Source organism: Eucalyptus grandis, chromosome 9 (assembly GCF_016545825.1).
Source record: "Eucalyptus grandis isolate ANBG69807.140 chromosome 9, ASM1654582v1, whole genome shotgun sequence".
Taxonomy (NCBI): domain Eukaryota; kingdom Viridiplantae; phylum Streptophyta; class Magnoliopsida; order Myrtales; family Myrtaceae; genus Eucalyptus; species Eucalyptus grandis.
In genome coordinates, this window is record NC_052620.1 from 16,224,848 (window position 1) to 16,296,936 (window position 72,089).

Genomic DNA, 72,089 nt, shown 5'->3' on the forward strand with positions numbered 1-72,089 from the left:
ATAGGTCTCAATCCAATGTATAGGGAGGCGATGCTGGCCCTTGTTGCCAAGAATATTTTTATATAAATTATAATATATATTTTTAAAAATTCAAAATTCAAAATTATCATGTTAATTATATTTATCTTTCATTTTGATTTATAGTATTTTTCTAATGTGCGCCAAAAAACGACAAAGTGCTTGTGTTGATTGAAAGCGATCTGTCACAACTTTAATGGCTACCTAGGACTAAAACAAAGCTATGTGACGTTTTCCATTCATGAAGAGCACTTAAGGACCTTATAGTAGCAAGTTTTAGGACTCTAATGTACAAAGTGATAGTTTTTAGGACTCAAGCGCACTGAAGCAACAAGTTTTAGGATTATACGTAATTATATAATATGTACTATTTGGTGATTATTTCCAGGATAAAATCCTTAACTGACTATCAGTTCTGTGGCTGGGCCGAATGTCTAGGGTTTCATCAAGTTTTAGGACTTACACTTGAGTAGCAACAAGCGCAATAATGGGTCATGTTTCTTGCTTTATACCTGCCCATGCTAAATGGCTCACAAGTCCAACTTTTTAAGGGATTTGCAATTCTAAAGTAGGCCTTTTGTGGTCAAGTGCCAAAATTTTCGTTTAGGGAAATATCTATCTATTCCATCCATCATATATGAATACCATGTGACAGGCCACGGGGCATAATTTTGCCACATAATTGATACTCAACTAATAAAATTTACCTTTTGCATTGGGATTATATTATATATTTAGTTCTGATGGCATTTGAATTTTTTGGTTCGACAGCGATCTTTCATATTTTAGAAAATTGGGGATTATATGATTTTCGTTTCACCCATAAGCAAAAAGAAAAACTTACACCGCATTTTCACGGATTATTATTTTTTGCTGCACTTTCTCAAATTCAACAATTAAAGACATTATAGATATAGGATCATTGACCCTACATGTAACACAATTGTTTGACGAAGAAGTTGGAGCTCCTCAATCCTTCAATTTATATTGAAATTGGACCTTTCTCACCTCAATCCTTTCCCGGGCCCTAATTAAGCTAACCAAAGCCTAGCTAAGACCCATTTTAGAGGCAAGTACAAATACTTCTAAATAATGTTATGAAGGCATTTAAGTTTGCTTTTCTTAAGCGAGTATATCTGATGCTAATCAGTCACAACCATTAGAGGCTAATACCTGTATCGCCTCAATTTCGTTTCTAAATACCTTTAGAAATGCCGCTATCCTAGGTAATAATTTTATGTTCCTTTTAAAATTTTAGGAGGAAAAAAACCTTAATTTACACTCCATTTATTTCTTGGAAAATGAATGATTTGGTAATTTAATAAAAATATTGCTTTGTATCTATTGAAATAATTGGTCAATAAATAATATTTTCATTATTAATAACAATTTATGTATAAACATTTTCTTGGATGATGAAAAATATCTTTCATTATTGACATTTTAAGCGATATTAGAGATTACTTTTAAGAATTTTTTTTTTTAAATCATTCATTTTTTACCCGAACACCAGAAAATAATTATATTTTCCTAACAAATGGCTTCCTAAAAATATTTTTCAGAAATGATACTGAAGGAAGCCTTAATGGCAAATATTCTTGACCATACAAGTCACTTTTGTTGTGGTGCAAGCTTTATATTGCTTAATATACTTTCTCATGAAAACAAAAAACCAAATGATCTCATGTAAGTTGCCTGCGGAAGGCTCTATCAATGATAACCTCCTCTCCGAACAATTCACCTTCGCAAGAACATTTGAGTGGCGCTGCATATCTGGTTGGCACTGCGTATTGTAACATCATGGCGACGGACTGACCCATCTCGAGAGGACATTTTCAGAGGTCAGTCCGCAGCTTTATTGCACAGTATTTCGGGAGGACGATGAAACGTCCGACTTGGCAGAAACGCAAGCAGAATATTCAATGGTAGGGTGTAGAGTGCATGCCATAACAACTAAAGTAGCCAGAAATCCTCATCTGCGAGTGACTTTGGAGAACCGAGGGCATAGCTGGTGGCAGGTGGAAATTAAATGAAGACAAGACGGTAGTATATCCCAGTTTCGCCGTACTGTCGGCCATCGATAACTTTGGGATTTCTGGAGAAATTGCTCTGGACTTTCCTGCAGCTCAAATCGCGCAAAAGAAAAAAAGAGAAGAAAAATAGAACGTGGCTTCTTGGACGGGCTTTTATTTTACATTAAATAACTCTCTAAATGAAAGGCCCTACGAGAGTAATTTTAGCTAATTTCGTTGAGTGGTCGCTCTTGTTCATCCTCCTACTGGATTCGCGAGAACAAAGCTCAGCTCCAACCCCAACGCCATTAATGAGAACGTTTTCATTTCTGTACCCACCGATAAACCATCGAAATCAATGTGTTCTGGATGTATCTGCCCCTAATGTCTTATCAGAACCACTCAAATTTCCTGAGCCTTTTGGATGTGACCTCGTGCCCGCCAATGGATCATGAGTGCACTGGACATTTTGGTTAGTTCATCACATCATTGTCCAAGCAGAAGATAACGATAGTGCCAACTCGTAATAAACTCAAGTCATTCGTCTACTGAGCATCCGCGAAAGTCTTGTGTCTTCTATCGAAAAGAAAACAAAGGCCCCAAAATATGAATGTACTGTAAAGGCGAAAGTCAGAAGCTTCTATCAGACTTATTCTAGGAGAAGAGTTACTGGAAGACCCTTTGTAGCACAGCATGAGCACGGTACATATTAGCAAGTTTCGGATAGTAAAAATTGTGTTGATGACTGTTGACATCCAAAATTACCCCGACATCAAGTGCTGGCCATGAATGTATAATAGGTGAAACACTCTATTTTGTTCATAAAGTTAAGGACAAACAACTTTCATGGAGGCTACTTAAGTTAAGTCTCGATGGAATTCTATAAGCAAATTCTGGAGTCGATGGTCAGGTAACTACCTGATTGCCACATGTTAGGCTATGGAGATAGTGCACCAGATTTGAAGATTAAGTGAAATTAGCATTAGAACTCAAACAAGATAACTGCAACAAGAAATACGCATAAAAATAGGAAGCAGTTATTTACTTCATCGGTACGTTATGCAAGCATGTCGTCAAGTCAAGAAGTAACTACATATGGTTAAAGGTGCTAAGAAGAAATGGAAAACGTGGAGAATGTTAAGAATAGCACCTAGGATAGGAAATCGACTGATGGTTTAGTTTGTTCAACAAAAGAGCCCTCGAATAACACAATAACTATTTTTACTTTATTTTTACTTTGTCACATTTTTACTAGTAGTTTTCAAGATTTCTATTGTTGATTAAATTCCGGCGTGTTTTTCTATTTGGTCTAGCATTGTCAATCAAATTTCGATGTTTTTCCACAAGCCTAGTGTCATTGATTAGATTCCAATGTTGCGTTTCCTATTCAGGGGTATTGCTATTAATTATATTCCAACTTTATGCCCAAAACAAACTGTGGAATAGATTAAATTCCGATATAGTTTGAGTCTGAAGCATAAACTGTCTAGCTACTAGTGTCGGATTACATCATTGATTAGATTCTAATGTAATTTATTAAGATTATATATACAAGTTGATAATAAAATTGATAATAAAATTTCCCCTTACATTTGACATTTTTTGTCCAGACTCAACATAGTGCTTGAGTCTTTTATAATAAAATCAAAACGCAGTGTTTAGTGAAAATTTTTCACGAAAATCAAAACCCGTGAAACAATGACATAACTTTCTCGACCTGTTTGAGAAAATTATTTTAAAAAGGGTAGTGTTCGGGACTCAGGTTGGATATAGAGAACCAAGAAATTGACTCTCTTACCCGTGTAATGAAAAACGACTTTTTTTAACCTCATTTGCACACCGACAAATGTTTAATTAAATTAAATTTAGTTTCACTTGTTTTTCCTTAGCAGCTATATGATGTGCCAATATTGATACTGATCAATATCATACTTTACTAAGGTATTGAAAATAAATAAATGGGAGTGAGTTCATATATTTCTTGATTTTTGTTTTTAAAATCATTTGATTTTCATGAATAATCCGATTAAGCACTCACAAATAAAGCTATTTAAAAGCTAAGTTTTGTCTCAAAAAAGCTATCTGGATGGTTTAGATCATGTTCAGGTTGGACCGATCCGACATGGTTACAATTATGTTCGGTGTAACCGACTTCTTTAGTGCATAATATTCTAGTTTATTTTCCAAAACATTTTAAATAATAGGTTGTGTTTTGGTTGACTGATTTGTAATATGACATACACTGAAAATGATACGGACACAATTACTAGACATGAATTCGTACACTTGAGTTACCAAAGATCCCCTTTCTGCAAAAAGTTTCAAAATGAAATGTTTTACTTTCATTTATGGACATATTTATAACAGGTTTGGGAACATTTTAACTATAACTTTTAAGAAAATAAGGACCCAACATATGGTTTTCTAAACCACATAAATTATTATATGATCTTATATGAGATATCAATAGCATGTGAAATATAAACATTCAATTTAGGTTATGCCCACAAATGCACGCAATGTCCAATCTTCATACAAATAGTAATGGCCACCCACGAAGTGGCGGCATACGTAACCCGGAACTTGAGGCCTGTCATATCCTTGAAGGGTAACATGGTGTTACGCTTATCATATAGATGGTAGCCTGATTTATAATATTAACTACACATGCAATTTCAGCTATACAAGTCAATGGAGGCTATACTATTAAAAAAATTAAAAGATGCTAAATTATTAAAATCATATCATTCAAGTCATTTTTAACAGATGTGTCAATATTGAGTCTTTTTAAAATTTTCGTTTTCCTTAATTTTCATTCATAGTAGTTCTTTCATTAATTTTCCATACTAAAGAAGTATTTTTTTTTAATCTTCTATTTATTATCTAATGGTGGCAATTTTTCCGTTCTGTACATTTTTTATGCACTTTCTTAATGTGCTTTACGTATTTCTTTAAAAGGGATAAGTCTATATTTGGTCCTCTAATTTGTACTACTCTTTCAATTGAGTCCTCACATTTTTAATTTGTTCAACCGAGTCATTTAACTTCGCTAATTTGTCTAATCAAGTCCTTACACCATTAACAAACTTAATTTTGTTGATATGGCTGCTGAGATGGCATTTTATTATCATTAAACGAAAGAGGCAAAAAATAATACTTTTCAACGAACAAAAATCCTTAACAAATTAATAACAGATTGAATTTGATAACAAGAATTATACAAATTAACTCAGTTAAAGGGACTCAACCCCAACAATCTGCGAACATATCTGACCACCGCGAGGCCGCGGTTGCGGTGGCCTACGGTAGTCAAGGAGGAGGCTTCAATTGCCGGTGCGAGTCCCTTCTCCTTCCATCCTCAGCGGAAGTCTGACTTTAATTCTAGCTTCAAAGCAAGAAAAGGGAGTAAATGGTCTTTTCTCTAATGGCAAAAAAATGTAGTCTCAGCAGCCACATTACACACAATTAAGTTAGTTAATGGTAAAAGTACTAGGTTGACAAATTAGTCTACTTAAAGATTCAATTCGACAAATCGAAAGTCCAAGAACTCAAAGGAAAAGAATGTAAAGCTTATGAAGAAAGTGTGGTTTTATGGGATAACATAGCTGTTAGAGAAAGAATATTGGATAGTCTTTTCATTTGGGACCATGGCCATCTGACCGTTAATCGCGTGCTTCTCATGTTGGTACCCACACAATCAGTGGGTAAAATGATCCTAAAATCACCCTACTTTATGTCGTTTTATAAAGCAAAACTAATACGTGATTCCGTTTTGCAATTTTAGAAAACTTGCAGAATATTTTAAATATTGGCGGAACCGCAAAAACCTCGCCTTTTGCATTTTACAAGTCGAAACAAACAGGCCTACTAGCCTATGAAATTGATAGTAAGTTTGCGGTGAATGGAAATGGGTAATTAAACAAGCGAGTCATATTCAACACCTGATAATTGTCTGTGACATTATTTAGTATACCCATTTATAAATCAACACCTGATAGTTGTCATCTCCCTTGAAAAAGATATCTCTACCACTTAAGTGGTCCTTAGAAGCCTAATTAGTTGTTAGTTAGTCAAGTCAAGCACCCTCAATTACCGGCAAGAGAACTTCCCCATCAAAAGTTGTCCGCACAGCCTCATTTTTTTTTTTTTTTAAATGTCTGAATATTATGAAGTGAGAAGCAGTAGGGCCTTGTCTTCTTCAATACTGAAACAGACATTTCTCTTCATCATCGGCGAGAAAAAGCGATGCGTACCAAGGACATGAATTCCCTACAATTGAAGAACGATAGCACAACAAACCTTTCAATGCCAACGCTCTCTTATCTTTTGGAGAGTTGCACGTCAACTCCTAAACCTCGAGTAGAATAATGCAATCGGATCATTTTAACTGGTTCAATCGAATTCTAAATTTTTTTATAGGTTCAATTAAATCCTAAATCATTACAGAAAAATGCTATTAAATGTTTTAATTTGTGTTGAGAAGTGAATTTAATTATGCCATTTAGGCAATATTTTAAATCACATGTTGGCAATTGCAGGTAATGTTCATCAAAAGGACTTAGTGTAATTTTCGGAAAAAAAAATCACTGAAATATATATCTCAGAGCCATCACTCTCCTTGGCTGCATTGGCATCTCTCACCACTTACTAATTGCCCATGTCGTTTTTCCATCATCTACTTACTTCTCTCTCTGTTTGCTTCCGGCGTCCTTGATGTTTTGTATTCTGGCCTCATATTAGAGGTCAAATAAGACCACGAATTTGAGGCCTTGCCCCTTTGAATTGAAGTTTATAGAGAGAGAGAGACCATGGCGATGGTAGTGGTAGAGGTTGACTGTTGGGGCCCAAAACTAGCTGGGTGGCTGGAGGAAGGTCGGTTGGCTGCGAAATTAGGTCACCGACGAAAAGCAAGAGTGGAGAAGAAAATAGAAAAATGACAAAATCAGAAAGGGGACCAAAAGACACTTTGGACGGACTTGGAAAAGACCATTTAGCGAGAGAGCTCGGCTCAACGTGGTCAAGACCGGGCCAAGCTCGATTCAACCTAAACATATTTTCAGCTATTCATTAGTGACGGACATAGGCAAAAATTTTAGGCTTGATCTTAAGGCTCTTTTTGAAACCCGTCCGATGATCACCTCTATTTAAAGCAGTGTTAATTTTATTTTAGTTACTATTATGAATTTATGATGGTTATATCACTTAGTCGAGAAGTAAATTTTCTAAGGATAGAGATATACCTTGAATACTCTCCTTAAATAGAGGACATACCAACATCCATGTAAACATTTTGGGATATTGGACTACCCAAACTTAGAGCTTGTATAACAAAATTGAAAAGTAAACGGTAAAAATTTAAGTGATGAATTGTAAGTGTTGATTGTCATCCGGTACTGAAAATAAAAATAAAAAATTGTTTGAGAAAAATTAGAAATTGGTAGCTAAATACTATTTATTGTTACCAAAAATAGTAATAATCATTATAGATAGTTTAGCAATAAATCTGGAAAGATTCTAGTTGCCATCAATAGAAAAAAAAAGATTCAGCTAAATGCATTAAATTAACCTTCACTCTCTTACTAAATTAAATGAATTTTAACTTAAATGAGTCTTTGAAGTTAATTCTAATTAAGAGTATCAAAGAAGTTTAATCGAAGTGCTGAACTTTCAATTTTCAAAACTTAATTGGGTCGTCAAGCAAGTCCTTATGGACCTTCGGTGACCAAATGAAATTTGTCCTATTCATTTAGAAATAACCGTGGAGGCAACTAAACGGGGTAGAGGATTCTTATCCCTCTTCCCTACCATGCCACACATGGTCAATCTGAACAACGAGAACTTCCTGTTTTTATCGAAGTAGCTAGCTGCAACTTCTCCTTAATCACCACCACTCTCCTTTGTCAGTCTTCTCCCTCTTCATGCTCCGGCGATTTTCTAGATGTGGAATTCATCGCCGTTGGGAGGAATGAATATGCAAGACTTTGTGAGAGAGAGAGAGAGAGAGAGAGAGAGCTGGCATTTTAATAATTGCTAGAATTTACGTGTGTCAAAAATCTAGTGAAGAGTCCAGAGAAACTTAGAGAGAGAAAGAGAGAGAGAGAGAGAGAGAGAGAGAGAGAGAGAGAGAGAGAGAGAGAGAGCTGGCTTTTTAATAATTGCTAGAATTTACGTGTGTCAAAAATCTAGTGAAGAGTCCATATAAACTTATGATCCAAATTCTCCATCTAATAATTAGGACGCGCATGACAACTATTTTGTTCCAAAAATAGTTTATCGAACATAAATATATTTTTTTATTTCTATTTCTAGAAGAGTTTCTAACAAAAATAACCATTTGATAACAACACAAAATTTCTACTCTAAAAATAGAAATTCATTTGATAACAATACAAAATTTCTTCCTTTCGGATGGCGGCGGATCGGCGAATAGCGGTGACAGATGGCGGCGGTTGCGGTAGGGGTGATGACTGACGGCCGACGGCGGCCAGCTACCAACGGTGGGGGCCGGCGGGCAGCTGGCGACCAATGGACGGTGGTTGGCGGCAACGAATGAAGGACCAATTCACAAACGATGAGAAAATTTTTTATTTCTCAATTCTGTTCCAGAAATAGAGAAGTAAAAAATTTCTATTTCTGATTTCTATTCCAAACCTATTTCTGGAATAGAAATCTATTCTAGAAATAGAAAAATGGAATAAGTTTATCAAACGGATTTCTATTTCAGAAATAGGTCTGAAATAGAAAAATTATTTCTGAAACAGCAATAGGTAGTTGTCATACACCCCCTTAGTAACTACTAGAATTTACGTTTGTCAGGAAGCTAGAGAAGAGTCCATGTAAAATTAGGTAGTCCAAATTTTCTGTCAAATAATTAAATGCTCATATTCAGTCAGACTACTAACATACCTTCATTTTTATCAAAATACCTTAATATTACAACACAAATCACATCCACGCATTAGCGAGAGAGAGACAGAGAGACAGAGAGACAGAGAGCTCACATTATAATAATTGTTAGAATATACGTTTGTAAAAAATCTAGTGAAGGGTCCATGTAAAATTAGGTGATCCAAATTCTGTCAAATAATTGAACACTCATATTCAATCACTACTGACATATCTTCATTTTGTCAAAATACCTTAATATGACAACATAAATCACATCCACGCGGTAGTCTTAAATCTCCTTCTCTTCCCTCCATATATCTACAGTGGAAAATCGGAGCTCACCGACCTCTGATAAGTCACCCATTTAAAGCGGATATATTGAAGATGTCTATTTATCCCTTGAATGGAGGGTAATCTCACTCATTAGACCTAGAGAAAAATAATAATTGGGTTCTATTCATAGGGTCTTTTGACACTGAAATCACAACTAATCATTCGATTTTTGCAATACTCAAAAGTTTGGAATCTTTGGATTTCGATTGCACATCCTAATATTAGGAATAACGAGCATCCCAAGGCAGCAAAACTCATGTTGAAAGGACGTCGGACGAGGGCCAAGAGCCCAGAAAAAGGTCCTTTCTAGAAAACTTCAATCAAATCTCCAGTCAAATTTTCCAATACCCGATAAAAAGGGTCCGAGAGCCTAAAATCATATTTAGAGGCGTTGGAATCAAAGAAAACTTTCCAGACCTTTCATTTATGTAGATAATGTTTATTTAAAAAATTAACTAACTATAAAACCACATTCAATTCATAGGCTCAAGCCTGAGGCCCCAACATGAGTAAATAATTTAGGTCCATGATTTCGCGATTCCACCTAGCAATATTGTCTAGCAATATTAGGCTCATTAGAAAACTTTTGACTCAAGTGCTCTGACGGGCAAAAATCACGCAAATTGGACATTGGACAGAGAAAATACAAACCTAGAAAGAGTAAGCCTTGAGATGAGGCATGCACGCCTTGAGATGAGGCGCGCCCACCTCACCTCGAGGCGGCCCATTTCACCTATAAAAGGAAGATTATTGGAAAACCTAGTCTTTGTAAAGCTCTGAAGAAATTCTTTTGATTTCGAGCTTGTTGTGCTTTTAGGGTAAGTTACGATACCTTTGATTTCAATTCCAAATCGAAACACTTGGACATTGTAATGTTCATTTAGAATCATACACCAAAACTGCATCCTTAGGTTCCATGTTATAAATTGCAAGTTCTTAGGTCGTCGTAATGCAAAAATGAAATCTCTTTTCTCAAAGTACACCATTATTCTATCAAAAGCTTTTATTTATGCATGTTTCTAGGCCGTTGTAATGACAGCTTCAAATTATAAATCATTATAAATTAAATATTTTTTTGGTAAAAGGTATAAATGACGTTTGGTCGTTCGGATTTATAATCGAAATAGGACTGAATAGGATATGATATGAAATCCTGTGATTTTTTTATATCTCATTCATTGTTTGGTGAATCGTAGTATTAAAGTCGGATATATTTACATCATATCATGTATATATATATATATATTTTATATATATGACTATATATATATATTTTAAATGGCATGGTAAAAGGTATAAATGAACCTAAATGTTCATAAACGGAGATGGTGAAAATCTCCTAAATAACATTATTCGTTAATTTATTTTTATTTTTATTTTACTCTTTTTATATTATTTTCATTATTATTTCTTTTTTCCCCTTTCATCATTCTTTAATAAAATTTTATCAAATAGTAAACTGTACTAACATACCTAAAATACAAAATACCTAAAATATATAATAAATATAAAAATTTAATTTATAGATTGAATTTTTATTATAAGATAGAATTAAAGTTGAATATATAAATTAAAATAAATTTTTATTTTTATTTTTTATTTCTTAAATTCGAATTCAAATATTATTTATTTTGAAATATAATTTCAATTTTGTTAATTTAATAAGTTTGTTATTCAAGAAAAATAACTTTTCTATTATGGACATTAGAAATCCTATCCACCTTTATCACACCTCCCTCATGGGATAATTTTATCATATCTATATCTCCCTTATATCTGACTTTATCCTATCATGAGCGAGCACCAAACATAAAACAGAATAAATCTTATCATATCCTGAATTTTATCCAAACTGCCAAATGCAGCCTTAAGGTGTCGGCTACCTAAAATTGCCTTAAACATGTGGAACACATATGGTCATATTTATTTTGCTTATTTTTAAGCTTGACAACTATAAGTACATTATTGGCTCATTTCATAACAATTTAAGTTTTTAGAAAAAATGATTTTTCTAACGTATCTCATCCCACTAATATTTCCAAGTCTATCTAATATATATATAATATATATATATATTAAAATCTACTTAGGCATGTAATGTGAAAAGAGAAGTAGATGAAAAGAGAGGTTTTAGGGAGAGATGATTTAGTTCTTGATTCCACTTTTATAGGAACCACCAATTCCCAGCTCCCATACAAACCAAACTAGAATCGGAAATCGGAATCGGACTAGGAACCTAAAGTAAAGTCCCTAACTTTTCTCCCAAGTAGGAACCTAAATTGATTTCTTTATAATTCTATATATTGTAATTTCTTTTATATATCTAATAAGTGAATGTTTTATTTAATCTTTTTTTTTTTTTTTTTTTTAGATATGGATTGTTTTAATAAGAAAATTATCATCGGTAAACAAAGTTTACTAGTTGAAGGGAAATAAATATATATAGTGAGGTTTTCTAATAATTATTTTAGTTTAGTTAACAATAATTAAAACTATTATTAAGTGATTAATTATAATTGTTGTTTCTTTTGACTTCAAGTGGTTAGAATTTATAACTATAATTTTTTAGGTGAATGAGGATTGAAATTCTATAATTTAGGTTTTATATTATGTGTTTCGAACATTTTATTATTATTTTATTTTACGCGTTCATCTTTTATGGATTATTGCCATGAACAAATTAGAAGCTTTAATTTCTATTGTTGTATTTACTTTTGTTTTGCTTAAGTAATAATGAAAAAAAAACATTTTGAATTTTGAAACCTGTGATAAAGTAAGTTTAAAGCTTTAAAAAATAATGAATTTATACTAATGAGTAAGTTTCAAGTTCCAGGTGGACAATGTAAAGAACATGGAATTGCTCACCTCATTCATAAACTTTGGTCTAATGTGCAAATAATCCTTAAATTTTTAATTTATTAAATGCGATACTTAAACTTTTAATTTATTCGGAAAGAACGGTATTTATACATCCGATTCATGTCCACGAACCAATCTGCAAATGTCAGACGATAGTATTGACATAGATTTTGTTGTTATGCTAACGCAAAGTCTTGTGATGTACAAATACATGAGCGTAAACTTAACAAACGATCAAAATTCATCTTTTATGATGGCTACATCCCAAACAAATGGTCTTTCCGGATTGCAGAAGTACCCCCACGGACTTGATCCACAAATGTTTTTGAGAACTCTTTCTCGATATCTCAAAATGGGTCCTATGATTATTGACTGTATAGTAGTTGTCACTTTCCTCTCCAGCCAACTGTTTTTCTCCACGTGGACTGAAATTAGGCTTGGTTCTGCTGTTAGGGTACGAAAAACCAATAGGAACGTGGGAAGTTTCCTGGCTGAACTCAGTAGCGCCACGTGGCTGACGACGGTTGGTTAATAGAAAGATTCTTCTTTCTCAATCATTGAACCCAAAAGTGATCTGTTTGTCCTTTTGCTTTCGGCTCGTATGACCAGATAGACGTTCGTTTCTTCGTCAATTGAGACCTCATCTTGTTGGTCCTACAATAAATATTCCCTTCGGAGGCATTTTGGCCAAAGTTAAGGTCAGGAAAGGAAGTCCGAGCCTAATTGGAAATCGATCTCTCCTATCGTCCACATAGAGAAGTTATTTCTTCAATTTATATCTATGCATCTTTTGTATAACGAAAGTGAAATTTTCACTGTTCTTGTACGATGTCACCCTTTTTTAGAAAGAATCGTGTCGATGCATAATTTTATTCTTTCAAAATAATGATGTTTGCATTTCCGCTGCTAAAGGAAGTAGGGAAGATTTCCTGAAGTTACTAATAAATGGCATTTACCATGGAATGTTTGTCGATTTACCTCTCTTTAGCATTGTTGCTAGCAAGAATAAATTATAATAGGCGACATGAAATCCACTTGACATCTATGTCCATCAGGACTTTTCAAATCCTCCTCTCACGCTCTCTCTACTTCATCTCACTTATGGGGTTATTGATGTGCAATGCTAACCCTTTCTCAAGGTCAGGAACGAGGGAGTGAACCTCCTCAACAAATTGCTTGAGGTATTATGTTGCTCATATTGTAACAAAATGTACTGAGAACATTTCCTTTGATCGTGTATATTTTCCTTAATGGATATCCTTGATTGATTGTGTTAGAAAAATATTCAGAGAAAACAAATTAAAATTGATACTACAAATCAGGATAGAAGAGTCTACGTATCTTGTTATCTTAGATAGTCGCCTTGTACTATCTGTAACGCATCTTGTACTATTCATTTTGGAATATACAAAACTACTCATGCACCCACTTTACAACTAAAAGGTTCAAGTCTTAGGATTCTCTCTCATGCTCATTGCTCTTCGTGGTTTACAATTTGCTCACATTAAATAGTAGCCGAGAGCCTATTTTACAAAAAAATTTAAAAAAATTTAAAAAAGAAATCATGCTTGTGTAAAGGACCGACTTATATTCGAGGGAGAGTGTTCATTACAACCCCACACCTACTTAGATATATAATTATAAAGCACTCCATGTACATGTGATTTCCCTCTATTGATTTAGGCTTTTGAGATGAACTTCAGATCAACTAGAATTCTGAATGGAATTTAAAAAACTCAAGCATTATCTCCTACAAACATGAGATAATCCTCAAAGTGACTTTCCCATTTTTACAATGTCTAAAGAAGACATTGAAGGCTACAGGTTCCATCAATGAGAAGCTGGCTTTACAAGACCACCCTTAATCACCAGTGACCGGATTATAAAATGGTCCCATGTTGGGAGTGTCAGCCAATTTCGCCCTCAATATCAATCAATTTCTCCTGGCTGTTCACAGATATAATTGAGCAGTGGGCACTCATAATTGAAGAGCCTTAACTCCAGGGTTAGCTGAGCAGCAAATAGAGAGAGAGAGAGAGAGAGAGAGAGAGAGTAGGATGTCCTACTGGGTGTGTGATAACCAAGGACAGGGTAGGCGCAAGGGAGATTCATGATATGACAATACGTAAAATATATTTCAAGATCTACAGTATTATCCTAAAAGTTTTGCATTACGCTGTCCCCCAAAATAGGAGACTGGATGATGATATATGTTCATGCTTGAAGTACTGGGCTGCTTTCGGATTCGAATATCATCTTCGTGATTAAACCCTTTTTCCCTCTTTGAAGTGATGGCAATTTTCCTATTATGGTTGACATTTTTGAGAATTGTCACTATCGATAACCCATTCGATTTGAAAATTGCGTGATAGAGTATTTTGGTTTTTTTCATCCAGTGGGAAATTACTAAACTTCATTAAATCCAACTAATCTCTTCAAAATTAGGGAACATAAAACAAAAGGATTAAAGGCAGGATACTTTATGAGCGAAAATCAATGAATTATAATCACGAACATCTCCTACATTTATATTTACTTAAATTTTGAGATGGCGGAGCTAAAAGGGGAAGTAGGGGCCACCGCCGCCGCCCTTATGTTCCGTGTAACGTTATAATAAGCCCGAAAGTTGAAATATTACTTGTTTAGGGCCTGGCAATACACTTTCCCTCTTAAAGTTCAAGGGGGTGGTTGAGTCTAACATTTAGAATTTTATGTTGAACTAGGTTTTTTCTTTTTTTTTTCTTTAATTCGTTTGTTACTAATTTTTCTTTACATTTTACCCGGCTATAAAAACAAATTCTCTTAACTACTTTATTGTATTGATTAGTAGATAGACAACATTTTTTTTTTGTTAATATGACCATTTATAATTTATACTAAGAAGAAGATGAACTTTCATAAACTAGATTCTTATTTTAAATGAAATAGTAGTATAATTATTAGCTTTGGCTTTCTTTGCTGAAACTTCATAAAGAAACTTAAAACATACAATTAACTAAAATTATATCAACAGTACTCTTCAAAATTTTTATCTCAGCTAAAAACAAAAACAACTCTCATTGTTTTACCTTTTATGTATACTGATTTATTGTACAGCATTCTTTTCCATATGTTATAATATTACATATTTAATTGGACCTTTTAAGTCACGTACATAAACATTTATTCCTCGAAAAATTATCACAAATTACATTTGTATCAATTTAGTCTTAAACCTTTCAATTGTATTAATTCATCCCTAAACATTTTAACAATTTACTAATATAGTCTTTTAGGCAAATTTTGATAGAAAAACCCTGACATGTCGGTCTAGTTAGCACTAATTGTTCTACTTGATGCAGGCTGTGTTGACAAGAATAATTTAAAAAAAAAAATTAGATTTTTTTTTTTAAACTTTTCGTAGATGGCTAAAGACCAACCATAGGTGATGGTAAAAATGGGCTGGGGAGGGCCATCCTCACCCAGATCTGACTAGGGTGTAGCCCTCACCGGCAAATGATGAAGACCTAAGCGAGGACCACGATCCTCGCTAGTGGGTGGCAAGGGCTTGCAAGCCCTCACCCAATGTTTGGCAAGCAACCCTAGCTAATCGCAATAAAGAAAATAAAGGAATAAAAAAGATAAAAAATTATTTTTAAAAATTACAAAAATTGTCTATATTAGGGTCGATGGTGTCACATAAGATGGTTGGCACTAATGTCAACGATTTCCTACTAAAATTAGTCAGATGGATTATATTAGCAAATTCTCAAAAATTTTAAAATTAATTTGGTTAACGTTAAACGATTTAGAATTAAATTGGTACAAATGTAATAAGTTTAAGATTTTTTTGATAATTTTCTCTTAGAAAATTGATACAAATGGTCCTTGAACTTTGGTCTAATGTGCAATTGATCCTTGAACTTTCAATATGTTTAATGTGATTCTTAAATTTTAGCTCAAAATTCGATGTGGTCTTTGAACTTTTAATTTATTAATGTAGTTACTAAACTTTTGGCACATGTTCAATTTAATCCTTGAACTATATGAAAAGTTGTCCATGATCTTGAATTAATGAAGGGATTACATTAAACATGTATCGAAAGTTTAAGGATTACATTGAACAAATTATAAATTCAGAGACCTTATTGAACATTAGACTAAAGTTCAAAGACCGCATTAAACAAATTAAAAAGTTCAATGAATACATTACATATTGAATTAAAATTTAAAAATTATTTATATCATTATCCCTTTTCTCTTTCGCCTCACTCAGTTAGAATTCTGGCTCCGGAGTCATAATGTTTGTTTTATGCAAAGGAAGGAAAAGAGCACTGAAAAGAACAAGCATTTTATTTTAATTCCCTCAAAATATCACTTAAAAATTTGGACCACGCAATTAAAGCTCATGATAATGTTGTAACATCCACCCGTAGGGCATCTGGTGATAGTCCTATGCCAACGCACACACGAGCGAACAACTAGTGCAGGGCACGTCATGCCATTTCATTAATTAAATGCAGGAGACCAAGGCAGTCGCGTAATCTCTCTCTCTCTCTCTCTCTCTCTCTCTCGAGTGAGAATTTGGAGGATGAGAAGCCTATGAAGCATGCAAGTCTATTGAGAATTTGTTGGCCTTCATAGGTTTCCAGATATCGAATCTGATTTTTTCAGGCCTGTACAAAGTTGAGACTTAGAAAAAATTTCACATGTCTGTCCCCCCTCTAGTAGTCACACGCCAGTCTTAATTATTCCTCGATTAGAGAGGCTTGCAGCTCCCTCTGTTCTAAAATGTTTGTCTCAGTTCGAATCAGCAAAAATATGATATTTAGGTTAACTTTCCCAAACTGAGTACGATTCCAACTTCGGAGATCCCTCGTTTCCTTCAGTTTCATTGCCTCCTTAAAAGCATGCAACCCTTAAAAAGATCTGGCCACGGCCACGAGCTTTGAGCTCGAGAGGCCAAGGGCTAGATCGGGCCATGGCCGCCCTTCCTCAAGTGGCCCATGAGATCGAGGTCAAAGCTCACTTTCATGGCCATCTTATCTGGAAGCTCCTGGCAACCATGGTCCCTTGAGCCCTGAGGAAGAAGAAGACGCCACATCAGCGCATCCCTGTTAAAAAAATTAATAAGCAATGTCACATCAAAATCACATGTCTTAACAAAGTAATAAAAAGATAAGTTGGCATTTTCAGTTAAATAAATTTCACGGAATTAGCAGAGGAACCTAATTACACCAATTTGATCAGATTTAAGACTTGATCACGTGTTTAGAACTCTCGGTGCACTTATCTATTTAAATAAAGTGAACTTTATAATTAAGGAGAACGGTTGGGACTCTAGTTGATTTATTTATATCTTCAAAAGTCAGGTCGAAGAAATTAAATTGGAATGCAATTTATGTGTGCACGTGCGAAAGGGAGAGATTGTGGGTCCAAATGACGGCTTGCCATTAGCTGGATCGAAAACAAAGGGTGGTAATGGCGTTTTCCATTTGAATGCCCTAATCAATCCCTTTCACTCCCCCACAGCTCTCTCCCTTCTCTTCCCCATTGCTAACGCTCTATATAAAAGGCAACCCATCTTCTCTCTTTTATGTCACACTCGATCAACTTGAGTTACTCCCTCTCCTGTCATTATCCTTCTCCCTGGCTTCAGTCATGTATCCTCAGCGACCTCTCGATCTCGTGATGCTAGCTGCCTTCTGCGTTCTGGCGTGCTCTCCTCTGGTTTTGGTCTTGGGTCGACCAGCGACTTTTCTCCAAGACTTCCGTGTTACTTGGGCGGATTCTCACATCAGGCAAATCAATGGAGGAGAGGCCATTCAACTCATTCTCGACCAAAATTCAGGTAGCATATCTATATATATACACGCTATGCTCGACTTGACCAAGTCCCGTGCATGAAAGTCTACTATTATCCTCGCTGCTTATTTGAAACGAGGAGAACAAGCGAAATCGTCGTCGTTTTCCTATCAAGTGGCCCGTCAAGCACATGTTTTCACCAATGAGTACGTTACCATACAAATAAAGCCAAGAATGGGCGAGGCATATTGATGGAACATTCATGGTTGTTACATTCCATTAATGTAGCGTGAAATTCAGTTGAAACAAAGATGTCGGTACATCAAGGGAATTTAATTTTCGTTATGCCAAATTACGTACGGGTTGTGTTCATTAATTAGAAATAATCAAAACGAATAGTTCGAATATTGTATGATACCATAGAAAAAGTACCGCCATATATATTTAAAGAAGCTTATGTGAGTTCAAAGAACGTGATCGAAACAGAGAGGAGCAAAAATGTTTTAATCATCTGCTTATCTTGGTTGACTGAAGGCACTGAACTTCAACAATACATGTTGCAGGATGTGGATTTGCTTCGAAACGCCAGTACTTGTTTGGACGTGTGAGCATGAAGATCAAGCTCGTCCCTGGAGACTCTGCCGGAACCGTCACGGCCTTTTACGTATGTGTTTTGCCTCTAGACATAAACCAAACTCTCTCTCTCTCTCTCTCTTAGCGTGTGAGCTGTGATTCCCAGACTGACTTGTTGTGTGAACGGGGTGTGTTTGGCTCTGCCGACAGATGAACTCGAACACGGACAACGTACGGGACGAGCTGGACTTCGAGTTCTTGGGGAATCGAACCGGCCAACCCTACACGGTCCAGACCAACGTGTACGCTCACGGGAAGGGCGACCGAGAGCAGAGGGTCAACCTCTGGTTCGACCCGGCCGCGGACTTCCACACCTATACCATCCTCTGGAACCACCACCATGTCGTGTAAGATGTCCAAATGCTTTCTGACAAGTTTTCAATGGAGTGACCTAAAGTCTACTGTGGAGTGTCAGTTGTGAGCCCTATCTAATAATATTCCGGAAATAACTGCATGCTCAGTAGTCAGTATGGACTTTCGTGGCTGCTTTTGTGGACTTGTTGAGGCTGTTTCTGGTCTTCATGTCCATTGCCGATTGAAAAAGGATCTATTGGAGTATGAAGGGTTAACTCTTTTTTGGGATTTTGTTGCAGATTCTATGTAGATGATGTGCCCATAAGAGTGTTCAAGAACAATGAGGCCAGGAGACTGCCATATCCAACATACCAGCCCATGGGAGTCTACTCCACTTTGTGGGAAGCAGATGACTGGGCCACAAGAGGAGGGCTTGAGAAGATCGACTGGTCCAAGGCCCCATTCTACGCGTACTACAAGGACTTCGACATCGAGGGCTGCACAGTCCCTGGGCCTGCGAGTTGCGCCTCGAACCCTAGGAACTGGTGGGAGGGCGCTTCGTACCAGCAGCTGAGCGCGATGGAGGCGAGGCGATACAGATGGGTCCGAATGAACCACATGATTTACGACTACTGCGCTGATCGATCGAGGTACCCGATGGTCCCGCCTGAGTGCGAGGCGGGAATATAAAGAGAAATCGTTGCTCCAGATAACGATAAAGAAAAAGAATATCCAAGCCAAATATACGAGAAAATTATGCGGTCAAGACATATGCTTGGTCCTACTCTTGACAAACTGGGAAAATCCAATACGATGCATGTATAAAGAGGGGTTGTGCTTTTATGTATTCGAGCCAGGAAAGCTGGCCAATGTCAATTTCCGTATCTTGTAATTTGTTGTGTATTTCGTGCAAGAAACTTCATAAATAAAATGTTAATATCGTACTTGTGGATAACATTTGTTTGCAATAAGTCCCTTAGCTAGTAGCTAGGGATCCCTTCACTATTAGGCGGACCGTTGATTTTCTTCCTTTGGAAATATGTACGAGTAGGGAATGCGGTGTTGTCAACTTGAGGTTATCTTAGTCTTATTCCATAAATTTAGGATGATAAGTCTTATCAATGCACTTGTCCTGTCCCAATTGGAAGATATTACGCCATAGGAGATACGTCACGATAAATCTGGTGGGCAAAACTAATTTCAGCATTAATGAAGATGGGTCCTTGGGATTTCATGGCCTGCTAGAGTAGGTCAAATTTAGAGACCTTAAAGAAAGCTGCTCGTTGAATAACATGAAGAGTGATGCTGCATGACACGTCTCGCAAGTGATGGGTGTTGGAATATACTTCAAAGAAAACACAAACTATTTGTTGTAATCAAAACATAAAATTGGAGGTGAGGTACGGATATCCGAATCTCCTTAAGGCAATTAGTTCATGTCAATAGTGCTCTGCAGATTCACGAACTATGCCTCTCAAGATACAACACATCGAACCTGTTTGGATTAGCACTATACAAACAGGACTTAGTCGAACCGTTCAATTAAACCAGCACACTCAGAAAAAATTAGAAGAGTAGAAAAGTGTATCAGAGTCTTTTTTGGAATCGAGTCGGAAAAACCAAAAAACCATTATGAAGCTCTATGCTCCTATCTATTTATAGAGATTTTTAGTTAATGTACAGAAGAGATACATGAATTAAATAGACGCATGTATCTACGAAATTCATGAATCAAGAGATACATGAATTTAAGAGATTCACGAATTCAGAGATATGTGAATTCAAGAGATACGTGGACGGAAAAGTTTAAGAAATTCATGAATCTAAAAGAGATACGTGAATAGAAAAGACATATCTTAATTTATTAGTATTCGTTGATCCATTAACCATAATTATAACCATAATTATAACAATGGGGAAATTAACCATTCAGTTCTTAATGTATTGTATAAATACCAATTTAACTTCTTCTTTTTTTAATTCTGTCAATTTAGTTCTAAATCTTTTTAAGAAATTCCATTATAGTCTTCTCAACTATTGATACCTAAATTTTGGTTAATCACTTAGGAATTCATTGCATAAAAAATTATGAATCAACCCTGCCTCCTAAACAAAAATGAATAAATAAAATTGCATTTGGAATTAGGAGAATCTTGCATCCAGGTTAGTTCATTAACAGCATTTTAATTAGACCAACGGTGAATGGTTCTGAACTTAACTAAGATATATGGATTAAGTCCCTAAAAATAACTAAATTCGACCGAGTCCATGATGGGAATAATGGTGGCCCAAATCCATAAGTGGATGCCCCGGGGAGCTTTTAGGAGGGGGCGGGGGGGGCGTTTATAGAGCTTTAATTAGTCAAATTTAGCCCATTAGAGTTTAGTAAGAGTTAGGTCTTAAGATATTTGAGCCTATTACTTTAATGAGGCATAAATTAAGCCCGTATAATCAAAATTAGACCTTGGTTAACACTATATAAATACATTGAGGTCTCATAATTCGAGGGAGGTAATTCATGGTTGAAAGAAAACACACACACACACACAGCGAAAAGGAAGAAGCCTCGGCTGAGCCCCTTTTTGGCCGAGTTCCTCCACAAATGGCTGCCCGCCTTGTTGACGCCGCAGCAGCCCCGACAAGCTTGACCCCCTGCTACCTGCAGCCGTGACAATGAGAAGCCTGCCCGCGGCGCCCTTGCTACTTTCCTGAGCCACCACGCCTCCATAGCTGTCGCTGCCCTTGCTCCGAGCTCTGTACAAAAAGGCCAGCCGCTGTCAGTGTTGCCTTGCTGATTTGCACTGATCCGAGCTCGCCCCTTGACCCGTGACGAAGCTGTGTAGTCGATCCATCAACGAGCTGAGGTGTTCTGCTTCTGTTTTGGAGGTTCGCATCAAGTGTTGGTCCCCGACCGGAAGCCCCCTCCACCGAGCAACTACCGCGGAAGACACGACCATGGCTACCCTTGCCGATCCAAGCTGCCTCCTCACCACCGCAACGTCACTGCTTTCTGACCTTCATTGAGAACCACCGTGAGATCTCCCTTGGCCGTGAGCCTTCCTGCGTTCCCTATCCATGAACCGACCGTAACCGAGACTCACTGCTGGACACCTTGGCCGTGAGCACCTTAGCCACAAACCACACCCCATTTTTGCGAGGCACACCGCCGGCTATCGTCCTCGTGGTCAATTGCCATCCATTGTTGATTCAAATTTGGAGATGAATATTAGAAATTAGGCAAGAATTTATCTGAATTTGAATCATAGATTTTATTTCTTAATTTGAATGAAGGTAGGATCACCCTATACACATGGCTGACAATCCGATGACTCTCGACCACACGAAATATCGGCTAATCCAATCCTCAATCCATTGGATATGATTGATCATCTTATTGGTCAAATTTAAGTCTACTTGAATAATCGATGCATATCTTTCCGATTCTATGTTTATCTTTTCGTAATAAATCTAATCTTCGTTTGATTTATTTTCTATTTTGAAAAAATACCAACAAAAAAAAAATGTTAGATTAGAATAGATATTAAATTAGATATGGGATAGGAATAGGAAGGATCCTAGATAAGGTTGGGGATAGGTTTTTGATTATTTTTCCTGATTGATTAGGATAGTTCCTAGATAATTTGCATTTTAGATTGATCCTAGAAAATTAGTATAAAATTCCAGCTTAAATTAGGATTTGATAGACTAATTCCTTCTAGGTAATTAATTTCCATTAATTTTTAATTACGAATGTTGATATAAAATATAAAAAAAAAAGGTCATGTACATATCATATAGAAATAGTTACATAAATTTCCATATCATCATTTAGTGATTGCATACTTGTATCATATATGCTTTGTCATTTAGTGATTGCATCCTTAGGATTAATTAATCTAGAATTGAATGCTGTGTTAGAATTACACTTGGAATTATAAGATAATTAGAAATCATATTTAGGTTCAACATGCATTTTTAATTAGCATAGTTGCGTGCATCTATTTGGAAATTGACTGATGGAAGTAGCCGAAAGGTCTTTTTTTCTCTCCCTCTCTCCTCTTCTTCTTCAATCTTTAGCCATGGGGATAGTCTCATCCTTCCCTCCATTTGTTGTTAATTTTATTTGAGATTTCTTGTTCTTTTCTTTTCTCCTAATCTAGGTTTGGGAGCTCTCTTTTCTCAATCTAGTTCTAGATGTAAGAGTTTGAACTCTCTTTATCTAGTTCTAGACATTGAAGTTTTTCTCTTCCGAATTAGATTTGGGAGTTTAATAATGTTTTCAGGGATTCGATACTCCAGTGCTTTGTCCAAGTCCTCTGCATCTAGTTTTAATGATGATCATGGGAGCTCTACCATCTCGCTGAATTTGGTCTTTTATTCAACCTATTTTGGCTATGTCCCATGTGTAAAGAAAGTCAAATCTAGGCGTGCATTGCCAACTAGCAATGCTATATATATTAAAGAAGGAATTTTTGGCGTAATGTCATTACTGACAATAATTCAAGATCCAATGATTAGCCGCCAATTATTTTGCTTGACAAATTCGATTTTGTGGTACGAGCATGTGCTTAACCCTGTTGGTACTTTGTTGATCTTCCTTATTTTCTAGATTTAGATTGACGTGTGCAGAGATAGCTATCCTGCACGTGCTACAATGGCTGGGACAAAGGGTCGCGATCTTGGCTTTATTTTGTAATATTTTAACCTTTGCTTTGCTTCGACTTACTTTGCCATGAAAGTTTATGTACTTCTCATGTATTATTTTGAGTAATGAATACAGTTATCTTTTGACCAAGAAAAAAATTAACATCAAGGTAAGTAGATTCCTTCCTTATTCTAACGATTTATTTATTTAGTGGTCTAGGTTAAAATTAATCCAAGTTGCTTGCAAAAAAATTTGATAATAAGGAAAAAAAATGTACTTAAAAGGTATTAGAGAAATATTGTAATTAAGTCCCCAATCTATGTAATCTCCGGTTTATAAGAGTAAAGTGTTTTCCTACACTTTACTAGAATCTCTAATTCACCCACCAAAATGTTGATTAGTGGCAACTTCAAAATAAAAATGATTTGCATGATAAATATTGAACCCTTGAAAGAGCCCGATCTAGATCTAGGTTTGAGGCTAGTAATCCATTAGTCAAACCTTTGAGTGGTTCATTGCTAAGGGAGGTCGCGACACTAGTTAATTTTTGCTAGAAATCGTTGACGTGGTAGAGTGCCATATGGAATAGCTAACAATGACTAGCCCACCAAGTCAACAATTTCTAGTGAAAATTGGTTGAAAGGATAACATTGAAATTCCACACGAATGTTTAACACTAAATTAGCAAAATTTAGAAAATTTAAAACTAAATTAACATTTGTACATTAAGTTTTGAACTCGTTTGGTAATTTTTTCATGCTTAGGGCTCCTGCAAGGGAAGGTCAACCATCAAAATAAATTAACAAAAATGATCTCCCCAAATGATAGTTCGTATTCTCATTCACAAAACAACATTCATGAGTCCTTACCCTCAGAACTTGGAAAGGGAGGAGAGCAAAAGCAAGTGGGTAATACCACTTCTATGCGATCAAGCTACGAAGAATCAATTATCATATGGATATGCGCACACATTGATCAAGCAACTCAACAATTGCATGCAATACCAATATGCACTTATTCAACATTATGTACTCATGTGAAGAACACGAGGATCACACTTCTTATGTGACAAGGCTCAAAAACCATATCGCCTACAATAATTGGCCAAAATCACTTCAAATGTGATTAATTTATAGACCATGTTATAAGATGCAAAAGCATAACCTAAGATCTCCATAACTAGAATCAAGAACACATATAAACAAGTAAAAGAGATGTACACACTAATTTGGACTATCTTTCATGATGCGGAATAGTGACGATCCAAACTCAAGAACTTCCTATTCTATTGCTCTCTATATCACTTGCTTAATGAGATTGCCCATCACCTTTAACGTTTTCGTGAACGCTCCTTATGTGAGGATAATCATGTATGTTAGGGTTAGAAGAGAGACTTGAGTACTATTTATAGAAGTTTCAACTAAACCCTCTCATTACGAGCCAGGCTTAACTCGGCCCACACTAGCTACCTCCATATTAAACTAATTAAAAAATCTTCTATCTCACCTTATCAAACAAATCTCGTAAAATGGTAAATTATAATATCAATTAATGTAGCCCATATTATAAAAACTCTTAGATTCTTCTACTTGGACTATATCAATTGAAATTGCATTGCACATGTGCACCTTCGTCTCATGAAAATTCTTAATAATCAATCATATCATATAAAGTCTTAAACAAGCAATAACTACATGTATACACACAGAGCCTCCCATGGTCACGAGTGTTTTTAACTTTATTGATATAGATTCAATATGGTAGTGTAGCAAATAAATAACACATCTCGTAGAAAGTAATATTTTATGTGTCATCTCATTTATTAGTTACCATTCTCTTATCTTAAGTGTCACAAAAACCTATATCACTAGAGAATGTCTTTATAGTTTGAATGAACCCACACATGTCTTGTCTTTATAATTAATATTTCTTTATGTGTAACAAATATATGCTCAAGGTAATAACCAGATGTCACTAGCCTTTACTTAAGATTTACACAATATCTTGAGATTTTTAGCAAATATATGCATTAAACTCAATAATAATGCATTTAGAATCACTTTATTGAATTCGTAAGAGTTAATATATATCATAATGTTGCTAAATGTACATAGATGTGAACTTTATTAAAGTAAAATCAAAATAGCTTCCACTAAACAACATCATCTAATGATGCTCCTTAACCCATGTAAATGACATGTTTTTCAAGAACACAAGGTTGAAGGCCTTTAGTTAGTAGATCTACAACCATATTATCTATGGAAATATGCTTTACTGTAACATCACTATTATGTATTTTTTTTTTATGGTAAAAAACTTGACCGCCATATGTTTAGACCCTTTGAGACCTCTATTGTATTAATAAATAAAACTGTAGAGTTATTGTCTCAATATGACCATGTGGGTCTATCTACAAAATTAAATTCAAGAGGTTTCACATCTAGATAACTTGAGTAACAGTTGAAAAGTATGGTATAAACTCCGGTTACATGATAGAGGATGACATAGATTTTTGTTTATTGCACCTCTTGCAAACAAAAATATGTATTCTATTATCGACTTTATGTCATCCTAACAGCCAACAAAGTTTGCATCCAAATATCTTACTAGTTGTAGGACTTGAAAATGTTCGTAAATCAGTATATGGTCTTTTGTCTTCTTTAATTATCTCAAAAATTTCTTGGCAGTAACTCAATAATTATGTCATGGATTTAACAAATATCTGTCTAGAAATCCTGTCGCAAAAGTAATGTCTGGTCTAGTGTAAATTTGAGCATACATGATATTTTCAAGTGCACTAACACATAATACTTACATTAGGTGGGAGTTCTTGAATTTGAAAGCAATTGGGATTTCTTGAATTTGAAAGCAACTGATAACTTTACAATCTCCTCTTCCACATTTGCTACTGATCAAATGATTGTAGATGCTGGATTTTTGGTATACACCGCTAGCAAACCACATTTAATGACAAGAGTATACAAGCTATCCAAGAAGTTCCCAAACATATCATTTTTACATAGATAAGATTAGTCTGTTCCACTTTATTGTACTTAAAAGAAAATTCATTCTCGAAATCTAACATAAATGACTCATTATAAAGTAAATTCATTCTCGATGCATGTGGTTCTACCATTGTAGGGAATTGCATGGTTTCTCAGCACTTGCTCTTTTCTTGTTACAAAGCTAGTGGTGATGTATGTCCGTAGTTAACTATTTTTATTCATACCTAAATTTTGGCAACCCAATTATCCATTTATTGCATGGAAAATTAGACCTTAATTTTTTTACCATTAAACAAAAATATCATATTTAAATTGCATAGCATATAATTTTATGAGCATTTATTAATTAGTTTATATATTTTTATTATTGTATTTGCATCGGACCAACGGATAGGCTTAAATTGATGGTTCTGAACTTTAATTTAATGAGTTGGACGAAACCCACGGTGAAAGAGAAGCCACTATTTCTTTGATGGTCAAAGTTATGTGCACAAAGATTTCTTGAAAATATTTTTTCGCATAGAATTTAAATGCCATGATATTTGAGGGAGGCCGCACCCTTTAGTTGTGGGAAAGAAACAAATGAGAAAAAAAGAAGAAGGAAAATTTGCACTTGTTTTTCTTCGTGTAAGGAAAATATATATAGAAAATTGGTCAACAAGGTTCATATATTTGCTCTTACTTGCCTCATTTGAGAGCATCAAAAAGAGCCATCTGGATACTTGCCTGGCAGCTATGTGGTAAGTAGACTGAATCGAGGATATCTATTCGTCCCTAGAACCACTAGATCAATGAAGCAAGCTTGTCGAGAGTATGGATAGTCCTCTTAGATTGCCCATTCGGTCACGGAGAAGATCATGACAAAGGAATGTTAAAAAAGTATAACAAAAAATCTCAAGTAATGTGGGATAATATTTAAAAATCCATGTTATTTGATGAAGGGGCGTGAGCGCACATACGTGAAGGGGACTAATAAATTTAAAATTTGCATTAATGTCGTTTTATTAAAAAAAAAAAAAAAGTACTAGTAATGGGTATTAAGTAATAGGGGTGAGCGGGTCCAGGGTGGGTAGGGTCAAGACACTGGACCCTGTTCCTACCCATTTTCATTGGACCCTGTTCCCAGCCCACCCCCGTTTTTCCGGTCCGGGACAAAATTGACCTGTTTATATTGGAACATATTTTGCATAAAAATTAACCTTAGAAAAGCAAGTCTAGATGAGTTATCTGCTGAAATAAAAAGACCGAACCAAGCACATCTTTCGACCAAACTCATTAGGAACATGTATAAAATTTGGACTCCCCTTGAAGAAAACAACCAATTATATAATTCGACCATCTCGCATCCCCATATCCCACAAGATACATTGAGTTTGCCTTATATTAAACAACAAAGATTCCCTCGCACTAAAGCAATATCTAGTCAATGAACCACTAAATCAGTGAGGTCGCCACAGTCACGTACAGCTAGGAACAAACAAGGTCAATTCAATACACTTTACAATCACTCCTTCACTCCCATCAAGTAGTTATAGCCTACCAAAGTATCTGCCTTCTAAGATCCATCACTGGAATACTGAATGAGTAACAAAGACATTCTGCCAATATCATAACTTGGCTTCAGGTACAAAAAAAGGAACAGAACATTAATGTAAGTACAGACAATATTAATGGCATTAAGGAACATAACATTAAGGAACAGAACATTAACTTGGCTTCGAAATCTTTGATCGAAGCGATGGAGTCAAGAAATAGAAACTCGAGCTGCGGCATTTTCACCAAACCAAAAAAAAAGAAAGAAAGAGAAAAGAAAGAAAGAAAGAAGCAGGGGTGGTCGGGGGAGCTCACCAGGATACGAGCGGCGAGGGAGTGAGAAGGGCCACGGGAGGAGAGGGAGTTGAGGGCAACCTCGGCGGCGGAGTGCTCGGCTTAGCGGAGCGGGAGTGCTCTGGTGGAGCAGCGAGGTAGCGGCAGCTTCGCGAAGGGGGGGCGGCGGTAGATCGGCAGTAGGGGAGCTTGGGAAACAACGCGCGGTGAGATCTACGGGTTAGAGGCGTCAGCGAGGCAATAGTAGCAGGTGGAAGGGCGAGATTGAACGGAGGCAGCGTCGGCGCTCGGGTGCGAGCTTGGCGGGGGTCAGCAGCTTCGCAATTTCGGGAAGCGAGGGCAGTCTGGCAGCTTCGCGAACGAGACCATCGACTCCTCGTCGGGCCGGAGGAGGTCCCGCCACACGGCAAAGGTGACGGAGAGCCCGAACGCGCCGGACGGCGTGAAGACGACATGCGGGACGCCGCGGCGCGGACGAAGCGGTGGGTCCACCCGAGAAAGAAGTCGGAGACGACCGCACAGGGCGGGGAGGGTGGGACTCGAACCACTGGGAGAGGAGCGGGAGGTGGAGGTCGCGGAGGGCGTGGACTTTGGTGACGAAGCGCACTCGCGGCGGGGGGCTCTGGGAAGGCAAGACAAGAGGTTGGAGCGAGGAGGAGGAGGCGAGGAAGGGGTAGAGCAGGTGGAGGTTGTCGGGGGGTGACGGCGGTGGCGGTGGCGGGGCGGGGGGGGCGGGGGGAGGAGGAGGAGCTTGGTGGCGGTGGTGCAAGCGCGAGGGAACCGAGAGAGGAGCTCGGGAAGTCTGGTTCTCTCGCGTCGCGCCTCTGCGGATAAAGATAGAAATAAAATTAGGGTTTTGCTGGGGTAAAAACCGGTTCCCAAACCGGTCCGGTCGAACCGGTTCCCGGGTGGGTAATCCCTCGGAACCGATTTAAACAGGGTCTGAGTTTTGGGAACCGGTTTCCGGCCCGGTTTTAACCGGAACCGGTTCCCAACCTTGTTTTCCGGGTGGGCCGGACCAAGAACCGGGTAAACCCGGTCCGGTTGCACACCCCTATTAAGTAAAACTAATAAAACTAGTATTAAGTAAAACTAATAAAACTAAGTCCTTAGACTCAAGAATCTTTGGTTTGTAAAGTAATGTGGACTCTTGCATCTTAATTGGCTTTTAATCAATCTGTTGGGAATAACGGATCCCCGAAAACCGGATTCGACACTAAATTGAACCCCTAAATCAATGCGGAAGACGAAGCCCGGGAAATAACACGTATCACCGATCGTAAAGCACACCACGGATTCGAGCGTACCTTGTTAGCCACAGATTAGACACTGACGCTGATAGAGGAAGAAAATCTGGCCCTGTTCGATCCGATGAAGCCTTGAAGGGAAGAAGAAAATGCCGTATGCTTTACTGTTTCTTCTTTTTCTTTTTTTCTTTTGGAGAGAGAGAGTGCGTGGGAGAGAAGAAGACGTACGTTTTTTCAAAACCTTGTCATCTCTCTCTCTCCTCCCTTTTATACCTTCCCCCATCCACGGGCCCTATTCCCGTGGGCCGGGCCTTTTGGGCCCAGCATGGGCGGACGGGCCTTAAGCCCATCACCAATTAAAACCATCATCTCCCACTCGCACATGGTGGGCTGAACAATATTCTCTTTACCTCTCTTCAACATTCATACCAGTGAATAATCCGTGCGACCAGCATACTTTGAGAGCTCGTTGTTATACATCTGTTAGGAATATATAGCAGCTCATAATGGGCGTCACACTTGAGTAGATTTAGTATGCAGTACCCTAGATCGATCGATCACATTTATATCTCTCTTGATCTCTTTTAAACAATAATATATATATTGTATTCACAATATGATCATCCCAAAGACAGTCATAATTGGTTAACCGGTGAATACAAAACTACAATGTGATTCTCCAAAATCGATCTTCCTCTTTTCTTCAAACTCTCAATTTCAGTTCAGCTTGCTTTTCTAGAAATGTCCCATTAGATCGAATCAAACTCATGACCATTGGCAACATCCTAAGATAGCAAACACTAAATAGAAATTTTGAGAATAAGTAAGAGTTATGAGGGGACTAAAAAATTGATGAACTCTTTTTCTCAAGAGTCTCACACGACATAAAAATTGAGATCAAACTTTTGCCACTCTTATTGGTCGTTTCATGCATACGTAGTATGAAATACGTATTACGGTAATAACTCATTTCCCATGGAGCGTATGTCTACACCTTCAATACCGTACAGATGATAGTTCAGACATACCCAATGTCTAACTTGAGTTCACGTATCTACTCATTTACAAAATTTATCAGAACTCACATCTGGCATCATAAACAGATAAAGTAAAATATGTAGGGTATTTTACTTTCGGACATAGTAAGTATTATGTCATCATCTTAACACCCAGTTAAGGCGACATACATATTTTAAGCTTGAGCTCTCAATTATCACCTAGATAATAAGCTTAAAAACAGTCTCATCTCTATTTATCACATAGTAAATAGAGGCGATTACTCGTGTGAGTGGGCTAATCTTATATCTGTCCGACATACTTCCTCAACTTAAAATAATGCACTGAGCACTAAGATGCATAAAGATCAAACAAAGATTCATAGGCATTAATGATGAAAAAACACAAATTCACCAAATGTGAACGCTTCAGGGAAATTACAATCCAAAGACATCGGACTCTACGCAATCCTAGAGATTTCATATGGCCACAAAACACATCTCTAGGTATTGGCTTTGTCATAGGATCTGCTACCATTCTATGCGTAGTATGTACTCTAAGTTCACATCTTTTCGTGCAATCATATTCTTGACAAAATTATACTTGGTATCTATATGTTTGGTCTTGCCATGATATTTTTGGATCTTTGGTGTACATTTTTGCTGCTTGGCTATCACAGTTAACCAACAATGAATCTGCAGCACTTCAAATAACACCTAAATGATCAAATAATCTCTTAAGCCAAACATCTTCTTATATTGCTGCTGATAATGCCACGAACTCAATTTCCATCATGGACAAGGCTATACACTTTTGTTTCTTACTGCTCCAACATATGGTGCCATTATTCGGTAAGAAAACAAACACAAAGGTAGATTTCCTTTCATCTAAATCTCCTCTCCAATCAGCATCAGGATAGCCTTTGAGTTGCAGATCCTTTCCATAATAACTCAACGTATAATCAGCAGTCCCCTTTAGATACCTTAGTATTCATTTAACGGCTTTCCAACGTGCTTGACCAAGTTGGATTGGTATCTACTCACCATTCCAACTGCATAACATATGTCAGGTCTTGTACACATCATAGCGTACATCAAGCTCCCAACAGCACTAGCATAAGGAACATATTTCGTTTGTTCCTTCTCTTGTGGAGTCCTTGGACACAGTCTATGGCTCAATCCTTCACCTTTTGCAATAGGAGTGTCTATGGGTTTAAAATCCCATATCATTCAATTCAAAATTTGGAAGACAACCAACTTTTGACAGTATTGACAAGCTCCATATTGCTTTCGGCAATTAGTATATCATCAACATATAATGATATGATCACAAATTGATCATTGGATCTTTTGATATATACATAATGATCCTCATCTATCATTGTAAAATCATATGCCATTGTGGCATTATGAAATCGTAAATACCATTGTCTTGACGACTGCTTAAGGCCATATATCAACCTCAAAAGTCGACATACCTTTTCTTCTTGGCCTTTCACTATGAAACCAGCAGGTTGTTCCATATATGTTCCTTCCTCTAATTCTCCATTGAGGAAAGCAGTCTTTACATCCATTTGATGTAACTCAAGATCCAGACTAGCCACTATTGCCAGAATAATGCGAATAGAGGTAAATCTCACTACAGGAGAAAACGTATCTTCATAATTAATTCCTTCCTGTTGATTATACCCATTCGCCACAAGGCGAGCTTTAAGCCTTTCTATCGAGCCATCAGCCTTTCGCTTTATTTTGAGAACCCACTTGTTCCCAATAGCTTTGTGTCATTTTGGAAGATCAACCAGTTCCCAGATTTGGTTTGATTTCATTGACTCCATTTCCTCTTCCATTGCATGAATCCATTTTTCCTTACTAGGGTAATTCAGAGCCTCATTAATATTTCTTGGCTCATCCTCATCTTGTGGAGCAACCATAAAAGTTTCCCCTTCAATGCCAAAACTTTGACGGGGAATACTTTGGCAACTTGTTCGCTATATGGGAGATTGTACACTTAGCACATCATTCCCAATTATGCTCCCACTCGGATTAGATAATGACGATATCATTTCATCATGTGGTTGTAATTGAGAATGAGTTGAATTCAATTCATCACTTCTCATATTACTCCCACTTGGACGAACTCCACTAATATCATTATCTTGATCCAAGGTTTCAAATAGGGGTAATATTCCCCTATTTTGCCCTTCTTAGGAAATTCATCCACTAATAATGTGACTTCCCGTGATTCAAATTCAGTTATACTCCCACTTTCCTGCTCACTTACGAACACATACCCTTTCGAGTGTTTGGAGTATCTCATTAAAATACTCTTCTTTCCTTTGAGACCCAATTTCCCAAACTTGTGAGAGAACTCATGAGTATAGGCAGCCCAACCCCATGGCTTAAGAAAACTTAAGTCCGATTTTCTACCTGTCCATAACTCATATGGAGTGGAAGTAACTGATTTGGAAGGCACTCGGTTAAGTGTATAGGCAGCAGTTAACAACGCATCATTCCAAAAAGTGATAAGTAAATTAGCATGCGTCATCATGGACCTAACCATTTTCATTAGGGTTCTGTTTCTTCTCTCTGCAACACCATTTTGTTGAGGAGTATATGGAATAGACAACTGTCTTTCTATTCCTTTTTATCACATTATTTTCTAAACTCATCAGATAAATATTTTCGACCTCGATCAGATCTCAATGCTTTTATTTTCTTGTTTAATTGATTTTCAACCAAGTCCATAAACCTTTTGAAATAACATAATGTTTCAGATTTATGAGAAATCAAATAGACATATCCGAATCGAGTATAATCATCTATAAAAGTGATGAAATAAACAGCCCCATGCCTTTTTCTCACATTTATTAAACCACATACATCATAATGGATTAACTGCAGAGGAAATTCAGCTCTTTATCTTTTCCAAATGGTTTCCTTGTCGTTTTCCCTACTAGGCAATGTTCACATCTGGGCAAATCGACTTTTTCAATGTTGCCCAACAAGCCATTTTTGGCTAGTCTATTCATACGTTGTTGGCCAATATGATCAAGTCTAGCATGCCACATAATCACATCATTATCATATGAATTAGGAGACGTGAAACAAGGGAATAACAAATATTGACATCACCACAGTCAACATATAGTACAATGAAACCATCCAGAAAGTGACCACAACCATAGTAGTTTGTATCTAAACACAAATCTACACTTTTATTATGGAAGTTCACACATAAACCAAGCTTAACCAACACCAAAAAACAGACACTTAAATTTCGACGAATCTCCGAAGCATATAGAACATCATGTAGGAACAAGGTGCGTCCATCACGCATGTTCAATTGGCATGTGCCAATCCCTTTAACTTCATCTCTGGAGTTATATTCCACATAGATCCACTTAGTTCCAGTTGGTACTCGTTGGAATTCCACGAAGGATCCTCTATCATTCGCTACATTGTGCATTTGCTCCGAATCTACAAATTCCACAAGGATTGGATTCAGTCTATAAAGTAGAACTTGACACAAAAACAAAATTCTCAAATGTACAAGAGGTGTATACCTTCTTTGGCTCACAACGATGCGAGCATAGTGACCCTTCTTGTCACAATTGTAACACCTCACCCTTGACATTTTCTTCACTTGAGGACGTTTTCCTCTCTTGTGTTGGTTAACTCTTGATCTCTTGCAATAAGGACTTGATCCTTTGCTTTCCCACATATTGAACGAATCAATACGTTTGCGCTTAGAGCTCAAAGCCCTTTCTGAGCTAGAACCAGCATTGCAAATATCTATTTTCAGCTCACATGCCGTTAAGCGGTCCTCTACCAGCTCAAGGTGGCGTACAGCATCCTCAAAATCTTCCATAACATGGTCAAGAGCTTCTAGTGCTTCTTGCTTTTCCAGCACATATTGAATCCTCATATTCAATATTTCACAATTGTTGCCGTTCATATCAGCAATTACGTTCTTAGTTCTTTGAAACCATCAATCGAACACATCGTGCATATATGCACGAATAATTAATGCCTATCATTTATGCATCCACTTTGCACAGACCCATCATATCAATGAATAATTTCAAGTAAGGTTTCGTAATCAAAAGGTTACTATGTTTCCAATCATCCTCCAAAAATCCTAACTTAAAACTATCATTAATATGATTGTCATATGCAAAATCAATTCTATGAAGCTACAAAACTTCTAAACTACCCACAAATTAATTACCCACAAAGAACCGGAATAATGTAAAAGCAAATGATAATTGATATCTAATAAAACAATAATGCTTTCAACATAATACAACAATCCATTACACTAAGTAATATACACGAAGAAAATATCAACATAGAAAAAGATATTCACACTCAATAACATCTCAAACTAATCTAAGAAATAATTAGGGAATGTCCATTCTAATCTATCAGTCAAAATATCTGAGAAAACCGAAGGCACATTTGCCAACCATGGAAAAACTTTTGGAGAGCTCTCATGTCGCCACCAAGGCGCATTCGCTCTGCGCCATGTGGCGCTTAATCTAAGGGTTGAAGTTTTGGCCAACTCAATCCTATAGTACTCTCTTACAAAAAGCTTCCACTAGCCTTCTATAATCCGGACCACGTTGACCTCCCATAGCCGATCTAACACTGCTTGCCATTCAGGTGGAAGAGTGTTCATCAAAGCCGGCACTTTCTCAAAATCCGGCATAAGATAACCATTCCATATGATTTCATGTATCATCTGATTAACCTTGACCATGTGTGATACTAAATCACCATCAAGCCACCGATAATCGCCTAACTCTTTCATCGGCCTTTTAGTCTAGCTCTTCCTTCGTCTGTTCTCGGGATTGCGGGTATCCGTGCATAACACATCATAGTTCTTGCAACAAATGCAGAATAAAAAAAAAATGGATTACCTCTAACCCACACAGACATAATTGAAAAAAAAGAAGCAAACTCTTTTTTTTTTTGGGTCAACGGTCAACATCTGGTCAACGGTCAACGGTCGTCAGTCAATGGTCACCGGTTGGTCAACGGTCAAGTCGTCGGACCGGTCGCATCGGACGGACCGGTCGGGCCGGTTTGCGCGAGCTGCCCGCACGTGCCGCGCGCGTGCACGGGCTGACGTCACACAGACGTCAGCCGGCACGTGCCGCGCGTCCGCGGTTCGGGTTGGCCGTCCCGGCCAGGAGTCGGATCGTTAGCCGTGACCGCTCGGCCAATCGGCGTCATTGCGACGTCATCGATGACGTCACCCGGCCGTTCGACCGTTGGGTGACGTCATGCGCTGACGCGCACGAGTCGATCCGCCGACCGGTGCGTGCGGATTCGCCGGCCGCCGGCGCCCACATGCCGGTTCGCCACCGGCGCGTGTGGCGCACGCGTTAGGCGAGCCAGCGGTGCGTGCGGCATCGCCCAGCGGCGCACGACATGTCGCCGGACTCGCCTCGACGACCTCTTTCACCCAAAGTGCCTTCAAAATTCGATTTTGACTTACGAAAACTCGAAAAATGGCCGAACAAATTGGGTGTCGGGAATTCTCGCCCGATCCGTACGGCCGAAAATTTTCACGAAAATCAATCAAAAAAGCATCAAACAGGTCGGGAAAACGTGAACTAGGGCTCGATACCAATGTTGGGAATAACGGATCCCCGAAACCGGATTTGACACTAAATCGAACCCCTAAATCAATGCGGAAGACAAAGCCCGGAAATAACACGTATCACCGATCGTAAAGCACACCACGGATTCGAGCGTACCTTGTTAGCCACGACAGACACCGACGCCGATAGAAAGAAAATCTAGCCCTGTTTGATCCGATGAAGCCTTGAAGGGAAGAAGAAAATGCCGTATGCCTTACTGTTTCTTCTTTTTCTTTTTCTTTTTTGGAGAGAGAGAGCGCGCAGGAGAGAAGAAGACGTACGTTTTTTCAAAACCCTGTCATCTCTCTCTCTCCTCCCTTTTATACCTTGCCCCATCCACGGGCCCTATTCCTGTGGGCCGGGCCTTTTGGGCCCAGCATGGGCGGACGGGCCTTAAGCCCATCACCAATTAAAACCATCACAATCTAAAATATGTTAGTGGTGACTCAATTAAAATCAAATGAATAATTAATAAGAAACCAAATTGTGGTCAGTATGACTTGGGGGAGTTTGTGTGAAGCATAAGCACCATCAAGCAAAACGATTATTTGCGCCTGCTTAGCTATCTGGTAAATTCTCTTGAGGTTTACTTCAGAAAGGTTGCGACAGAATTTATTGATTTGGATTATCTAGTGGAATATCTTAGTAATTTCCTCAGTCCAATATTTTTCATTTTAATTTTTTTTAATTTATATATAGTGCATCACTTTTCATGTGTAGACAACAAATCCTTTGAATTAATGAAATATCAAGAGATTCTCTATCGCATTTTGTGCGTATGCACTTTAGGCGTACGTTTGCGAGTTGCGATTCCTGTCTATCCGTTTCCACTGCATCAACTAATCCCAAGAGTGAGTTGGATTATAACAGTTTCGCTCACTAAATAACAATCGATTTTTGAGTGAAGCATATTATATATAAGGCCAATTTTCAATTTTTTGTGTCCACGTCCAGATTACTATTAGCTCTCACATCCAAAACTAATCAAATTAGCAAATAGTTGGGGTGTGATGGTGAATTTCTACATGTAACTTTTGGACATTGAAATTAAGGGAAAAAATAGAAATTTGAGGAAAATGATTTGCATTGAATATGTAAAAAGTGAGGATGCGTCTGTTGTCGAAACAAACAGTTTTAAAAAGGAGGAAGTACTTTAAAAAATCTCGCAATTACATAGCGCGCATGAAAACTAGTTTTACACAACCTAAAAGCCTACGAGAGTTTTAGGATATGACCTTTTAATAATTAAGTCTAAAACGGTTCAATCCCTATGTGTGCATTTCGCAGGGGAAACGATAATAAAGTGATCAATGGGTCTGGCCCACGAAAGATTGGGCTGAACCCATGACTCTGCTGGCAAACCAAACTTATAAGCCCAAATCATCAGATCTAGGTTTCTTTGGCCATGAACAAGTCTATCCGGTGGGCCAAATGAAACTCCAGATGGGATATCCTATTTGGCGTTTGGAGTGATGCAAAATCTGTAATTGTCCAAATATAACCTAAATATAATCCAGATAAATAAATCTTACCTAGGAGGTGAGATAGATCCGGATAGGATATGGATTAAAAGAAAAATAAATAGCCAAAGGTAGATCAATGGGCAGAAAACGAGGGCGGCAGCTCCACTGTCCTTCGCAATGTTTGCCCATTGGAACCCTCAGACCATTGCCTGCTTATCTGCAGCAGATCCTCCACTTGCCGTCAAGGATGTGCACCTAGATCTACCCGCCTAGAAAGAGAGAGTACCCTTGTTCGCAATGATCCAATTTAAACCTTCTTTGACCTTTTTTTGATAGGGCTTCAACGTAGCGATTGAGCAGTGTAGAGGGGTCAAAGAACCCATCAGCACTTTCAATTGTTGCGCGTGGACGAATTTTTTGATGAAATTCATGGATGAACTTGGCGTCGCTATCGAGATATTATGTGAGAAAGGGACAGAGACGGGGAAGAGAAGCTCTTATGTGTGTGTTGTGTTTGCAGGTGAAGAGTCTTTGAGAGAGAATCATGAACAGAGAGTTGCTTGGGGCATGTGTTAACAGTCAATAGAGACCGAAGGTTTTCAAGCAAATTCCACTTAGAAGGCTGTTGGAAATGAAGAAAAATAATGCCCGGTAAGATAGGCAGATAGAAGCCAAATGCAGAGAACTCGTGACTTAGGATGAGGGCGATGATGGTGGTGAGGCGACAACTGTGAGGTTAGACAATGACAAGCATCGGGCAGCCAATGCATCTCCAATCTGTGACATGAAAGAAAGGATATTTGGTCCGAATGTCCATATCTATTTTATATTAAGGCATTTATGAAACATGGTATGAGATATTACAAATCTCATTGTTATTCTATTTAACCTATATCTTATCTGACTTATATCCTATCTGACAAAAAAAATAAAAATCGAGACGGCCAAATATGGCCTATATGTGCATTACGCAGGTGAAAGGATAATAAAGTAATCAATGGGTCTAGGCCCACGAAAGATTGGGCCAAAGCCATGAGTTGTGCTGGCAAGCATGGGTCCAAACTTATAAGCCCAAATCATCAAATCTAGCTTTCTCTGGCCCCAGAGAAGGACCGACCCTAGGTTTCTTTTGGGCCTGCATGTACTGAGATACGTACGCTCAACCATGGGCATTAACAAGTCATGTTGCGTACGAGTTACCACTTGTCATTCATGTTCAGCAGATCCAAGTCAAGCTTGACCGAGAACATACTAAACTGGAGCGGCCCGCGAGCCTAATCGAGCGGCTGCTCTTTGGCGAATTGCGTATTATTACTCAAAGGAAATTAACCATAGCTTCTATTTTTCTTGATTTTAGCTCAACCAAGACATGAACTTGTGCAACCTTCCTTTCTCGTTACCGCTACGGCATGCTTTGCCCTCCAACTTGTAGATGCCATTTGAATGATCAGTTTCCAAGCCTTCAGCTGCTGTTTATTTTGGCAGCTTACTTCCTCGTATTACTAGGGTCGAGTTGACTATGAAATTAGAAAAGATAGAAAAGAAAGAAAAGAGAACAGAGACAAAAGCAATAGAAATGGGAAGGATCAATAGCGCCACCGTAGGCCCTGCTCGCCTACGATCGCGATGGTGTCGTCGATTGCAAGCTACCATCATCTCAATAGCTAGCTCACGAGTCATCCAAAATTTCTTCTCTCTCTCTTCAAAAGATCCGAATCACCACATGCCGGCGACAGCGGTCGCCGTCCACCACCATGTGATGGTAATTTGCTCGAGTGACAGCCACCACTGTTTGATGGTCGTGTATTTGCGTGCCCGCAGGTCTGTGACGGGTGGGGGGAGGGGGGCTTTCCTTTATGTTCTTTTACAAATTTATTGTTTTATTTATTTATTTTTATCAAATTTGAGCAGTAGTTCTCTAAACATTCTCTATAATTGATTATAGACATGTCCATTATTGGTATACACGGTACTTACCCAATCGTGAGTATGATATGAAAAATTCGGGAGGCTTTTACTCAATTTCATTTTATCCTATTTGACTCTTTAATTATGGCGAGAAAAATATAGCCTAAACGGATTTCAATAGCTCTGCATAGGATTACCATGCAATGTCTCAGAAGCGCATTATTCTCGTACCCATTGACCTAATCTCAATTGTCGATTTGATCTATAACCAGTAACCCTAAAGAAAGCCTACAAATGATGATGATTTGAGTCCACACGTCTAATCTGACGAAAACCCTCGAGCGTTTACGATCCCTTTGGGGTTTTGCATAAGGCCACCGTGCATCGCTTCTCATTCTCGTTGTTCCCGATGAATAGCACGCGTCAATAATTCACGCTCCGGTTGAAGCGAAAACTAACAACGGAAGCTACGTATCATCAAGATCACATCACCACATGTTGTCGTTGTCGCGTTGTCTGAATGCAGTATAAATCGGTGTCAGTATATCTGCCGACGAATCCGTGGCGCTTGCGGGTCCTGAAGACTATCTTATGCCATTTTGACCAAAAGGACAAATAATCACATGGGTTCTTATGTAATATATAGAATTAACTAATATTATTGTTAAGCAAACTTTTCTACGTGGGGCTGTCATGCTTGGACAACATGGATCGTCCATAGTCAATCATTAGTGCAATGACTTCATTTGGAAACGGTTGAAATGTGAACAGAGATCACAACGTTGTGCTTTGGTTTCCTTTTTCCTGTTTTTCCTTTTTAATGTTATCGCTCAATTATATGTGGTTTGAAATCATTCTAGGGTGGTTGCCCCATTCCCTAGCTAGAGCACGGCTAGAAAGAGCGTGAATCTTTTGGCTTTATTCGAAAAGAAAATTAGACATGAAGAGCCGGTGCAACCCACCACATCTCTCGTAGGAGTTGTCGACGGACCGTCGATCCTCGGGCGGCGGTGGCAAGCGGCTCGTGATCCCTCCCCCAGCCCCGGCAAAGGTGGGTGATAAATCAAATATAATCATATTGTTATCGGTTTTAGCAAGTGTGTCAGGCAATACATATTTCAAAATTACATTGCTTGAAACCAGATAGAGTAGCTCCTAGGTGTTTGCGAGGCGCTAGTTGTCTTGTCGGCAAATCATCTTACAGAAGGAGTGCTAATTTTCAAAGTAGCAGTTATTATAGAGAATGCAAAACCCTAATTCAAATATCACCTCACTGTTACACAATAAATAAGTAAAGAACATGCAAAAGCCCAACTCAAACCCATAATTCCTTTCTTCTTTCTAGTTATAGAGCGGACAACCACCGCTCCGCTGCTGCTGCCGCCGCCGCAGTTGCTGCCGCTATGGCTTGCTCCCTCAACGACACCCTCTACCACTATTATCGAATATGTCAAGCGTTATAGCATGACCATCTGAATACCTAATTACTTTACTGGGAATAGACATTGAAAGGATATAATTTTAACCCTAGCTCAACCTTATGCAATAGGCCCTAATCGTTTACCGCTCGTGGGCAACGACAAAGTAGCTAACGTAAGGAGGTAGGGTTGAGCAAGCCACCGATATATAATCAGTGCTCTTTTGAGGGTACACATGTTGTTCTGTGTCTCCTAAGACTACATTATTATATAGTAGCTGTCTACATTATTTTTTTCCCAACAAGGTCGATTGCTTTCGTCTATCACTGATGGATACAACACAAAACAATAAACAAAATCGTTGATTTGGCGCTCTTACCTGCATTATCCATACATCGCATGAGGCTCGACAAGCCGACATTGTAGCCAGCACGAGACATGTGTCCTTTCGGGGATTTTCTTAATTTGTTACGTGGGTGCACACGTATTGCAAATCTACAACAACCAAAAGAGTCGCGTTTAATATTAATGTGGCACTTTTTTTAAAAGCAACTTGTCCTCACTTCCCACAATTTGACCTCGCTGTTCCCCATTTATCATTGTGATTTGCCTAAGTCTTCAACTAATCATCTCTATCGGCCCGGTATGATATCTTAATAGATATCGAACCCGAGAGAGTAGCTTTCAATGCTACTCTCAACTTTACCTACTTCTACTTTATACTCCCTCTTGCAAACTATTTGCACCTTTTTTCTGTAAATTTTCATCATTATTGTATTAATTACTTTAAACTTGACAACAATTGACATAGCAAAATACGGTGCATTACAGTACACCCATTGATCTTAATAGGAAATAAGCATATTTGGATTCACATTAATTGTATTTATGTAACATATATAAATTGGCACTTAATTTAACTTTGATCGTATTTGTATGCTCGGCTAATTCTTAGCATTAAATACAAATATATTTATTCTTTAATAACTCAAACTTTTTCCCGTGCAATTTGTCGGGAAGAAAGAATTCCTCCTACCAAAGTAAAGAGTTCTTTGACTTACATCGAATTGAGTCCATTAAACGCTCGGATGTCATAACTAATACCAGTACTCATTCCAACCATAAAATGGGTGTACATGCCCATCTTAGAATAATTCAATTGGACATTTTCAATGATAACTATAGTGATACCCACGCCACATTAATTGATGGGTGGAAAAGAATTTCCCATAAAGCACACTCATCTAGATATATGTTGACCCTTTCTCAACCTCCACCAGTCCCTTTCAATGCCCTTATCATCTTGTCTTGGTAAAAATAGGAGGGCTAATACAAAATGAAGGGGCGAGTTGAAGAGTCGAGAAAAGCAATGATAGTGATTGTAGCCGGTGATTGATCAAAGAGGACCTTCCTCGAAAGTCCCCTCCATCGAAATATATTTAATAGGTCTACGCACACACAACACTCGCCCCACAATTTCAGGCAACGATTGAATGGAGCGTAGACTGTCATTGGAGGAAGAAACTTCTCACATCCTCCCATTATTGTCCAATTAGTCGCTCACACCAATCATGGTAGCGTGCATCCAACGTTGGTGCCTTTTGGGTCTCACAGAACCCGTCAATCTTGACCGTCAACTTGACCGCCTCGCAATTTAAGGGGATTCCCATTGTCGTGACGGAAAATTATACTAGGGTTTTCCAGAATAGATGTATATATTTGACTTGAGAAGCAATAAGTTCAAGATTACTACTTTGTAAATCTTAGTTTTCTTAGCCTTTGTATGGTACTAAAATGCAAATTAAGATTGATTTATGGGATTGATATACGAAGGGATTCCGCATTCTTGTTAGGTACCTTAAAAGTAACTCATTCACTTAAATATCCATTTGTAATTTATCATATGAAGCAGAATAAAATGGAAAACAAGAAATGATGAAAACCATTAAGTACAAAACTAGGTTGTTATAGTCCACTCCACTAATTTTCTTATCTTGGCCCATCTTGATGAACTGATTTAAAAATATCAAGTCTGAAAATATGAATCTACTAATATACTCAAAAAGCAGCGCAAGAGGATAAATACTGACTTTATAAAACAATGGGACACTGAATTATTGATGAATATATAAGATCCTGACAACAAGTGTCTCAACGATACCTATCAATCAATTGAATAAGAAAAATTCCATGATTTTCGAGGTATTACTTTTCCTCATACTGTGCGTCACAAGCGCGATGGAGATTGAAAAGTTCCTCATTGAGTACAGGCAACCAATACACTCATGTCGCACGTAATCAACACGACCCAAACACAGACTTCCATGAACTACTTTGTACACCAACATGCTCAATTTGGTCTTTCCTTGGACTCTTACGCGCAGAGAGTTGGGAAACTTCAAGTATGAAAGGGACGAGGATAGTTGGAGGAGGGAGGTGGGGACCCGCTCATAATAGAAACTAGAAGAGGTTGAGGGAGGAAGGTCTTGACCCTCTTCATGGGAAATCCCCATGATGAGATTTGTGGGAAAAGATAAGAAAGAGAGAAATAAATAAATAAATAAATAAATAAATAAATAAAGGAAGGGTGGAGGCCCATTGGGACATCACGTGGTGCATGACCCACCGGTCTCCTTAAAGCCGAAGCATCTCACGAGACCAATGACTCTCTCTCTCTCTTCATTTTCAACTCTCTCCAACAAGCGATTCATCATCATCCCATCACCACCTCTCCATCCCTATTTCTCTATTCCTTTCTTTATCGACACGCCTCTCTCTCTCTCTCTCTCTCTCTCTCTCTCTAATCAACCGAAATCAACTGAAACTTAAAAAGGTCTACACACGTGAGCTAACCTCCATCTCCCGTTTTACCTACTTAATAATGACCCCCCCGAATCATATGTTCTCTCGCATTCTCTTCCCCTTTGCTTATTCTTTAAATCATTATCATGATTATTGAGATTTCGGATTTGAAGCATGACTATAAATAGTAAAGGTTCATCCCATCTTGAAAATTAGATAAACACAAAAATAAGAGGAATAAAGAGCCTTCCATCATTTCTTCGTTTTTTTTTTTTTTTGGGCGAGAAGAATAGGGAGATTTTGTGCGCTTGGATGACATGATTTTGTCTCATGTTCGACTCTTTTAATTTCAAGAGAGAAAGCAAAATTATTTAATTAATTAATAAGTATAGTATTAAAGTCAGAAGCATGATTAGGCGAGTACCCCGTGGTCTAACGTTGAAAAACCCGCGGAAATCTCTAGACCGTATTATGAATGCGATTATTCTCTCCTTGTACCATTCTGGCGTTACGAATCAAGTCCCGTGGCCTTAATTTTTAATATTATATAGTGATGAGTTCTAGTACGTGTGAGTAGGTAATAATGACGTCATCAAATACGAACGGAGGAACTTTTTCTGCGGGTCACAAAAAGGCTCTCCCTCTCCCTCTGCCTCTGTCTCTTCCTCTCCTCAATGAAAGTCCGTTGCCAAAGGCATCTAAACATCCACAATCTTTATGGAAAGAAAACATGGAAATGAAAATAATAAATTAAAGTAATTCCTCCATTGATAATCTCAGATATATTGTTAAAACATATACAGATTAAGCCCAAAAAAGAAGAAAGAAAACAAGGAGATGATGATCCATCAGGAGTTTACTATATGTCCCTAACAAATAATTACATTGGATCTTTAACTAGCTACAAGCCCTCAAGCAAAAATTATAGGGGGTTGTGATTTGGGGTCTATATATGTCTCTCTCTCTCTCTCTCTCTGTGTAATATCTCTAAAACCCTAATAACTTCTAATCAGCAAGCAGCAGATGGATTGGTAAAGTGATGACTGTATAAGTGTGATTTTGTCGTCATCGAAAAAGGGCCCTTCGTCGGCGCCGCGCCGTCGACGCTCGGGCCCGCACCAATCCGCTCGCACGAGGGGCACATGGTGAGGGTCGCCGCGGGCATGTGCATGTAAAAGGGTTGGGCCAGTTTCAGGGCCTTAAGCTCTTGGAGCTCCTTCTGCAATCGCCGGTTCTCGTCGGTCAGCGTCTCACAGCACTTCTTGAGGAACTCACAGTCCACTTCGGTCTGCTTGAGCTTCGTCCTGAGGAAGAGACCAAGAATACATTGATGAACATCTCTATCACATCAAAACGAACACCCCAATAAAAAAAAAATCACTATATTACTGAGCAAATGAAGATTACATATTTCACGATCGAAGAAGTGTTCCAGATTTTGTAGGTTTGCGTACGTGAAAGTTATGAAGAAACCGTGTATTATTTGTATCTTGTGCAGTTATCAAAAGGTTAAACCACTGATTTTTATTAAAAAAAAAGTATTTTATGGTTTTTAAATATTAAATAAAATCACCACCGCAAAAAATGGATAAAGAGTGTAAAGGAAATTTTGAATCATTTGGGGGTATGAATTTACGTGAACGCAATTTGCCGTGCCGTACTCGTAACTTGCGCTTGGAGCAAAAGTAGTATCTCGGAGGAAAGTATAAGTTATGGCCTATATTGACTTGAATATATTGGAAAATGCATGAGGAATCTATCTATTATGGCCTATATTAAAATTTGTACTTCGTTTGCGGGTGCTATGAATGATCTGTTACCTGGCTCTCCTGTTTTGAAACCACACTTCGACTTGGCGGGGCCGTAGATTCAACTGCCTCGCTAGAGCTTGCTTTTGCTTCTGTTTCCATTCGAAAAAAGTACAGAAAAAAAGCCAAATATCAACACCAAACTAATTTTGAGAAAACGAAGAAGAAATCGAGTGGATGGTAACAGACGGACAGAAAGAAATGAAAAATCTTCCATGCAGTCGATCTCAGCCGTCGGGTGTATGAATCGTTAGTCGTTGCGAAGGAAAAGATCATTCAGTCAACCGTGGGCCTTTGAGAGAGAGAGAGAGAGAGAGTGATTACAGGGTTGAGAGTGCTATGCTGTTTGAAGCTCTCTTCCAGAAGAGCAGACTGTTCCTTAGTGAGCCGGAGCTTCTTCCTCGCATTCGCGCCGTCGTCGTCCTCGTCGCTCGCCTTCGATGACACCCGCGTCTCGACCTCGGCCTCCTCGCTGCTGAGGTCCCTCTCCCTCTTCACCCGCGGACTCGAGAACGACGACACCGCGCTGAGGCTGTTGTGGCTGTGCGGCGAAGCCTGGCGATACAAGTGGTCCGCCGGAGGCTGCTCGTCGCGGGTAGCTTTGGTCGTGCCGGAGAGGCACAGCGTAAGAGAGGGCTCGAAGTTAAGGCGCTGTTTGGCTTGCCTCTGGGCTTCGATCTTGAAGGGCGTCTCGAGGCCAAGACTCAGAACAAGGCCTGTGTTGCACAGATCATCTATGCCCATTTGAGGAGATGGTGGGAGATTGATTTGGTCTTGTGTTCTTGAAGATGAAGGAGAGAGCTTGAGAGAAAAGAGAGAAAGAAGAGAGGCGTTGATTGGAATGGCAGAGAAAGAAGGTGGGGGTCTAAATAAGAAGAAAGAATGATGAGACTTTTCTTTTTCTTTTTCTTTTTCGTGAGGGGGGTGAGAGGGCGTTGGGTCATGGTGGGTGGGTGGCTATGATTATTAATCAAACGAAGGAATGAGTATAAAAACGAATCTCATTGGAAATTATGAAAAGTCCTCTCTCTCTCTCTCTATCTCTCTCTCTCTCTCTTCTCTCGCTCTCTCTCTCTCTCTCTACATAGGTTGACCATTTGAACCCCACCACAGTCATCCGCATTATAAATAACAGACGAACTAGGAACCTACTCTCTTATCTCTCTCTCTCTCTCTCTCTCTCTCTCTCTAGCTTTTTCTTTTTTTTGGTCTGACTCTAACTTTTTTTGAAAGGATGCTAGACTACACAGCAACAGTGAAAAAATGGGGTTTTGTGCGGGGCGGATAAAATATGGGACGTGGGTTCACATGGGGGAGTGGGAAACACAACATCAACGGAGTGATTCGTCCATCCTTTGCCACCCATTAACGTACAGATTTAACTATTGTTGATATCTCTCTCTCTCTATCTCTCTCTTCCCACGCAATTATATTATCCTGCCTTTTTCCGAGTATCAATTATTGTCCACCTATGTTTTCAGCTTGTGCCCCAGTTTCCCATCAGAAAATATGAAAAAGAAGGGACAAAAACAAAATACATATCTTAGCATGTAACACACTTTAGATTTGAAGTACATGTCTCATTTTGCTCTTTTCATAACATAAGCAATCATATGTGCAGATCATGATGACAAATAAATAAATGGTTAGTGCTTTCCATTGATTATCATTAGCTGGTGATTTTCTGCTAAGCCTGAGTAGACAAAGCAAAAATCACAACTTCATCAAGTTTATAAACTATAATTGATATGAAAAGTTCCATCAGAAGCCTAAGTGATTGGATGTTGCTTTTGGTTCTATTAATGACGGACCACATGAACTGTCCCCCACTCCCATGCCTGGTTAAACTGGGTAGAGATGGGTTCATGTCACCTTGCTTACCAATATCAATTTATTTTATTAGTAAGGGATGGTTGCCTTGTTTTTTTCCCTTGATCATGAATGTGGAGATTAGAAAGTGATGCGCATTATCTAAATCTATCATCGAAAACAGCTTCTTTGTTCTTTGTTTGTTGTGTGAAAAAGCAAAAAAAAAAAAAAAAAAAGGAGAGAGAGAAAGAGAGAGAGAGAGAGAGGGGGGGAAACAAGCAAAGTAGGTACAAGACACCATTGAAGTTTTCAAAGAGTTATAATGGTGCCGAATATGATTCATCAACAAGAATCCGGATCTTTGCTTAACTAGAAAGTTGATGGGGTGTGCATTGGGGCCTACTAATCTGTACATGTATAAGCGCATTCAATAATGCTTTGTCGGCTATGCTGATGAGGAGTTAGGTCACCCAAAAAGCATGATAGAAGCTCAAAAAAATAATAATAATTCCAATGTAAAATAATTCAAAGTGGGGGCAAAAGAAAGAAAAGAAAAGGAGACTCTGGACAACAACAGGAGGGAGCTTCTATTACTGGTTGGTTTCACTTGTAGGCAATGATCCATATGCAGGAAAAAACTGTGGAATGATTGGAATTAGATCTCAAACTGATGAAGAGCCTGATGGGTCCTCATGGACCACCCCATTAATGGTGTGGAAGTGGTGCATCATTTTCCAGGGGAGACAACGGTCAAATCATTCATGATACTAGATCATGGTATGTTCAAGATCTTTTTATTTGTGAAGCAAGAGGATTTAAGGTAATCACACGCCTTGCACATTCAAATCAGTGGAGATCTTGTGGGTCTATGTTGGGGAATGTAGGTAATTTCAATGTCAAACCCATGTATGTTGCGATCACCACCTCAGTCTACAAGGCGATGCGTAAAGGCTCTGTTTGCCATAACATGTGACATTAATGCTAATTTGGCTGTGAAGATTTGATTTTAATTTTTAAAACCTTTTTTCTATGTTGATACCCCCTACCCTTTGATCTTTATTTTTTGTTGTTTCTAGGCAGTCTTAGTTGGCCCCCCAGCCACCCTAGATGTGGCTCACTCATTTCCGGATGGATCTATAGAGCACTATAAAACTTAAGATTGCACGAGACTTATCTTTTCATGTAAACTCATATTTAAGTTATGTGGGATAAGAGATATGTCCAAAATCCGACATCTTGATCGTGTCTCCGATACCACTGCTGGTATAGGAGTCCACTGCGAGCACAATATTGTTGGTTGTAGCTTTTCCGGACCCATATGGCTTTAGAATAGATACATTTTGCAGTTTAAAGTTGATGTGGAATTAGAAACATATCTGAATATCCAACATTCTGGGGAAGGGCTTGAAATTGTTGTCCTTAATTTCTTTGGATGTTGTCATTTTCTTCTAACATCTCCTCAAGTACACTTCTAGATCGCATGCAATCGTCCAGCCGGACTATAGAGCCCGGGAAGACTGCTTGCGTTCAGCGGCGTTGCCCTGTGAGGAGCTCGACAGGACCATCCCCTGCAGTCCTTAGGTTCAGGATTGTCTTCAATGAGTGAAATTAAGGTGTTTCTTTTAGGTTTTTCTAAACAAACAGAGTTGCCACCAATCAGTTTTTTAAACTTGGCCAAGTGGACCTTAGGATCTTAAATAGTTTTAGGGAAGTAAACTATCTAATTATACATGTGGATGTGACCGGTCTGTTGTAAAATCAAAGATCTATGGTTCGGTGGTTTGATAATGTGTTTGGAAGCATTAACACCCTTACAACGCCCGTACGACACTTCATTTTCGATTAAGTCCTTTAAATTCCGTTGCCATTTCATTTCCTAAAATTTTACATGATTTTTCTTTCTTTAGAGAGATAATCGAGAAACAAGGTTCCCACCGTGTTATTCCCTCGGAAATTACTCAATCTGTCATGTGTGCTTTTGTATTTGGGAACATTAACAGACGTCTGCATGATTAGGATACAAAAATGATGTATAACGACATGTCATGTTATGACATGTTGTGTGATGACTTTGTCATGTCACAACTTGTCATGTGTTGGTGGGATGCATGGATCCCAGTGGAATGTCTATGTATGTGCAGTTAACTATATGTCCAGATCTTTTATCTGATGATGCATGTATGCATGTTTTAAAATTAATAAGCCATTTTTACTTGTGACATTCTTATCTCAGGTCTAGTTTGGAACGGACTTCGGAATACAGGGTGATTATCAGGAGCCAGGGTTTAGAAATTTTATGTAAGAGAATAATTCACAAGTCAAAAATAGAGTTTTGCCTAGATGAAGATCTCTATAACATTCGCAATGGGGTCAATGTCTATGTAAGAGTGGTGCTCAAGCCGACTTGGCGAGCCTGATGAGGCGATGTAATCTTGGTTGAGTTTTAATCTAAGCGGATGATAGTCCCAAACTCATCATCCTCACCAATTCTTGGATAGTCAAGACATGTTAGCTATGAAAACAGCATCCCAAAATCTCCATAACTATAATTTAGAACGTAGTAATGAAGAAAAAAAGATATGTGCACCTAATTTGGAATCCAATGTTCTTGACATGGAAAAGTGATAATCCAAAACTCAAGTACTCATCCTCTATTGCTTTCTATGTCACTGACTCAATAAGATTGTCCCTCATGAATTGCATCTAGTAACTATTCCTTATGTGAGGTTATTTATGCTTTAGAGAGACTTGAACATTATTTATGTAGGCTTTATAGGACCTCCTTCGTAAAGCTGTCAATGATAAGGCTTTATCATTTCCCAAGGTCCCGGACAACCCCCGTAATAGAAGACTTCAACTTAGTTGGGGCATCGCCCCTTCCATCTTTGATTGATTTTGCTTATTGGCGCCCTGTTGCGGCCTGGTTTCCCTTCTTGGTGCCTCTCCTCTTCTTCTCCTCTTTATTTCTTTTCCTTGTGCGAGCCACAATGTTGTGTGCTCTTTGCCCTTGGCCCCTGTTTGGCCTTCTTTGCTGCTGCTTTTATCTGCATTGTATCTCTCTTGCAGCTCTCCCCCCCCCCCATCTTTCTTTTCCCTTGGCCCCGGCCCCCTCCCACTCGTTTGGATTTGTTGTCCTTCTAAGTGTGAGTTGGTGCCGGGTCTCCTCCCTTTGCTGTACTTCTGTATAGCTTTTTGTGCTTAAGTCTATATACCTATTACCTTTTACAAAAAAAAAAAAAAAAACATTATTTATGTAGTGACTTCTAGCTAGGCTTCACACAGTAACTTCACTAATACAAATATTTAAATAGGTAAAATAACGGTCTAGGGAAACTATGATTATTCTTAGGTTAATTCCTAAGAATAATAGAGGTAAAAGCACATTTTTGCAGTTTTTTTTTCAAAGGGTAATATAGACATTACGACGGCCCATTTTTATGAAAAATCTAACTTAAAACAAGCAGAGTACCAATTTTTGTTTAATAATTCTAGCCTAGCTTTTTCATCGTTGTAATATTAATTTTATTTAGGAGGTTCAGAACTGTTACTTATCTCCTTGGGAAATTTGTTTACTTCATACCCTCATGTGATCGCCGGAATCTTCAACCTTGAACTTCATCGGAATTTCCTCAAGATGATTAACACTAAGAATTGGAGACAAGGGCACTCTTATAGGGGAATTTCGTAAGCCACGGGATTCTTTGGAAATGTTAGATCGGCCCTCCAAAAGGATGTAAAAAAACCCCACTCAAAAGGCTAGGCCATTCGTTTGAAGGATCATAAAATCTAGGGCTAAGCATATTGCACCAACTAAACCAAGAATTGCCTGGATCAAGCCGGACTAACCGGTTCTAGGCAAATCATGAGGGCATCGGTCTGGTTTGTGATTCCATTAATGAAACCAATGATTTTCGGTCCGATTCTCAATTCTGAGGGGAAATTAGGCCAAACTAGATTGATGAAGTGGACTGACTATATATTTCTACTTTTTTGTTTTCTTTAAAATAACAACAAACACTAAAATAGCAACAAGTCTAGTATTATTATTTTTTTTAAGGGAGAGATTTATCTTTAGAATGCTGAAATTTGAATGCGGAATTGCAAAGTGACCAATCCATTGGACTTAGACTGAACCCGACCGATTGGTCTAGTCCAGTTTCCGGTCCCAAGATTGTCTAGCAAGCCTCCAATCCTAGAAACTAGGAACTAGTCCGTTTCTTGATTCTTGGAAAGGACTAGACCGGATCAACTCTTGGAAGGCACATGACATGAAGTACCAACACTCTTTAGAAGCTTTTGTGTTATGTCCGACATTTCGACACATGTCCGACATGTTACGACAAGTTCCAGCACGCGATCAACAAGTGTTGGAAAATCTGTCACATGGTCAACTTTTCTTGACACACTCCAACACGCGAGTCCAAAATTCTAACATGCGATTCTGATACATATGGGTCAATTTTAAAATTTTCAATACTTAAGGGGTCAAAATGTAAATATATGAAAAAATAATGAAAATAACAACAATAAAGAGAAAAGAAGAAAATTCTTACTATCAAGTTTTTCACTTGTGAGTTCTAATACTTGATTAGGCTAATTGGGGTTTAAATTTTCCCGGAGGGTCGCTTGTCATGTGCAAACATATCCGACTATGTTGTCTGGCAGCCTTTTCTAGGAGATCCCATGTCGTTGTGTGGTTGCATCTGGGAAAAATGTCGGACAAGGTTGACGTTTGCCATGAGGAGTCAGATTTGATTAGAATTTGGAATTTGAGTAGTTTTGTTACTTTCATAATGAGACTCGGTTAGAAAATTCCCTCTTTTTGCTGGTTTATGATTAGTGATTCCGTGACCCAATTGTGGGTAGTTGGCTCATGGTAAGAAAGATTGATAAGGATGAAGCAGAAGAGACCTAATATTTGTGTGATTCATAGATTCGTGAAAGCAGACTTAAAGTTGTGATTTTTTTTTTTTTGCTTTTTGCCTCTTGCAAGCGGCGTACACAAGTTATCTCTTTTGGTCTATGTCATTGGCTTGTAAATTATCTCTCACATTTTCCATGGTGAATTTAGTGTTCTTGTCTTGGATTTTCATTTTTCTCAAACCTTGTTTTGCAAAGGAGCTCCAAGCTAGTCTTTATTAAGAACTCTGAATTCTATCTGGGATTATAAGAAGTCTCACTAATCTTTGACAAATGTAAGAAAACATGACATGTTTCTTTAAGTCTACTCTTTTGTGTTTGCAGTTTTGAATTTCTTGCTCAATCTCTATCAAATTAAAATAATAAATGATATTAACAAATGTTGGATTAATTTTTTCAGTAGAAATTAATTCTATGTTCTTTTTATTTATTTATTTATACATTATATATAAAAATATATATTTAATATATAACATGTCAGAACGTATCGGAATTCTCTATTTTTTTGAAAGATAATTTGTTAGCGTATTGCATCGTGTCGTGTCATGTATCCGTGTTGATGCTACATAGCAATCACCAAAAAAAAAAAAAAAGCCTTCTAAGAGCTAATTTAGCCTTTCCGAAGGCTGAAATGGCCCTTAAAACGGCAAAAAATTCCCTTCCAAAAGGCTAGGCCAACCATAACGGCGCTTGGCCAGACCTAACATGGAAAATGCCAACTTGGCACATCTCTAGGCTAGCACTGTGGAAGTTGAGGTGGAACCCATCGGTCGGGCCAAATCATTAAATCCCCGATAACTCAAGATCAGACGGTTGTGAGCAAAAAATATAATATCTTAAGATTCGATCATCCGATTTAGAAAAATCGTGTATCATTGGAAAGCTCTTCCTGAGTAAGAACCAATTTTACCCTTTGAACATACTTCTAATAGAAGTAATATTTGTGGTTGATCTTGGCCATTGCTTAGGTAAAAAATTAGGAGTCTACACATGGAAACCAGGTAAAGTTAAACGAAATGCAAAAGATTGAATGGCTAAATAAGATGTGATATACAAGATAATAAAACGAGAAAGGAAAGGATTTAATTGAAGATGTAATGTAAGTTTGATTGGAGAAGTCTCACATACAATGTGGCTATTTATAACCCACGATCAAGAATTGCAAATGGTTATTAAATTTAAAAGATGGATTCTTAAACCTATCTTCGGGAAAAATAACCCCTAATTCTATGTGATTACAAGATGTTACAACAACACTAATCCACAATAAGTTATAAAATCCTAAAATAGCGAAAATAAACATGATCACCCACTAGTTATGAATCTTCTATCATCTGCTAACACTTATCTAAAAGAAGCAACTTATGCAAACATATCGCTATTCAACAATTAAATGTTGATGTAAATGACTTCATCCTCAGTGAAGTTTCTCATCGATAACTGATGTTTGTTATCAATAACTTCTTTGACAAGTTATCGACGCTCTTCAAGTTGTCAACTATTCTTTTCATCGATGACATATGTTGTTCACCAAACTCTACTTTTATTGATTAAATTTGTCACTTTTCAAGCATAACCAAAAGTTAGTCATTTTTTTATGTTTTTTTTTTTACATAAACACACTTATGTATTGATTAGAGATGGAAATTACATCCTACGACTAAAGCATCCACATACAATAAGTCCGGCGATCCGAGCGAGAGAAAAGAGTGAAGTTTTGGGCCGGGTGAGCTAACCGGGCTTTGGCAGCCCAGTCAGCCACTAGGTTAGCCGTTCGGCGCAGTGTCGCAAAGAGAGAAGAGAAAGTGGGATAACCAAAATAGGGTTTCTTCGATCATTGGCCTCTGCTCCCATGGCGGCGAAAGACCATTCACGATCTCAACTAGTTGAAGACGGTCGGTATGAAGATCGATGGGGGTGTTGTGGAGTCCTCGATGATAGAGATGTTGGAGAGACAGATTCAGCGCCTGGAGCTCCGATTCGAAAGGTGAGGTTGCTGGAAAACACCTTGAGTAAATGTCAGTGATTTTACCTTGATCATCTCGGCAAATACTGGCCATAGATCCTGCCGAATTGCCCTCTTGATAACTCCCGTCGATATTACATTTCAGGACGCCCTGTGCCGGAGGTCGCCAAAGTTGATCGGGTGGAACAGAGTCAAGGCCAGAGCTTGAACTCGATCGGTAGATGCCTGCAACAGAAGACTGATATGCTGATAGTTGTGCCAGAGCCGATTCCACTACCATGGAGGGATTCGGACGGTGATTCCGAAAAATAAGATGATTTCTTTTCTTCCAGATCTGCCAAAAGATGGTGGCAACTACCGCTAGCCCGGGAGAGGGATTAGGTAACATTACATTTTCAATTAGCCACTGTGTAATACTGGAAACAGAAGCTGTAGAGGAGGATAAAGCAAGCTGTGAGTGTGACCAAATAGTGCACGTCCATGAACACTGAAGAAGCAAATGTTCAATTGTTTCAAGAACAGATTGGCAGCAGATTGGGCATAAGGGGTCTTGAACAATCCGACGGTTGAAGAGATTAGCTCGGGTTGCGAGAGCATTATGGCAGACGGACCAGAGGAAGCTACGGATTTTGGGAATAGTCTTCATGGACCATATGTTCCGCCAGAGACTCTGATTAGTCCAGTAAGAATTTGAACCCTGTAACTCTTGTAGTTGGCTGTCTGATTGTACCATTGCATAATAGTTACTCTTAACAGTGTATTTTCCAGTCGCTGTAGCTGACCATATAAGTTTATCTTCAGAAAATAGTGGTCTGATAGGTAATGATAGTATTTCTTGAACCACTTGTTCTTCAAAAAATTTCCTAATTAGTGGCATCTTCCAGGATTGGGTATCCTGATCAATAATATCTGCCACTCTAACTGGTTCTGCTTGAGCTGTAGGTCCGTAGATGATTCCCATAGGTAACCAGCGATCACCACGAATACGAATAGAAGCCCCATTCCCAACAGACCAGCGTAGAGTTGGTAGAATAGAGTCCTTCCTTGTAGGATGCTCGCCACCCCCCGGGACGGCCTATTTCCTCGGACAGGCGACGAAAATTTGAAGAGCGAAAATACAAAGCTTTAAACAAAGTTCCCCATAGCGAGTGAGGATTAGTTAACATTCGCCAAGCCTATTTCCCCAAAAGTGCCTTGTTCAAAGAGAGTAGATCACGAAATCCCATTCCCCCTTGAAGTTTCTGAGTTTTCAAAACATCCCATCGCTTCCAATACACCCCTCCCTTCTGCTGATTAGTTCGCCACTAGAATCTTGCAATACACTTCTCAATAGATGAACAAATAGAAATAGGCAACTGAAAAATCATCATTGCATATTGTGGAATAGCCTGAATAACAGATTTAATTAGGATTTCCTTACCCCCCTTAAAAATGAACTTCTCCTTCCATCCCTCAAGCTTAGCATTAACTCGGGCAATAATCCATGAGAACATTTCTTTCCTTGACCTACCCCAATCCGACGGTAGGCCTAGATATTTTCCAGTCCTTTGTAAAATTGGGACCCGAAGCTCCTCAGCCATATTTTGCTGTAAAGTAATAGGACAGTTCTTGGAAAAGATAATGCCAGACTTGTTACGATTAATTAACCGACCAAAGGTAGCCACACAATAGAGGTTCAAAAGATTTGTTAAATTAACATATGCCCTTTTAGAAGAATTGAATAACTTATCGATCATTTGATTGTTTTAAATTAGATAATCAAGAGTTATGCTCCCTTTGTCATTGGCAAATCTGATTTTTCATTGCTAAATTTTATCTTGATCAGATTCATCATCTACTTCATATTTTTCCATTAAAGCCACATTTTGTGGAAAGTTTTTAACGTGGCCCTCTTTCTTTTGTCTTTAAGTAGTTGTTCACACTTAGACACTCTAGTTGTCAATTGAAAAAACAATCGGATAAATCTTGGCTTTCGAATTTTTTTTCTAAGATTATATTTCAACCCATTGAAAGCCAAATTCATGAAATCTTTTTCTAAGAGTAAAGTAAGGCATCCTTCAACCAAAAAAAAAGAAGGTAAGGCATCCATTTGTAGCCTTCTTAAATTGAACAACAAATTAATTGACCGACTCATTACTATATTGACAATATATGATCAAATTAGTAATCGATACCTCAAGTATCACTCTATAAAATTGTGAGTGGAATTATCTTTCCATTTCAGCCCGGTTTTCACCAGAATTAGGTGTTAAGTTAGCGTATCAAGTGAAAGCAATTTCCGACAAAGTCAAAGGAAATAACGTAAGTGTTTAAACCTGTTTGTCCCTACATTGAGCTATAAGATGACTAATTTGTTCGATGGTCGATTATTCATCTTCGCCAGTAAAAATGCAAAAGTCATGGGTTTTGAAGTCTCTAAGTAAATATTGATTATTGACCTATTCAGGATGTAATTTCCTATAAATAGGTAGGATAACACCCTTGTCTAACCCCAATTGTTGTTGGACATCTTTGACAATCTTTGTTGGGTTCAATTGCAGATTTAATTGACCATTTTGGCCCCTAGGTGGTACTGCTAATCTTTCTAGATTATCAATGGTAAGCATGTTAGGCCTAATAGAAATGTTCACATTGGATGGTACCAATGGAACCACTAGCCTTACATTTTCATCATTTGGTTTGCGAAATTATTGTTAGAGATTTGGTTGTTTTGACCAACATTACTAGCATCAATAAATGAAGAAGGATGAGGAATGTGCCATGTTACCACCGGATTGAGTGGTGGTGATTGATTGGATGATCCTGGCCTCCGAAAGAGCATCATTCACAGCATTAATAATGATTGACTTGATCAAGTCATGTGACTCACAATATAATTGGTCATATTGTTTTGCTACAAGTTGAATAACCTCTTCATGGTAGCCAACATATGATGATTTGGTGTAACTTCTCTCACTATTCTTCAATGAGATGTCGTGGAAGTTCCGCCCCTGGCGTTGGCATCCTTCAGCCACTTAGATGACTGAAGATTCCAAGTGCTTAGCAACTTAATCTCCACTTTTGACACTATTATTATCGTTGGCAATATAATCAAACTCTTGTTAATTTCTAGTTTTTTCCATCTTAGTCTCCTTGAATCAACAAAATGCGTCCCATCAAAAATGACAAAAAAATGTTTCATCAAAAAGTGTCAATTAAATACCTTTAAGAATATGAATGGATTGATATAAATCGACAAATGATATGAATGGTTATTTCCAAGCAAATTGCTATTCGGAAGTATTATGTCAATGTCAATGACTTTAATCCAGTGAAGGTATTCATTGATAACTATTGTTTGCCATCGATAACTTCTATAGCTAGTTATAGATGCTCTTCAAGTCATCGGCTATTCTTTTTATCAATCACTTTTGTTGTTCATCAAATTTTACTATTATTAATTAAGCCTACCACTTATCGATTATAATCAAAAGTTGATCATTTTTGGGTGTCAACAAATCGTCATGGCTAGCCTGGTCCTAGGTGGTTTTAAGTTTATTCACCATCTCAGGGTTCCGGTCGAGTTTGGAAGTTTGTCTCCGACTAGCCCGGCTATCGGGTTTTCCTATTAAAATGGCCGATATAGTTTGTACACGAGGAACGACAAGGAACATCAAGACAATCCTCGGGCACTACTCCCTTCCTAAGCAGACAAAGAAAAGGAAAAGGCAATTTGGAGTCGTAAACTTCCTCTGCAATCTCATTAATGAGCTCGCCTATTTCCTAGGTCATCTATGAAACTGATTTACCTTTTTTAGGCCAGAGTGAGACGAAAATGTGGGATACGTGTCGAGTGGTGCTTCTGTACTTGATTTTAGCGAACATTTCATATTAATTTCGTACACCTCATTTTGTACTTTTTTTTTATAAATATATGTAATGGATCTAACAACAGCATTATCCGAATATTTTTGGCCTCGAATCGACGGATAACCACAGCCAAGAAGATACATTATATAATATAATTTATCCTTTTCTGGACAGAAGTCGATAGGCATTGACCTCGACACAGTTGGGGAAATAATAATCTGTAAAGACATGATGATACATGTGGCATCTTCCCCAACTTTCACTTTATGACATGATCTGGTATAATTGCTAATGCCATTACAATAATCTTCTATTTAATTAGTAATATTTACCGACCAAAAAAAAATAGTAATATTTGATTCTGATCTCGTCCTCAGAACAAGCAAACAAAACCCAATCAATGCTAAGGTGTTATAGTGGTTAATTATGAGGCTAACACTAACCTTATCTTATATTTCGCACATTTTTCTGAGAGCCAATGTGGGTACCGAGTGGTTTTCAAGCATTAATTAAATACGTTCATGGGTATGTGGCAGGAGCAACGAGACTAATCCACAAGTCGTCCGACTATCCAATCACGAAACGTCTATCATGGTTGAGTCAATCTAAGGTTAATTAAAGATTATCTAATTTTCAGTAATATTATAAATAGTTGTCTCCATTTCTTTCCAGTAGTAGCTGATCTTATAAATAATATAATAAATAGTGTTCTCAATATTACTATAGTAGTTGACATAGGCTTTGCATGCGATAATAGATGTTTATATTATTAGACAGTGATCTTGTGCGGAATTTGTTTGAAGTATTTTGTATGCTAACCTTTGCCCATCTAACAACATATAAGGTTTCTTTTCTGATACAAATGACATGGGATGTTTAGACTTTTAATTCATCATTTTCTCATATATGAACTCAAATCTTCCATCCATAAATATAAACAAATCAACCCACCAATCATAAGCCTCCTATAACCTCACAAATTTGGCCAAAATTATAAGATGTCTCATTTAAACTTTAAATTATAAAAAAAAAAACAGAATGCATATATTTCATAATAATTAAGATGGTAAAATACTATAACCCTATGTCTAAAAGACATGAGATCTTCAGATCATTTCTTATTCAGGTTCCCTGAGGGAAGAGGTAATTTCTTCAAAATTTCCCATTTATTTCTTAAGATCGTAATTTTAATTTAATAGCAAATGATTTTTCTCGAAAAATAACAAGAAAAATAGACTTCTGCTAAAAGAAATAAGGAGAAAAAAAAAAAAAAAGCTGTTGACCCAAAGAAAGAGAAAAAGAGAAAGGCGATGGTGTCTTTTTTATTCTTGTTCTCAGAAAAAAAAGAAATACGATACATGAGCACAATATCTTAATATTGGCAAAAAGAAAAAGAATTGGAGGGACGAGCGCATGTCAAGCTTATGAGCTTGTCGACAAGGGTAGAGAGAGAGAGAGAGACAGACAGGTGGAGCCCACCAATGATTTTGTATGATGGGCATTTGATTCCGTGGGGGTTTGATGATTATGGAGCGTAGAAGTTGGCAATGATGGAGGGAGGAGAGAATATGAGATAAGGTTTCCTTCAATGCATTCACTTCACCTTCCTCAGCCTCCTCGCCTTTATGGCCAGCCGACCATCTTGCTCATTCTTCACACGCAATTATTACCATCTCGTCTTTTCTCTCCTTTTTAGGCTCTTTTTCTTCTCCTTCAACTCAAAAAAATTCTGAGTCCTGACCCTTTATATGAATAGATTTAATAACTTTTTTTCCATATTAACAAGTGTCGAAAGATAATTGGTTAAGGAAAAGTCCGATTTTAAAAGTATTTATTCAGGAATTTTCCTTATAAATATAAACAATCAACATCTTTTCTCATTTAGTATTTTCTAACATATGCCTCGTAAAAATGAGTCTACATTATTAGGATCTTGAAAATCAACCATATTCCTCATTTGGATACTTAACAAGTTTTTTTATCTTACTGAAAATGTACTGTGTAAGTTTTATTAATAAATGATGACATGACACTAAAACTAATTGCTTAGAATTTTTATTGCGTTAATCTCTCTTGGAACCAACCGTCGCAATCAAGGAAGCAAAGAATAATGCTCTGTCCACACTGCCCATGATGACTAATAAGTCTAAAGAGTACATGGTCTCTCTCAAGCTCCAATAATGGAGTGACTTTTAACTTGTGCATTCAATCATCTTTTGGCAACATGTACAATTTGATTCTCTTCTCATTTGGTGACGGCCTTTAGAAGAACCAAAGTTGAGACCAATTTTCCCTAACTTAAGTCAACTGCCTAAAGAATTAATTCCATCCTCCTTATGCTCCTCATCCATCCTCATTTTCAATTATTGATTCCTTCCTATGACATACACATAGACGCAAAAAGAGAGAAAAATTCCTTAAAGTGTACATTGAAGATATCAAAGTGTTCCTTTGAGACAAAAAGTGGAAAAGAAAGATTTAGGAAAAAGGAAAAAAGTAAAAGGGGAGATAATATATGCAAAATCCGAAATTCTTTATTCCCCCGAATAATCAAAATTGCTGGCTTTGATGATTCCAATTATTTTCTACTGTTGAGTAGTGGAGCAGTTCTTGATTGCATAAGAGGGAATCGGATATTTTCTCCCCCTTCGAGAGGAAAGAATAATACCATATGTTTTTTCTTTGGCAGGCATAATATGTATTTTCACTACTTTTTGTTAATTACTTTGGGCCTTTTTGATAATCCAATCAAGTGCTGAAAATAAAAAATTCGGCACTTAATAAGATCAAGTGTCTCTTTAAAACTTAAAATATAATTTGTTTAAATTATTCAATTAAGTCAAGAATCTATTTAATCTTATAAGTAAGGAGGGCTTACTTAATTCTTGCAATAGAAAAAATATAATTGATAGTAATTAGAATCTTGTTAAATATTCTGATAAGATTTGGCAAAAATGATTTTTTTTTTTTTTGTATTTGGTTAGAGATCAAAGATATTAAGTTGTTAATTTTTAATTGTCGCCAAATAGCTTTTTAATTCTATTTCCATCAATTAATTTATGAACACTTAAAATTCAACTTTAATTTGCATAATTTTACTATAAATTTTACCAACAACTCTGATCTCTTTCAACAAGTTATTATCGCCAGCTATCAAGAATACTCTTATTCAAGTTTATAAGAGAAAAAAAAAATTGCTGGGTAGTTGTTTGCTTTTCTTTCATAAATAAATTGAATTAAGATCCTGCAGGGGTTCTATAACTCAATAAGATCACCCATTCAAATTTTTACTAAACATGGGTAACTTGCTTTGTATTAAGGTCATAGTAAAAAATTTAAATTTAATCGGTTCATGAAATTTAAACAAAGTATATAGATTTTTAGGTAGCTAGATCTCTACGCTCGTATTCCTGGATTGAAAAAAAACTCCGTTCAGTTCAACAATATATAAAAAGAAACTCAACTCAAACTTCTCATCCGTATACAAATGCATGGCTACAATATTAAAACCGCAAGTTAGCTTGTTAATCATCTTTGCTCTTAAAGATCTGGAAACGAAAATTAGGATTTAATTAACCTCATGCACGTGAGGGCATCTTCTCTTTGTTATCCGTCCATGAGTCTGGTAAGGAACCTGGAAAAGCTCCCAAAAAAAATTGATAAAGTGTTCTGGAAGGGACAATATCGCAGTCCTTGTCTCAGGGAGGCATGCCTAACCCTCAATCATATAATTGGAAAAACAAAAGGAAAATAAAAAGCGAACAAAAAGTCTAAAGGAATAGTTACTGTCATTATACCCAAAAAACGAAAGTGCAGGAGCAAGTTGCACTCTAGTTGATTAATAACTCGGAGAGAGAGAGAGAGAGAGAGAGAGAGAGAGAGAGAATTGAGAGAGACAGGTTTATATCACAAGGCACAAAGGGACAACAGGAGTCTAGTCAGATGAAATTGTTTTCTTTTTCTTGGGGGTTTGATTTCAGTAAAGGGATCATCACAGACGCACCGACTTTCAATAAAAGGCTATAATAACTTTTGAAAACTTAGCTTGTCCCACTTGAATTCTCTTTCATGGGGACTTGCTGTGTGAAGCCCTTTTTACATGGATGAATCATGCTTGCGTTTAAAGGTGGTGATAGTGTTGGCTGACCCGTTTCGGCCCCCACCATGCCATTCAGAAAGAGAGAGTCTGCAGAGTTTTTGTTGAATGATTTATAACTTAACATCAACCCCTTAACTGGTCAATTATCTTACTATGTAGATACTTAAAAGTAATCCTTTTGGAGCTTGGCTGGCGAGATATTGGCCAAATTTTTACTGATGATATCAAAGTAGAGCTTCCTTTAATAGATGTATGACTCATGAATAGACTAGACCCATGCTTGATCAGACAAAGACGGAGAAAGATTATAGGGGCGAAAGGGCTTGATTGAAGTGCGACTTTCCTAAAAGCCTTCAAGGATGGTGGATGTGATAGGAATGAAGAGGGCTACACATCAAATAGAGGCATATCATTGGGTGTTTCAAACTAATACTAATGAGGATATCTATTGAGTGATTCATAAGTTAATACATACCTTCAAATGGTCTTAACCTTGATTATTACTAACAATAATTCTTTAGGGCGTTTTTAGCCCACATAGAACGAGCTTGGTTATTATAGAGAGAGGGACAATTGATTGAGGTGTTCAGGGACTGCCAACTAGGATTTAGAGGTCACAGAGTTCAAATTCCACAAATTGCATGAAAACTATTCTGGATGAGAGCTAGTGTATATAAACAAAAGTTTGGACTTAACTGATTTATGTAGTTTTTAAAGTACTATATGGATCTCTAGATAATTAGACCTTTGAGTTCATGTTCTAAATTATCAGGAAAAAAAATGCGATTTCATGTATAGGTGGTTATTGTGTCATTGGCGTAGTCCTAAACAATCGCATCATCAAGCGCCTATTTTGGGAGAATAGGCACAGTTCACCAATAATTTTAGGCTAAACTTTCATTTGAGTAGAGGTACTTCTAAACTTCCACAAATAAGTAATTGTATAATTGAGTATACTAATTAATTGCACACTATGATTGGAAAGACACGTCCTCCACCGCAGTTCAAGGAAAAAACAGAAAGTAGTACAAATAGTCGACGCCTTTCATAATTTTATCCATCTCCAGCTACAATAAGTCCGACAATCAGACGCCTTTCGACGTGGACCAGAGCAGAGTCATTCCAAATTTGTTCGAGTGCGACTTATAAAAACATATTGCGTTCCAAGCGCTGCTTTGATAATATATTCGTGGATTACTATACACAACATTTATTTCAAAAATTTAAATTGTTAAAATACATGTCAATAATAAATTATTCCTTTCGTGTGCAAGACAGGATGAAGACGGAACCACATTAACCAGATAATCGACAAAACAGGAATGGGAAAACAGACAGAATAACATGAATCACGAATAAGAGAAAATGGAGAGGACTGCCAAGATTTGAACCTTTGGTGTATGCTCTGATATCATGGTAAACAAACAATTAGCTCCAAAGTTCAAACTACTAGAAGAAGTGTCAAAATATATTTATTGCACATTACCCAACAATGCATACGTTCAAGGTATGTACCCGGAAAATGCTCTCACGAGTCGTTCATCCGCAAAGCTTAAACTATTAAAAAAGCATAAACAATGTATTTATTGTAAATTACTTAAAAGTTGATATATTTAAGGTTTGTAAATACACGCCCCGGGAAACACCTGAACAATGTCAAGGAACATGGGGCACTTGAGCTTACTAAAATTCGGGCGGGAACCAAATTTTTTAGTCAGCTTGTTCTTAATCAGTCGGTTGTGTGGATAGACACACCCCCTTAGGGCTAGCGCAGTTGTTTGAAACCAAAATGCAATTTTCAGAGGGAAAATTATCAAGAAAGTTCCAAACTTATGTATGGATGTCAATTCAGTTTAAACTTTTCAAGGTGGCCAAATTTAATCCTAAATCTTTTAACAAACTTTCAATATAGTTATTTTGACAAATTTTAATTGAAAATTGTTAACATAAATGTTAACCATCATATGTGATACATTCGGCGCTAGTATGGACAATTTTTAGTATTCTTTTAAATTTTCTTTTTCTAAAAAATGGAAAAAAGAAAAAAAATTCATAACTATACAACAATTGTCCATGTCACTGCCGACAATGCCACATAGGACAGTCGACATCCACGTCGGCGATTTCTAGCCAAAATTGATTAAGAAGATTACTTTAGAAAATTGTCAAAAGATTAAATATTAAATTAGCTAAATTACAAAGTTTATGACTAATTGACATATGTACAATGTGGTTATGACATTTTTGGTAATTATCCCATTTCCAACTTAGAAACAAGAGATGCCATGTTCTCACCAACGGCGTACAAATAAATATAGGTCGAGGCCACCTTCATAGACCAAAGACCTTAATTTAGCCCTTTATGGAACTTGTAGAGTGTTCCATGGAACTTCAAAAGGCCGGGTTTCTGAGCTTGTGTGTCTAGATTATCTTTTGGAAAAGAAAAAAAAACAGATATAGTTCTTGGGAACATATTATGTGCCAATCTAACAATTTCAAGCAAACTCTAGATTCAACTTTTGAAAAATGCACAAATCTACCGAAAGAAAAAAGAAATTCGAACAAATCACACTTTCTTTCTCAATTGCTATGGATACTTTTGTCCTCCAGCTAATCACATCTTGGTTGTTTTGGGACAAACTACAGCAAAAGAACATTCTAAGTGCCATAGCTTGGCAAGCGGGACACATAAGTATCAAAACTTCCGAAAGATATATTTAAATACTAAAATTGGAGAAGAAAAGGCACTTAAGTGCTAATAGCGAGAATTTCTAGCCAAATAACTAACGTGACGTTTTCCTGCAAGAATTTTAAATGATGTGGGATTTCCTTTTTAAATAAATTATTCATGTAAACAAGGCGAACGACATCGCGTTGTCCATATAGACTACGCGAGATGACGCTAAATGATGTTGTTTTGGCACTTGAGTAAATGTTCACTTTTAACCACGGATGACACTTAAATGATCACTTACACTATAACTTGACACTCAAGTAATCATTTTTTAGCCACGACTAGCACTTAAGTGAGCATGGAGGACGACGTCATTTTAGACAAGGATTGCTGAGTGGACATTTTGGTGAGCCACGTAGACTGTTTTTTAATAAAATAATGTTACATCGGATTTCTAACAAGCCCACTAGAGTTAGCACTTAAATGTCCTTAAAAAAAAATGTAGCACTTAAATGTAGCTTTTGAAAATTTTGGCACTTATATATTCCATATTTCCTGTGCGAAATTGTGGTACTAGGGGTATTCTTTGCTTGACAAACAGCTATATTGATTATATTTCTTCGGGTGTGCACTAGTCCCAAGTTGATTTGGGAACCGAATCGTGTTGCGAGCTTCAACAAGGTGAACTTCCAAGGGAAAGTGAATGAATTACTAAATTAAAGATTTAGCGTGGACTCTCCCAAACCTATATTAATCACAACTTTGAAGTGTCAAATTAATCAATTAAATGTGCAATTTAATTCATTCAAGAGTTTCCACCAATCTACTTCAGGTCAAGTGGAAACCCAAGTAAAATGTGGGGGAATATTTTACTTCTATGAACCAAAGATTTATAATGCTTTGATAACATTAGATAAATCTAATGTCCTTTTAATATATTTTTTCTTTCTTTCAAAACTAATTTTTACAAACAATTTTGGTTGATTTTATCTTATGCCACCAACAGACGATGATCATGCGGGCACGTAATCATAAGGCGTAGGATGTGAGTCAATAAGCAGCGACATGGCGAGGCAGGAGGCGCGGGCGGGTAGGCACGGCATTAGGGACAGTCCGCAGAGAGAAAAAGTTTGAGTAATCACGCGTGTTCTCTCCGTGGGTCTTTTTCTATTCTACCTCCCTTTTTAATTGTATCCAAATTATCTATTGTGAACAACCCCCTTAACTTCAATAGAACACTGTGCTTATATAAACAAAGATTAAGACTTTTCTTATATATCCCTTTCCTAAATTGAAATAACGAGATCATGGGATATAGTCAATATAGAAAAATAAGATATCTCTTTCATTCTCTACCCAATAATCGAAAATTTGACTCAAATGTTACATTATTTTTCAATTAAAGAATGCAATATTTCCTGATTTTACTTTTCTCATGTGCATCCCATATGTAAAATTTCGGCTACTATGAGCTTGGTTGAATTTTGTATTCTCTTGGGCTTAGTTTAGATAATCTAGCTCAAAGCATCCTTGCTTAACACAGTCAAAATATAATGCAATTTATGTAGGTTTATTACTATCAAATGACACTAATATTAATATGTAGATGTAATTTAACAATATTTTTTGTTTAGGGGTCATGGTCAATATCTAATTTTAAATGCAATGAACGACTAAAAACTTGTCAAAATTTATATGTCTAACAAATTGATACTGCTAGTTTTGGACGGCTTTCGTGGGAGCCAATCCGATTCTTGATTCCACATAAGGAACTGGATTTACTTAATTTTTTCATTTATTTATTATGATGCAAACCATAAACTATGTTTCAACTCTCTCTCTCTCTCTCTCTCTCTCTCTCCAGTCGCTTTTGCCTTTTCGCCTCTCTCTCACTCTTACCGTCAATTCACCTACACTCTCAATCTCCGCTCTCTCGCACAGCCACAACCAAGCTCGTCCTCTTGTCACCGTCGATCGCCCCCTTGATGATGTAAACAATTATTTAACGAATGAACTGAAAATAATGCTTTCTTTTAATGTTTGAAAACTCTCACTTGCGAGGAATAGAAGAAACAAAAAAGAAAAATGCTAGTTTCAAGGCTAGGTGGGTTGATTCCCAATTCAACAAACTAGGAACCAATTCAACTTGATCCGATTCTAGAGGGGGAACCAATCATCCCCACATATTTCATAGAGCATCCTGTGCTTATACAAAATAATTTGTGTATCGAGTTGCATCGTATGGAACATTTTCCTCATCCGGAAGACAATCTGCGTCCATGATCCATGCATTTTCTTCTTTTCCTATTGGCTCTTCATTAGGACATTGAGCCAACCCAAGTATTTATGTTTGATCTATACTTTGTATAAATTAAATCTGGAATAGGAGTTCAACCGTAAACTTAATTATACGGAGAAAGCCTATTCAAGCTTTTACAAGTTGTTAAAATGCTTTCTATTACTTATTCCTCAAATCTCTCTATTTCTAGACTTAATTTGATTCTTTTCAAATTTACAATACTTTAAACTTATTGGCTAGCAAAAACCAATTTGAATTTATCTGTTCCATATAGACCAAACTTCAGAAAACGTTACTTTTTTTTTTTCTTTCTTTCTTCCTTTCTTATGTAACAGTTGCTTTCACTATTTTCTTCACATAAGGTGTGGGTCCTTTTCTAGATTTATATATCAAAATGAAAGTTGGATTTCTCGGAGTTTTCCCTATTAAAAATGTCCCACGTCGGAAGCACATGGAATGTTGGAATGGCCTACCGCCCGCTTAGAATCTAAGCATTGAACAAACTCTCTAAACTTACATTCTGGCTCAAACGCTTGGTAAGCTCCCTGAATTCTCTAATATGTCTATTTAAACAAGTGAGTCATCACTTCGAGAGGTGTCCACATGTCACCCCGAGAGGAGGAGAGGTGGAGAGGGAGAGAGAGAGAGAGAGAGAGAGAGAGAGAGAGAGAGAGATGGGCAAATGTGATGACTAGTGGGTGGTTCTCTTAAGTTGGGATGGAGGGGGAGAGAGGGAACATTGGACTGGTGGACGGCTAAATTCGTGGAAGAGAGGAAGGGCATGGATAGTGATACTTTTAAGGTGAAAAGAACAGTTGTAATTTTATATTGAGGCAACCCAAGTATTTCTGGTTAATCCATACTATATATAAGTAAATATGAAATAGGAGTTGATCCGTAAATTTACTTATATGGAAAAATCCTATCCAAGCTCTACAGTTGTAAAAATGCTTTTTCTTACTTACTACAAAGTAATGAATAAAATCCTAACATGTTTTTGTTGACATAATAATAAGATATTTCCTCAAAGCTCCCTAATTTTTCAAAATTTAATTTTGTCATTTCCAATTTTACAATAATCTAAATTTATTGGGTAGCAAAAACCAATTTGAATTTATCTTTTTCCAAATAAACCAAATCTTCAAAAGATATTTTTATTTCCTTGTAAAAGAGTTATATAACTATTTTTCTTCACACAGTTATACAGGGTATATGCTCTTTCGTATTTATTCATTAGAAGGAAAGTATCCTTTATCCGAATTTTTCTTATTAAAAATGTCTCACGTCGGAAACACGTGACATGTCGGAACGGTCAACATCCCCGCTTTCGCAGTTTCAAGTGGCAAGAATCGAAAGAGCTCTCGAAATTGACGTGCTGGCCTAATCACTCCGTAGACTCCCTAGACGGGTGAGTCGTCACTTCGAGAGGTGTCCACATGTCACCACGAGAGAGAGAGAGAGAGAGAGAGAGATGGGCAAGGGGGATGACTGGTGGGTAGTTATCCTTAGTTGGGATGGAGGGGAGAAAAGGAAACAGTGAAGTGGTTGTCGGCTAAATCTGTGGAAGAAAGTTAGGGCAATTGGGTCCCAAACGGTTGAACCAATGAAGGAGAAGAGTCAATTTGGGCCCTGATTTCGGGGTCTCCATATGGCATGTTTGACGAAGTAGGAACGTGCGTATCAATGTGCACGCACCTCCACGCCTCGTGGACGGTTCCGTGTCCACGCCGGCCCCGGATCGACAATTGTATTTAGACAACTTCAACTTCATATCCTCTCGATCCCAATGCACCCGTCACTTGTAAAATGAAAGTACCTGCCCGGAGTATGGCCCCATGTTGGCGTATACATCCTAATCTCATGGTGCTGGATGCAAAGGTCGCTTGAACAATTTTTTGTCCCTACTTTTTTCTATTCTTGTTAGGATAGTGTTGGATATCTCATTACAAAAGTTAAGACACGTGTTACATGCATGTGTTGATCATTATGTATAGAAAGAAAATGAGTAATTATGTATAAAATAAATGAGTGTGAAGTTAAGAAAAAGGTGAGGATATTTAGGAAGTCTAAAAGTGAGGAGCGAGAGAAAATTGTAGATGATGGTTTAAGAAATCTAAAAGTGAGATGAAAGTGCTTTTATTAATATATATATATATATAAATGCACGTGCTATATGAGTGCTTTTATTATTATTATTATTATTATTATTATTATTATTATTATTCTTGTTGTTGTTGTTGTTGTTATACTTACTCCTATGTGAACTTTGTAACTTGACATAACTTTTTAGTCGTAATTATCTATTTAATTCTAATATTCAAAAACAATAATACAAGAATAATGATTGGTAGAGGACATAAACAGACTTATCTATTGATTTTGTGGGAGCACTTGCCCCCAATGGAGAACAATTCCAGGTTTTTCACAAGTTCTATGTAGAGCATGAAATCTACCTGCCGGTACAATTCCTCATTAACCTAGAATTATCTTATCACAGATTCCAAGATTAGTTTTACAGTCTAACATGTTCCTTTTTTTTTTTTTTCATATATAGTTAAATAAAACAAAAATGAATGCAACAACAAAAATGAAAGTTTGTAGTGATAATTTATAAAAAATAAACGGGTAAAATATAATAAATAATAAAAAGTTCAAAAAAATATAATAAATAATAAAAAGTTCAAAACAAACATAACATAAAACCTAAATTACAGAACTTCAATCATCAATCATCCATAAAAAATTGTTCCAAAGTCTAACCGCTTAAAATGAAAAGGAACAACAGTCATAGTTAATCACTTAATAATAGTTTTAAATTTAAAATATTAACTAAACTAAAATAATTATTAGAAAGCCTCACCATATATATTTATTTCACTTCAATTGATAAACACTATTTACAAATGATAATCTCTTCATTAAGACAATTCATATCTAAAAAAAGAAATTAAATAGAATATTCACTCATAAATATATAAAAAAGAATTATAATATAGAAAGACAGATATAAGAAGTGAAAAGGAAATACAACATAGAAAAAAAAAAAAAAAAGTGACTTGAGGAAGATAATTAGGGTTTTTAGGTTCTCGGTCTAGTTTTGGTTCCCAGTTTGGTTCTCATGGGAATTGGGATTTAGCAATTCCTAAAAAGTGGAATTGGGAACCGGATCATCCTCTCCCTAGAATTTGGAACCATGCTCACCCCTACTTGCTCCTACTCATGTCTCTAAATTTTGAATAAAATACTTCAAGGTTTTGGAAATTTTTAAATAATAATTCTTTTTTTACCTTAAAATTGAGGTTTCCCCCATTAAACTTTCCACAAAAAAAAAAAAAAAAAAAAAAACATTATAAGTCGTGATTACGCATTTGCCCCACCAATTGATAAAGTTTAGCAAATAATCTTCAGCAACTATTAGTAAACAAAATTTAGACAGTAGAAATTTACTGGGCTTTTTCGAAGCATGGAATATTGCTTTAATATCTACTATAAGTACCTTTGATTTGTTTGTAATTGTCGATTATTTTTTGTGCGCTCTTAGAAGAAATTCTAGATCCATCCCTGGAAGTGAAGATGTTATGAAAAGTTGATGAGGAGGATTTTATGTAATCAACTAGCAAAGGTGTGTGGTGAGTTGGTTAGGGAGAATGCGCAAGACGCAAGCGCAACCCCAAGATCTCCATAAGTAGAATCAAGAACACATATAATATTTACGTACCTGATTCAGACTATCGTTCTTGATATGAAATAGTGACAATCCAAACTCAATAAGTTTTCCTCTATTGCTTTATGTACCATTAGCTCAAGGAGACAGCCATTCACCTTTAGCACATTGATTAGATGAAAGACTTAAGCACTATTTATAGAATTTCCAGCTAAGCCATCTCATTACGGGCCGAGCTTAATTTGGTTCACACTAATCAGCCCCATATTAGATTAATTAAAAATCATTTTATCTCACCTTAGACGAATCCCATAAAACGATAAATTACAATATCAATTAAGCATACATGAGGAAAACTCTTATATTCTCTTACTTGAGCTATATTAATTGAAATTGTACTATATGTGCGTACCTTGATTTAAAGATAATTCTTAATAGTCAATCATATTTCATAAAAATCTCAAATGCCGAATTATGGCGATAACTGCATGTATATACATAGAGCTTTCCATGGTCATGGGTGCTTTTAACTTTATCGATATGAATTTAATATAGTAGTATGGCAAATGAATAACACATTTCATAGAGAGTAATACCTTATGAGTCATTCCCTTTGTCAGTCACTATCTTTTACCTTAAATATCACAAAAACTTATGCTACTAAAGAATGTTTTTATGATTCCAATGAATCCACATATGTCTTGTCATTTGGTTAACATTTTTTAATGTCTAACAAGACATATGCTCAAGGCTAATAACCAGATGCCCCTAGTCTTCACTCAAGTTTTATACAATATCTTGAGATTTTTATCAATATATATTCAATATAATAACAACAAATTTATAAATATTTTATTGAATACAAAAATTGATACATATCAAAACCTTACTAAATATAATAAACACATATGTAAACATTATTAGAGCAAAAATAAAACAGTTCCCACTAAATAACGGCATCTCATGATGCTCTTAAACTATAGTAATGACATATTGTTCAAGAACACAAGGGCGAATGCCTTTTATTAGTGGATCTGCAATCATATCATCTATGAAAATATGCTCTACTGTAACGTCGCCATTCTATACTGTTTCTTTATAGTAAAAAACTTGACCACCATATGTTTAGACTCCTTGAGACCTCTGTTGTTGTTGATAAACAACATTGCAAAGTTTTTATCTCAATACAATTGTATAAGTCTATCCATAAAGTCAAATAGGTCAA

The 72,089-nt window shown here is 37.3% G+C and overlaps 3 protein-coding genes across 3 annotated transcripts; 1 reads left to right on the forward strand and 2 right to left on the reverse strand.

The window, feature by feature from the left end:
• The first annotated feature begins 17,677 nt into the window (after nt 1–17,677).
• On the forward strand, nt 17,678–19,776 carry LOC104418410 (probable xyloglucan endotransglucosylase/hydrolase protein 6). The gene is made up of 4 exons (XM_010029747.3): nt 17,678–17,940; nt 18,458–18,558; nt 18,678–18,874; nt 19,121–19,776. The coding sequence occupies exons 1-4, from the start codon at nt 17,751–17,753 to the stop codon at nt 19,509–19,511; spliced, it is 879 nt and encodes a 292-aa protein (XP_010028049.2). The 5' UTR covers nt 17,678–17,750; the 3' UTR covers nt 19,512–19,776.
• Nucleotides 19,777–28,315: 8,539 nt separating this feature from the next.
• LOC120288428 (proline-rich receptor-like protein kinase PERK2) lies at nt 28,316–43,833 on the reverse strand. The gene is made up of 2 exons (XM_039302403.1): nt 43,828–43,833; nt 28,316–29,122 (listed from the first exon to the last, which is right to left on the reverse strand). Exons 1-2 carry the CDS (start codon nt 43,831–43,833, stop codon nt 28,316–28,318), a joined length of 813 nt encoding a protein of 270 aa, XP_039158337.1.
• Nucleotides 43,834–44,513: 680 nt separating this feature from the next.
• LOC104418411 (homeobox-leucine zipper protein HAT22) lies at nt 44,514–46,465 on the reverse strand. Its single transcript, XM_010029748.3, has 3 exons — nt 45,909–46,465; nt 45,597–45,676; nt 44,514–45,080 (listed from the first exon to the last, which is right to left on the reverse strand). Exons 1-3 carry the CDS (start codon nt 46,326–46,328, stop codon nt 44,786–44,788), a joined length of 795 nt encoding a protein of 264 aa, XP_010028050.1. The 5' UTR covers nt 46,329–46,465; the 3' UTR covers nt 44,514–44,785.
• Between the last annotated feature and the right edge of the window lie 25,624 nt (nt 46,466–72,089).

What these genes read in the sequence shown, in the direction of transcription:
- LOC104418410 (XM_010029747.3), top strand. Translation starts at nt 17,751, where the DNA reads ATGTATCCTCAGCGACCTCTCGATCTCGTGATGCTAGCTGCCTTCTGC. An exon ending in CATTCTCGACCAAAATTCAG is followed by an intron (nt 17,941 to 18,457) that starts GTAGCATATCTA and finishes TACATGTTGCAG; the next exon opens with GATGTGGATTTGCTTCGAAA. An exon ending in GAACCGTCACGGCCTTTTAC is followed by an intron (nt 18,559 to 18,677) that starts GTATGTGTTTTG and finishes CTCTGCCGACAG; the next exon opens with ATGAACTCGAACACGGACAA.
- LOC104418411 (XM_010029748.3), bottom strand. Translation starts at nt 46,328, where the DNA reads ATGGGCATAGATGATCTGTGCAACACAGGCCTTGTTCTGAGTCTTGGC. An exon ending in AGCATAGCACTCTCAACCCT is followed by an intron (nt 45,677 to 45,908) that starts GTAATCACTCTC and finishes GAATGGAAACAG; the next exon opens with AAGCAAAAGCAAGCTCTAGC. An exon ending in TTTCAAAACAGGAGAGCCAG is followed by an intron (nt 45,081 to 45,596) that starts GTAACAGATCAT and finishes TCTCTTCCTCAG; the next exon opens with GACGAAGCTCAAGCAGACCG.